Source organism: Rhinatrema bivittatum, chromosome 3, assembly GCF_901001135.1.
Source record: "Rhinatrema bivittatum chromosome 3, aRhiBiv1.1, whole genome shotgun sequence".
Lineage (NCBI taxonomy): Eukaryota > Metazoa > Chordata > Amphibia > Gymnophiona > Rhinatrematidae > Rhinatrema > Rhinatrema bivittatum.
In genome coordinates this window covers 250,493,741-250,565,829 of record NC_042617.1, presented here as the reverse complement: position 1 = coordinate 250,565,829, position 72,089 = coordinate 250,493,741, and the positions used below count along the sequence as shown (strand labels likewise).

General features: G+C 46.1%; 1 protein-coding gene across 3 annotated transcripts; it reads right to left on the bottom strand.

Annotated features, from left to right (window-relative positions):
* Positions 1 to 29,772: 29,772 nt before the first annotated feature.
* On the bottom strand, positions 29,773 to 61,949 carry LOC115087345 (gastrula zinc finger protein XlCGF26.1-like). Of its 3 annotated transcripts, XM_029594448.1 has the most exons (7): positions 61,634 to 61,949; positions 47,724 to 47,850; positions 46,821 to 46,919; positions 46,557 to 46,670; positions 33,373 to 33,501; positions 30,602 to 31,963; positions 29,773 to 30,433 (listed from the first exon to the last, which is right to left on the bottom strand). In XM_029594448.1, the coding sequence occupies exons 1-7, from the start codon at positions 61,655 to 61,657 to the stop codon at positions 30,366 to 30,368; spliced, it is 1,923 nt and encodes a 640-aa protein (XP_029450308.1). In that variant the 5' UTR covers positions 61,658 to 61,949; the 3' UTR covers positions 29,773 to 30,365. The 3 variants fall into 3 exon arrangements, with proteins under 3 accessions (XP_029450308.1, XP_029450307.1, XP_029450310.1); XM_029594447.1 differs by having other exon boundaries at positions 29,773 to 31,963; XM_029594450.1 differs by lacking the exon at positions 47,724 to 47,850 and having other exon boundaries at positions 29,773 to 31,963.
* Positions 61,950 to 72,089: the final 10,140 nt, after the last annotated feature.

The following is a 72,089-nucleotide window of genomic DNA, read 5'->3' as shown; positions in this document are numbered from 1 at the left end:
TGCCAAGGCTTATATTGAAGAGCAAGGCTGCTCTGTGCTGGGCCTTCCTGTTGTAACTGGAAGGAACATATCACAAATCTACTTCACCACCTCTGAGGTAAAAGTGAATGACAGCAGACTATCAGTTTATAGTACTTCAGGACTATGGTTCTTTGCACCGTGGGGAGCAGTAAAGGCTATTTCCTTCAATACTACTGCTCAGTTTTCCTTTGGATACATTATACCAGTGTCTTCTTTCAACAGAACTGATTTGCCCCTAAGAAAAGGCGCAGGTCACCTACTCGATTTTCAGATGGACTGTGATACTTTCATCGTATTTTGAGGACTATTTTTCCTGGTTTAGGTGTTTTTGAACTTGAAAGTGCATTAAAGAATCTTTCTGCCACTGTGGAAGTCACTATGAATGAGACAATGAAAATTATGGGACTAATGCAATAAGAAATTAAATCTCTTAAAGAAGTAGTTTTAGATAATCGAATGGCTTTAGATATGTTACTAGCTGATAAGGGAGGTGTTTGCCAATTTATCAATTCTTCTTGTTGTTCTTATATTAATAATGATGGTAGTATTAGGAATCACATGCAAGCTATAGATAATCTGTTGACCCACCTTTCTCACTATACTGATACAGATAACCCCTCCTGGGATGTTTTTGGCTTGGGCAGCATGTTAGGACTTTGGGGTAAAAGAATATTGATGCTTTTTATAACTATTATAGCGTTCCTTCTTATATTATGTGTATCTGTTCAATGCATTGTTATGTTATGTAAGAAAAGCATTCCTAAAATACTTATCTCTACAACACTTGCAGTACCACAGAAAGCATCTCCGGATGAAGAGTTTAGCAGATTGTGCACTATGAGTGAAAGTATAACTAATTTTTAAGGCAAGCAGCGTGCCCCTGGACAAAAAAGGAGCGACTGCGATAGTAAAAAGACATATTGGGGCCATCTGTATTATACAGATGCATCATCTGAGGTCCAGGGGGCACTGCTTGCTTGTAAATTAAGGGCACTGCTGTTGTTGAAACTGTCTCTGAAGCTGTCTCACACTTAGATACAAGAAAAGACACATGTATCGCTTTGTAGTCTTAGGGAAAACAATGAAGAGTTATAAAATCAAGGTTGGTTAAGCTTCCCAGGGCTCTGTGAAATTTTAGAAGTAAGCAAATGTTTAAACAAATGTTTCTCGTAACCTTGTGACCCTAAATCAAAGGAGTGTTGTTTTAATTATTGCAGAAAACGCTATTTAAGAATGACCAATTCAAGCACAAGTCAAGTCAGTCTTTTACTGACTTCCTTGTGCGCACAAGAAATAAAAGCTATTATTCATAAGATATACACTGTCTATGTTGTCCTCTGTGTCCTTGGTAAACTTTTTTATTGCAAGGGACTGCTCCGTCAGTTCTTCGTTGCCTTGCATCGTCGTTGGTCTTCACCCTGGAGGCTCCTGCCTGCCAGGGCCGTTGTAAGGTCTTCTTCTTGGAGCTCCTCACCTTGATGTCTCGTTCCACGTTCCATGTCTTCGCCTGAGGTCCATGTCCAGGTTTCTTCGTCTTCGTCCTGGTGTTCCTGCCTTCCTGATGTTCTTGCCTTCATGCCATGCCTTGTCTCTGCTCTTGAGCCTTCTGGTACCGGTAGGCCGGGAGTCCCTCAGATGTAGTTCCTGGGTGGGCTGCCTGCCGGTGGACGGTTGTCTTGTGCTCCTGAGCCGTCTGGTCCTGATGTGTCTTCCTGTGCTGTCCCGCTCCCGTCGTGGTCCGTGACCAGCCTTGGGGCTGTGTAGGGTGCGTAACGGACAGGGTGGTCCGCGACTCAGTCCCGCGGGTGGCCTGAGTAGGGCGCCCTGAGAGACAGTGCCAACGTCCTTGCCTTGTGTCTTGCCTTGATGCCATGTGTCTTCGTCTGCCTTATTCAGCCATGTGTCTTGCCTCGGATGCCGTCCGCATCATTCCAGCCATGTATCCTCGCCTTGGATGCCGTCTGCATCAACTTCGTCAAGTGTTTCGTCTGCGATGCCGTCCGCATCAATCCTGGTGTCTTGTATCCACAGCCCTGATGTCACGTCTTCTGCCAAGTGTCTTCGTGTCATGTGATGCCGTTGCATCAACTCCAGTGTTTCCATGTCAAGGCCTGTCTGCCCTCAACCTCAGGCCAGGCCTGCTGCTCCATGCTGCTCGCAGCAGGTCCAAAAGGGCCCGGAATGGTCGGAGGACCATTCACCTTCCAACATCCTCGGATGTTTGGCCATGGGAGCTTGCCGGCCTGGCAGAGGATAGAGTATCCAGCCACACGGAGCCACCGTCAACCCTTGGTTCGGCCCTGGATGGCTGGGATCGGGCTGAGGCCCATGGCCACACTAAACCACCGCTACGTAACAGTCAGTCAGCTTTCTGGGATGAGATAGGTATGCATTTTTGGTTATGTTGCGCCTGTCAGTCGCAGAAGGCTGCACCCTCTATTGCTCATCATTTTTCTACCTGATTCAGCTCAGTTTGGGAAGATGGCTGCCTCTACTTCTCCACGCCGACCCCTTCGGCGTTCCCAGTCCGGAATGGGCAATTGCGTTCACCATCTTTCTCCTGGAGTCACCTAGGGCACGCTCTTGCAGCCCCGTCCTTTATGTGCGTCATGGTGGGAACCTCGGGGGCATCCCCACTGCATGATGTCACAAGCTCTGGTATTTAATCTCGGTTCACGAATACAGATGCGAGTTAGCAAGGAATCCTCCATGCTGATCTTTCCTCGCTACCAGACACCTCTGCTCTGTGTACTCTCGCTCCAGGACAACTTAGGTACCCACGCCTCGGGACCCTTGCCTCGCTCCTCTACTCCCTCCAGGGTTATCTGCTACCAGCTAGGACGCTTAAGGTACCCGCTCCTCAGGGGCCTTGCCTCGCTCCTGTCTACAGTCCGGGGTTGCCTACCACCTTCAAGAACGCCTAAAGTACCCACTCCTTGGGGCCTTATTTCATCCCGGACCTCCACTCCTCAAAGGATCTCTGCTTCTACAACCGCCAGTATCAGAGAGAGTACTACCACTCCAGTTCTGTCTCTGCATTGTCTCATCTCTCTTCTCAGATCCTCGGCCTACCCCGCAATGCGGACCACTACCGGACTCATCTCCTTCATGGGACCTGGTAAGACTGTGGAACTGCCTTTTCCACCTCGCAGCCATCAGAACGGAACATTGCCATCAGACATCTCCTCTTTTGGCTGGGAATATTACCCGTTCCTTGGGTCACTATCTACCTTGCTGTATAATAAAAACTATACTTCTCTGTGTCCATCTCTGCTCGGAGTTAACTTATCGCTGCAAGTCCCCGCAGGGCTCTGCCCTGTGGGAAATGCCATCTCTTGCAGTGACTAAGGGCCCATGCCTCAATATCCAAAGTATTTGGATATTGAGGTGGACTTACTTCTTGAGCTCCTGAGTCTGCTCTGGTCAGTAGGAGGTGGGAATCAGCTGAAGTAGCTCTCAGGTCAGTCAGGAATGAGACCATGATAAAGACGGCCTCCTTTTTTAAGAGGATAATATTGTCATCATTATTTTCCATCTTCCTGGCTCCTTGGTATTGGAGCACCTAACAAAATGGGATCTGCTGACCTCTGGTAATTTATTCTCATTATGGAATCTTTCTGCTCTACAGAGCAGGAGCCATATGTCCCCTTTCGCCCTTGGGCCACTCTTCCATATGGGAGAGAGTGCCTGACCTGAGTCCATATTACTTCATTTAGGTAATCAAGAATGGGAAAAAGCCTCATTAAGAGTTCATTCCCAATTAGGAATTCCTCTCCTGAGGTTTTAGTGATGAGAATTGGATATTTCACTTTCATATTCCCTAACTCAATGGTGAGACAGACCTTACCTCTGATCTCCACAGGTATTTCCTCTATAGGCCCCTAGGGGCACATCACATGGGATTACCCTTGGAGCAGATCTACTCTCTAAAGAAGCTGAGAACTTGTCAAACAAGCTCTGAGTGATTAGGCTAGACAAATCAGAAAAAGCAGATTTGTAAGTGAAATGAAGGACAGAGAAAGAGAGATTGGCACAGAGACTCAGGGAGAGGGCAAAAAGACAAAGTAGCACAGATAGGACAAGCTAGGGAACTGTCTAAAGGCTGGAGGAAGAGGAGCACAAGCAGAGCAGAAGGTGGTAATAGAAGCTACAGAGGGAAAGGAAAATCAGTGTAAAGATGGGAGGGAAGCACGAGATAGTGATGAGGAGGAAGAACAATCTATTAGAGAGAGGAAGTGGGGTAGTTGTGTTTTCTGGTAAAAACCATAATGCAGAAATTGCAGTTTAGGTGCTGATGCATCTCTTTTGTCAGAAGATGTATTTCATATACAGCAGTTTCTATCCTTGCCATGCCTACCACAAAATAAAAGAATGAACTTTCTCTTCTCCCCCCCCCCCCCCCCTCACTCAGTGCTGTTTGGACAGGGCAGATTATAGAAGGGTGCAACCAGTCCAGTCGCTGTGGGACTTTAAAGGGGACTCAGTTCCCCCTTGTCTGGCACAACAGCTGGTCTTGGGTTTGGAATTTTCACAGTTGAAAGCTGGCAAACCCTATTTCAGGAACTGCAAAACGTAGTTCGTCCCAGCGGTGATGCATTTGCAGCCAGTGTTGTACCACGGAGCCATGAATTTAGAATTTTGAAAACGGCTCAAATGTTCTGAAATCTTAAGTACTTCCAATGTATAAAAAACTGGAGGGACAAAGAATCATTTAGAGCAAGGGTTCTCAACCCAGTCCTCAGGGAAACACCTGGCCAGTCAGGATATTCATGATGAATACACAAGATGAATCTGCATATAATGGAGGTAGCACAGGCAGCTCCATCTAATGCATACGCATTGTGGATATCCTAAAAATCTTGACAGCCTAGGTGTGTCCCAAGGACTGGTTTGAGAATCCCATGATATATAATTTGATTGGTATTACCATCAGTGAAATTCCTTATCAAATGAGACAGTGTTAGATGAGGGTATTGCAAACACTGGATCTGCAAAGCATATTTGCAGAGGGCCTGAGTTTCAAAAGCATTTACAAGCTTCAAACTAGGTTTTACATGTGTAAAAGTACTTTACCTGTGTAAGTGGGCTTTTGAAAATTGTTACAATATATGTCATTGAATTGTCTATAGGTTGTACCTACATTAAGTGCATTTAATGCAGGTAAATGGCTTTTGAAAATCACTACAATAGCATGTTACATTTATATGCGTCACTCCTCTGAAAATTCACCTGATACTGAACAGTTGCCACATTTAAAATGGGCCACTGAGTACCCACCAGTGTTTCCAGCTTGTCCAGTGAAGGATATTCTTTATTTCCATGTTTGAAACGTTATTAAAAATGATTTAAACATAAAATGGGCCAGTGTACAGTGAGAGTCCTTATGAGGAGAAGCGTACACAGCAAGTGGATGTAAGACAATATCTTAAATTCATGCTTCAGTGGAATGCAAAATGTGGAGAGGCGACAAAAAACAAATGTTGTGACAGCAAATACCAGTGTTTCAAAATAGTGTGGTGAATCTCAACATTTGTACTAGTCCTCACTGTATTTGTCTTTTTGCCAAATGTTTCCCCTTGGTTGGTCTTATTCTTTAAACAAATAAAAATTCTCTCCTTTTACAAAAATCCTGTTACTTCTTTCCTTCATGTGCTGGTGGATTCACACTCAACTTGCTAGAATACTTGGACAAATTTAAGAGTGGAGACCCATGACAGCCATTCATTATAAGAACATAAGAACATAAGAACATAAGAAAATGCCATACTGGGTCAGACCAAGGGTCCACCAAGCCCAGCATCCTGTTTCCAACAGTGGCCAATCCAGGCCATAAGAACCTGGCAAGTACCCAAAAACTAAGTCTATTCCATGTAACCATTGCTAATGGCAGTGGCTATTCTCTAAGTGAACTTAATAGCAGGTAATGGACTTCTCCTCCAAGAACTTATCCAATCCTTTTTTAAACACAGCTATACTAACTGCACGAACCACATTCTCTGGCAACAAATTCCAGAGTTTAATTGTGCGTTGAGTAAAAAAGAACTTTCTCCGATTAGTTTTAAATGTGCCCCATGCTAACTTCATGGAGTGTCCCCTAGTCCTTCTACTATCCGAAAGAGTAAATAACCGATTCACATCTACCTGTTCTAGACCTCTCATGATTTTAAACACCTCTATCATATCCCCCCTCAGTCGTCTCTTCTCCAAGCTGAAAAGTCCTAACCTCTTTAGTCTTTCCTCATAGGGGAGTTGTTCCATTCCCCTTATCATTTTGGTAGCCCTTCTCTGTACCTTCTCCATCGCAATTATATCTTTTTTGAGATGCGGCGACCAGAATTGTACACAGTATTCAAGGTGCGGTCTCACCATGGAGCGATACAGAGGCATTATGACATTTTCCGTTTTATTCATCATTCCTTTTCTAATAATTCCCAACATTCTGTTTGCTTTTTTGACTGCCGCAGCACACTGAACCGACGATTTCAATGTGTTATCCACTATGACACCTAGATCTCTTTCTTGGGTTGTAGCACCTAATATGGAACCCAACATCGTGTAATTATAGCATGGGTTATTTTTCCCTATATGCATCACCTTGCACTTATCCACATTAAATTTCATCTGCCATTTGGATGCCCAATTTTCCAGTCTCACAAGGTCTTCCTGCAATTTATCACAATCTGCTTGTGATTTAACTACTCTGCACAATTTTGTGTCATCTGCAAATTTGATTATCTCACTCGTCGTATTTCTTTCCAGATCATTTATAAATATATTGAACAGTAAGGGTCCCAACACAGAACCCTGAGGTACTCCACTGTCCACTCCCTTCCACTGAGAAAATTGCCCATTTAATCCTACTCTCTGTTTCCTGTCTTTTAGCCAGTTTGCAATCCACGAAAGGACATCGCCACCTATCCCATGACTTTTTACTTTTCCTAGAAGCCTCTCATGAGGAACTTTGTCAAACGCCTTCTGAAAATCCAAGTATAATATATCTACCGGTTCACCTTTATCCACATGTTTATTAACTCCTTCAAAAAAGTGAAGCAGATTTGTGAGGCAAGACTTGCCCTGGGTAAAGCCATGCTGACTTTGTTCCATTAAACCATGTCTTTCTATATGTTCTGTGATTTTGATGTTTATAACACTTTCCACTATTTTTCCTGGCACTGAAGTCAGGCTAACCGGTCTGTAGTTTCCCGGATCGCCCCTGGAGCCCTTTTTAAATATTGGGGTTACATTTGCTATCCTCCAGTCTTCAGGTACAATGGATGATTTTAATGATAAGTTACAAATTTTACTAATAGGTCTGAAATTTCATTTTTTAGTTCCTTCAGAACTCTGGGGTGTATACCATCCGGTCCAGGTGATTTACTACTCTTCAGTTTGTCAATCAGGCCTACCACATCTTCTAGGTTCACCGTGATTTGATTCAGTCCATCTGAATCATTACCCATGAAAACCTTCTCCATTACGGGTACCTCCCCAACATCCTCTTCAGTAAACACCGAAGCAAAGAAATCATTTAATCTTTCCGCGATGGCCTTATCTTCTCTAAGTGCCCCTTTAACCCCTCGATCATCTAACGGTCCAACTGACTCCCTCACAGGCTTTCTGCTTCGGATATATTTAAAAAGTTTTTACTGTGAGTTTTTGCCTCTACAGCCAACTTCTTTTCAAATTCTCTCTTAGCCTGTCTTATCAATGTCTTACATTTAACTTGCCAATGTTTATGCTTTATCCTATTTTCTTCTGTTGGATCCTTCTTCCAATTTTTGAATGAAGATCTTTTGGCTAAAATAGCTTCTTTCACCTCCCCTTTTAACCATGCCGGTAATCGTTTTGCCTTCTTTCCACCTTTCTTAATGTGTGGAATACATCTGGACTGTGCTTCTAGAATGGTATTTTTTAACAATGACCACGCCTCTTGGACATTTTTTACTTTTGTAGCTGCTCCTTTCAGTTTTTTTCTAACAATTTTTCTCATTTTATCAAAGTTTCCCTTTTGAAAGTTTAGCACGAGAGCCTTGGATTTGCACACTGTTCCTTTTCCAGTCATTAAATCAAATTTGATCATATTATGATCACTATTGCCAAGTGGCCCCACCACCGTTACCCTCTCTCACCAAGTCCTGTGCTCCACTGAGAATTAGATCTAAAATTGCTCCCTCTCTCGTCGGTTCCTGAACCAATTGCTCCATAAAGCTATCATTTATTCCATCCAGGAACGTTATCTCTCTAGCGTGACCCGATGATACATTTACCCAGTCTATATTGGGGTAATTGAAGTCTCCCATTATTACTGCACTACCAATTTGGTTAGCTTCCCTAATTTCTCTTAGCATTTCACTGTCCATCTCACCATCTTGACCAGGTGGACGGTAGTATACCCCTATCACTGTAGTCTTCCCTGATACACAAGGGATTTCTACCCATAAAGATTCAATTTTGTATTTAGTCTCATGCAGGATGTTTATCCTGTTGGACTCTATGCCATCCCGGACATAAAGCGCCACACCTCCTCCCGACTGCTCCTCTCTGTCATTGCGATATAATTTGTACCCCGGTATAGCACTGTCCCATTGGTTATCCTCTTTCCACCATGTCTCTGAGATGCCAATTAAGTCTATGTCATCATTTACTGCTATACATTCTAGTTTTCCCATCTTACTTCTTAGACTTCTGGCATTAGCATACAAACATTTCAAAGTTTGTTTTTTGATTGTATTTTTATTCTGCTTTTTAATTGATAGGGATAAGTTAGAATTTTTTAGCTCAGGTGAGTTTTTAGTTACAGGCACTTGGACTACTTTTCTAATTATTGGAACCTCACTGTCGGGATGCCCTAATTCTAATGCATCATTAGTATCCTTTGCCCTCATATGTCACATAGTGAGGGCAAAGGTAGTGCCGGCGCCATTTTGAATACTGGCAATACGGCCCGAGTGCAGGAGGTCGCTCCCGGACCCCCGCTGGACTTTTGGCAAGTCTTGTGGGGGTCAGGAGGCCTCCCCCAAGCTGGCCAATAGTCCCTGGGGGTCCAGCTGGGGTCCGGGAGTGATCTCCTGCACTCGTGCCGTCGGGTGACAGGAACCAAAATGGCACCGATAGCCTTCCCCTTACTATGTCACAGGGGCTACCGGTGCCATTGATCAGCCCCTGTCACATGGTAGGAGCACAAGATGGCGCCGGCCATCCAGTACTCCTACCATGTGACAGGATCCGGCCAATGGCACGGATACCCTGTCACAAGGTAAGGGCAAAGGACGGCCCGGTAGCCGGAGGACAGCCCGGAGCAGGAGATCGCTCCCGGGACCCCCATTGGACCACCAGGTACCTGTAAAAAGGTTTTTTTTTGGGGGGGGGAAGCTAAGGGGTTACTTTTAAAGAGTCTGGGTGGGTTTTTTGTTTATCGGCTGGGCAGCCGATAAACAAAACGCGAAAGGGCCTGATGGGAAAAAACCCACATGTGAATCTGAACCAGAATCCAAACCGATTCCGGTTCCAATTCACATCTCTAATATATTGTAGTCTTCAGTCATACAGTGTACATCATTTCATGCATTCTTAAGTTAAATCTGACTCAAGAATATTTGTCAAATTCAGAATATTTAAATGGTTTCTCTCCAGTGTGAATTTTTTATTCTGTTCTTAGGACAGATATATGCTTGAATCTTTTACCACATTCAGAAGACATCGATTGTTTTTTTCGGGGGCAGTGTCTCCAAATGGGTTTGCTTTGCATGTGCTTTGACAGGAATGAACCTCATTCAAGCCAAAATATGTTGGGAATGATCTCAATCTCTCAACTGTACTGCTAATGCCTTTCTTAGTACTTGCATTATGCCAAAGAGAGCCACCTCTTGGAGTTCATAGGGTATAATCTGTATAAGCAGGGTGTGCTTGGAAATTCATCTTAATCAGGCTAGTGGCATCCAAAATAATTGGGACAATTTCTAGGTCTCTAATTGCATCTCTTGATACATAAGGTTCTTTACTTTCTCCATATGATCCACAGAATAATCACTGGGTACTGACACCTATACCAGCACTAATGTTCATTAGAGATGTGGTTCGTTTTTCGCCCTATTTAGGAAATTTAACGAAATTTCCCAATTCGTTTCTGTTTCGGAGTATCCGAAACACGACATAAACGCCGTTATTTCGGAGCCCCCGAAACCGGAAACGAAATTTTCCCCGCAATTCGGGGGAAAATTCGTTTTCGGGTTTGCCTGGGGAGAGGGGCAAAAATTATTTTTTTTTATTAAAAACCACCCCAAATTTAAATTAATTATAATACACCACCCCCCGATCCCTCCCCAAGACTTACGAAGATCCCTGGTGGTCCAGCGGAGTCCCGGCTTCCATTTGCCATGCCCTCCGTGCCCTAGTTCGTGCCAGTGCAAGCCGCGCGCCAAAATGGTGCCGAATAGCCCGAACGACCATGTCACAGGGGCTTTCGGCGCTATTGGTCAGCTCCTGTCACATGATAGGAGCACAAGATGGCGCCGATGGCCATGTGACAGGGGCTGACCAATAGCGCCGAAAGCCCCTGTGACATGGTCGTTCGGGCTATTCGGCACCATTTTGGCGCGCGGCTTGCACTGGCACGAACTAGGGCACGGAGGGCATGGCAAATGGAAGCCGGGACTCCGCTGGACCACCAGGGATCTTGGTAAGTCTTGGGGAGGGATCGGGATGGGGGGTTGTTATATATGTACGAAAATGCTTAAAATTGTTTTTAAATGCTTGGGGTGGTTTTGTTTTTTTCGCTTCGTTACCGATTCGTTTTTCGGTCCGGTTTCGGGTTTCTCGTTTCGTTTTCGGGCAAACGACCCGAAAACGAAACGAGAAGACCCGAATTATACCACGAAGTATTCGAACTGAAAAACGACCCGGTAGAAAAAAACGAAGCACATCTCTAATGTTCATATGTTTTTCTCCTTCACCACAATATCTGGTTGTCACACATCGATCTTCTTATCGGTGGGAATAGGAATGTCCCAAGTAATCACAAATTTCTTCGTTCTCTTCTACCCTATTAGGGGTGTATTCCCAGTGAGTGTTTGGTACATCAATGTTATAATGTTTACACAGATTCTAAAGAATAAGCCGAGCCACGTTATTGTGCCTTTCTGTAGACAGGTCTTCTGATAGCAGCACATCACATCCTGTGACAAGACGTGTAACCGTTTTCAGTAAGGTTGCACAAAATCTGTATTTGTTTGCATTACCGGTCATTTCTGTGCTGGCTGTGAATTGTCTTGTCCATAGTCCACTGCAGTTATCAGTCTCTCATCTATAGGTTTGAGTTCACTTCTCCTTGATCACATGGAGGTTCTGGAGTAACTCTCTATACTTCTCACTGCATTTGTGTTTTGTCAATTGTCCTTCCTTGTTTGCTAATCTGATTCATTTAAGTGTTTTTTTCTTGTTCTGCTAATTCTGTAGCTTCGTTCCCTTCATGTGCTGGTGTATTTCTACTCATTCCCTCAATTTGTGGGAATGATTGTCCAAGCTTAAGGACTGAGACTGATAATGCCAGCGCATGCGAACCTTTGAATCTGTGTGAAGTGTTCATGACAAAGTTATGTATTGTGACCACTGGTAAAGATATTGCTTCACAATGTGCCCAGCATCAGGACATCCTTTCTGAATTATCAACCTGTACGGCTTCTACCATGAAGTCTTTCCACCTCTTTTACAGATAAGCTTTTATTTGCATACAAAATTCAAAAGAATTATTTTTAGCACTATCGTCGGTGAATCACAATGATTGACTTCAGACTTGTAATAGGTTTACTGTGCCAGTTGGATCATGCATACACCAAAGACTCATTGCTGAGTCTATCCACATTACTTGAGTATTGACTCATTTCTTTATGGTTGGCAAGCCACATCCAGTCTGAGTGAGATTTTGCACATTCATTGATTGTTTGCTCTTTTCAGAGATACATAAGAACATAAGATATGTCATACTGGGTTAGACCAAAATTCCATCAAGCTTAGCATCCTGTGTTCAACAATGGCCAATCCAAGACACAAGTACTTAGCAAGTACCCAAACATTAAATAGATCCCAAGCTAATCCTTATTGATCAATAGCAGTTTCTGGACTTCTCCTCTAGGAACTTTTCCAAACCTTTTTTAAATGCATTTACACTAACTGCCCTAAACACATCCTCTGGCAAAGAATTCCAGAGCTTAACTATGGGTTGAGTGAAAAAGAATTTTCTCTGATTTGTTTTAAATGAGCTACTTGCTAACTTCATAGAGTGCCCCCTAGGTAAACAGTGTAATGCCTACACTCTGAAAAAGGTAAACAGTGGAGAGCCTTAGGGATCTGTACTTGAACTGGTGCTTTTTAATATATTTATAAATGATCAGAAAAGGGGTACAATGAGTGAGGTGATCAAATTTGTGGATGTCATAAAATTATGCAGGTTAGTTAAATCTGAAGCGGATTGTGAAAATTGCAGGAGGACCTTGTGAGACTGGAAGATTGGGCTTCCAAATGGCAGATGAAATTTAATGTGGACAAGTGCAAGGTGATGCATATACAGAAAAATAACCCTTGCGGCAGTTACAAGATTTTAGGTTCTACTCTTTGTTTCCTGTCTTTTTATCGGTTTGCAGTCCACAAAAGGAAATAGCCTTCTATCCCATGACTTTTTATTTTTTTTAGAAGGCTCTCAAGATTGACTTTGTAGAACGTCTTGTGAAAATCCAAAAACACCACATCTACCAGTTCACCTTGCCCACCTTTATTTACCCCTTCAAAAAATGTTTGAGATTTGTGAGGCAAGACTTCCCTTGGGTAAATCCATACTTGCTATGCCACATTAAGCCATGTCTATATAAATGTTTTGTGATTTTATTTTTTATAACAGTTTCCATGATTTTTCCCGGCATTGAAGTCTGGCTCAGCAGTCCATAGTTTCCAGGATCATCACTGGATCCCTTTTAAAATATCGGGATTACATTAGCCATCTTCCAGTCTTCAGGTACAACGGATGATTTTAATGATAGGTTATAAATTAATTGTAATAGGTCTGAAATTTCATTGTTGAGATCTTTCAAAACCCTGGGATGTATATCATCCAGTCCAGGTGATTTACTACTCTTCAGTTTGACAATCTGATCTACTACATCATCCAGGTTCTGTTATGCGCCCTGTCTGCAGCCATCCCGTGCATGGGCCTGCTCATCTTCACGGTCCCATGTCAGGTCCCGGGTCGGCTTCCCTAGCAGTGGCTGCCAGCTCTAGGCCCCAGCGTCCCGCGGTGGCAGTCGCCGGGCCTTCCAGTGTGCGCCAGGCCTCACGCCGAGGTTCGGTGTCCTCACCGATGCTAGCCATGCCCCTATGCGCGCGTGGACCGCTTGGCCTATTGTAGGGCCAAGGGAGGGCCTCAGCTCAGCGGCCCGCCCTGATTGAGCCCCCGATATAAGGAAGTCCCCGATAGTGCTTCCTTGCCTTGGTAATCGGGTCGGCTTGTATGTGAGATTGCCTCTGCGTTTGCTCCTGCGCTTGTCTTGTTCCTAGTCTCGTTCCAGGATCCTTCTGTTCCAGTTCTGTTCCTGCTCATCTTGTTCCTGTGTTCGTCTGTACATCTCCCCAGGTAGTACCTCTGATCTGTGTATCCAGTACTGACCTCAGCTTGTTCCCTGACCTGCCTGTCTGCCTGTCGCCTGCCTCAAGACCTCAGCTGTTTCCTTGTCCTGCCTGCCACCTGCCTCAAGACCTCAGCTTGTTCCTTGACCTGTCTGCCTGCCGCCACTCATCCCTTGCTCTTTCTACTCTCATATGTTTTCCCCCACAGAACTGTGGGGAATTATGAGCTTTGCCGGCAGGCCATGTCAGGGTTTAACACTAACTTCCCTTCTCCCTGACCTTTGCACTGAATGAAGCAACACTAGTGCTTAAACCTCTCTGCCTAAGGAGAGGATACCTGACTGTCACGTATTTCTCTAGCTTATAATTAACCCTGATTGCCTGACAGAATAGCTAGTTGCCACGTAGTCAGATGCAGGATAAAGACAGGAGGTATAGGATTCAGCAGCCAATGAAATGATCCGTACACACCCCCTGAGCCAAGCCAATAGTGTAGTGACACATCTGTATGCTATGGGGAGAGGAGCCAATGATGTGATGACACATTGTATGCTATTGAATGTATGTACAATAAAAAGGGGACCCACGGGAGTGGTCCTTCCCTTTTCCTGCCTGCCATGAATCCTGCCTGATGTGTCTTCATTGCCTCAATATCTGGTGATCCCGCGACGTGATAAGAAGCTCCCTGCTCACTCGGCTGGAACAGCCTAGGTAGCTACCGCAGCAGCAGACTTTTGCTCCCGTAAATCGTAAGTAATTTTTCAGCAAGTCTGCTCACAACAATCGTGAGCATGGGGGGGAAACTGTCAGCTAAGCAGACGTGTCATGCTAGAAAGCTGCAGAAAATAATTAAGAATCATTATTTCATCACCAGGGGAAAAATAGCACAAGTCAAGCTAGGGAATTTAGAAGAATTGATAGGTGAAATAGCTTGCCGTTGCCCATGGTATTTGGAGGCGGGAACTCTGAATGTCCAGGATTGGATCAAGATAGGCAACAGTCTTCATACGCTCCCAAGAGCCCCCATAAGGCAATTATTACTCTGGCAAAAATGCACAGAGGCCCTAGAACACATAGGGACAAAAAGTCTAAAAGCACCATCTCCAGTTCATGTGCCCTTAGAAGCAGACAGTAAAGAAGCAGGCAGACCGCCCATCAGTACACTCAATCCACATACCCTTCCCCCTCCTTATCCACAAACTCCCTCAGAGACAGCAAATTCTGTGTATCCGCAGCTCCCCATACCCACACCCATGACACAGCCCATTCACACCTCCCCGCCTTCTTTAGAAAAACAGCCCTTAAGCACAATTAAGCCACAACCTGGCCTGTGCATAGGGTTTCACCAGGAACAGCAAAAAGGAAACCTTACAGGAAAAGAACTATTAGAAGGACTTCAAGCCTTTCCCATCACAGAAAGGACCCATGAACTAGGGGGGACAGAATATGAAATAGAACATCTGGGGACACACACTCACAAGGCACCATCCCCTACCATGGCTCCTGTGGCTTCCTCTGCGTCCACCTCAGAGAAAAAACCCCAGGAAACTAAAGACACTGAAATCAGAGAAGCTAGCCTCCCTCTACCTTACCCGCAAGCCCTTCCCCCACCAACCACCAACTCCCTGTACCCCCAGCTGCCATTGCCTGAGACAGTCATTGATTCTGCATCACCGATTTGTCTAGGTAAATTACCATCTCAAACTGCCGCTCCCTGTAAACAAGTGAATGAAAATCTCATAAGGGAGGAATTATTGGAAGGGATTCAAGCCTCTCCCATTACAGAAAGGACCAAAGAACTAGGTGAGACAGAATATAGTTGGTCCGCCCTTCCCTACAGTGTTCTTAGAGAACGCTGCACAACTATCAAGGAGACAGAATTCCACTCCTCTTACACCCGAGGGTTGCTGGAGAGATCCCTGGCAGCAATAGAGTTGAGTGCTGCCCGGAGTGCCATGGGCAGTTGCTATGCCCCCAGATCTTCAAAGAAATTAGCATATAAGACCTTGGGCCAGGCAGCAACATTCCTGATATCACAGTGCCATTACAAACAAAGACAGTATCGATATGAAAGAAATGATTTAATAAGACAGTACAATGACTTATTGCAGATCAGATTAAACCGAGTAATTGAGCAGACAGGGCAGACCTGGAAGGAGTGGTTTATCTTGCCCTATTTAATCAGACTGTCCATGCATTAAAACTACTCACAACAGAAGTCTCTCAGATTAGAGAAGTAGCATTACAGAACAGCTATACCTTAGAAACCATTTTAGCCTTAAAGGGTGGTGTTTGTGCATTAATTGGATCTCATTGCTGTGTGTACATATCAGACTATAAAGCAAACCTCACACATACCATAGAGCAGATAGAAACCATGGTTGCTGATGCACCACTTTCAGACAGAATACCAACTTCTCCATGGGATTGGCTATGGTCCTGGCTCCCTGATATTTCTGATCTCAAAAGGGTGATTTCTATTATAATGACCATAATTGTCTTAATTATCTGCCTGTGATGCTGTATTCAGTGCATACCCAACCCTCATATCCATATTGAAACCTTGCTCTCAGCCCGGATACAAAGATGTCTTGTAAGATGCCTAATAGGGAATCTTGAGCCCTGCAGCGTTGGCACACCACGCTGCACCAGCTCTGGGTGATATGGAGATTCAAGAGCTCATCGGTGGCTGGCACACCACGCCGAATCAGCTTTCTTCCCTCCATAATCCCCCTTTTTCCTATTTCCACCCATACCAAGACATAACAGATTTCAGTAAGGGTCTAAAGCTTTATTGAGCTGCCTAAACAAAAACAGAAAGGGTGAGATGTGGGAATTATAAGCTTTGCCAGCAAGCCATTTCAGGGTTTTACACTATCTTCCCTTCTCCCTGGCCTTGCCTGAAGCATCACTTGTGCTTAAGTCTCTGCCTGGGAAAGGATACCTGACTATCATGTATTTCTCTGGCTTGTGCTTAGCCCTGAATTCCTGGGGGAGGGGCTGGGTGTTCCCTAGTCAGAGGCAGGACAAAGTCAGGAGGTATAGATTTCAGCAGCCAATGAGATGATCCATGCACACCCCCTGAGCCAAAGCCAATAGTGTAGGGACTCGTCTGTTGCTATGGGGAAAGTAGCCAATCATGTAATGACACATCATCTGCCTTTGTATGAATGTACAATAAAAGAGAGTGCTGGATTGTGCTCAAGTCCTTTTTACCTGCATGCCATGAAAGCTGCCTGAAGTGTCTTCTTTGCCTCCATATTCAACAGGAGAGCTTTGAGGCAGGCTCTCCCCAAGCTATGCAAAATGAGGACTTTGGTATGATGAGGGGGAGGAGGGGGCTGCCGTGGGAAAAAACGGCAAGGTCACCTGTGCCTGGCTGCAGGAGAGAGGGTAAAAATAGCTCTGCTGCCCGCTCCTCCCCCCCAAAGCTGCTTGTAGTTATCCAAGAAACTGAAAAACAAACAGTCTCCCATGCAAGTGTAATCTGGTAAACCAATCCCTGTGGGAAGACTTCTTGTGGCCGAGTGGTGTCAGTAAAGTCGTGGCAACAAGTTTGATGTTCAATACACAGGAATATAGTTTACCATTAAATTATAAAGGAACAACTTCACTATTATAAAGGAAAATTAGTTTCTTACCTGATAATTTTCGTTCCTGTAGTACCAAGGATCAGTCCAGACACCTGGGTTGTGACTCCGCACCAGCAGATGGAGACAGAGCAAAACTTGTCGGGCACCCCCTACATATAGTAAGGCGCCACCCACAGTCCCTCAGTCTTACGTAATGTCAAAGCAAAATTGAAAACTCCAACTAATTAGCTATACCGCCCGAAAACCTGGGCCGATTCATAGAACCCCCAGCTGGATTAGAACTCCCAGAACCAGAGGCCCCAACAACATACAAACAACAAAAACATAGAGTGCCAACCGAGCGGACTCTCCTCTTCGTAACTCCAAAAAACAGACTACGCGGGCGGGCTCCTGGACTGATCCTTGGTACTACAGGAACGAAAATTATCAGATAAGAAACTAATTTTCCTTTCCCTGTACGAACCAGGATCAGTCCAGACGCCTGGGATGTACCAGAGCTGAACTCTCTCTCCGAATCCCCCTGAATCCAGGCCCTGAACATCCAACCGGTAGTGTCTAGCAAACGTATGCAATGACTTCCAAGTCGCTGCTCTGCAAATCTCTTGTGGTGACACGTGCGAAGACTCCGCCCAAGAGGCGGCTTGTGCTCGCGTCAAGTGAGCCCGAAGACCCGCAGGAACAGGCTTCCCTTTCAGTATATACACTGAAGCAATGGCTTCCTTGAGCCAGCGCGCAATCGTGGTACGGGAAGCTGCCCCACCACGTTTGGGCCCCGAGCACAAAACAAAGAGATGGTCCGAAACCCGAAAAGGATTCGTAACTTCCAGATAACGGAGCAGGACTCTGCGGACATCAAGTTTCTTCAACATTAAGAACATAAGAAAATGCCATACTGGGTCAGACCAAGGGTCCATCAAGCCCAGCATCCTGTTTCCAACAGAGGCCAATCCAGGCCATAAGAACCTGGCAAGTACCCAAAAACTAAGTCTATTCCATGTAACCATTGCTAATGGCAGTGGCTATTCTCTAAGTGAACTTAATAGCAGGTAATGGACTTCTCCTCCAAGAACTTATCCAATCCTTTTTTAAACACAGCTATACTAACTGCACGAACCACATTCTCTGGCAACAAATTCCAGAGTTTAATTGTGCGTTGAGTAAAAAAGAACTTTCTCCGATTAGTTTTAAATGTGCCCCATGCTAACTTCATGGAGTGTCCCCTAGTCTTTCTACTATCCGAAAGAGTAAATAACCGATTCACATCTACCCGTTCTAGACCTCTCATGATTTTAAACACCTCTATCATATCCCCCCTCAGTCGTCTCTTCTCCAAGCTGAAAAGTCCTAACCTCTTTAGTCTTTCCTCATAGGGGAGTTGTTCCATTCCCCTTATCATTTTGGTAGCCCTTCTCTGTACCTTCTCCATCGCAATTATATCTTTTTTGAGATGCGGCGACCAGAATTGTACACAGTATTCAAGGTGCGGTCTCACCATGGAGCGATACAGAGGCATTATGACATTTTCCGTTTTATTCATCATTCCTTTTCTAATAATTCCCAACATTCTGTTTGCTTTTTTGACTGCCGCAGCACACTGAACCGACAATTTCAATGTGTTATCCACTATGACACCTAGATCTCTTTCTTGGGTTGTAGCACCTAATATGGAACCCAACATCGTGTAATTGTAGCATGGGTTATTTTTCCCTATATGCATCACCTTGCACTTATCCACATTAAATTTCATCTGCCATTTGGATGCCCAATTTTCCAGTCTCACAAGGTCTTCCTGCAATTTATCACAATCTGCTTGTGATTTAACTACTCTGAACAATTTTGTGTCATCTGCAAATTTGATTATCTCACTCGTCGTATTTCTTTCCAGATCATTTATAAATATATTGAACAGTAAGGGTCCCAATACAGATCCCTGAGGCACTCCACTGTCCACTGTCCACTCCCTTCCACTGAGAAAATTGCCCATTTAATCCTACTTTCTGTTTCCTGTCTTTTAGCCAGTTTCCTGTCTTTTAGCCAGTTTGCCCTCCGGCAGCTCCCATTCCCCCGGGTCCAAGCGATGTCGGCTGAGAAAATCCGCTTGGACATTGTCTACTCCGGCGATATGGGACGCCACGATGTTGCTGAGATTCCTTTCCGCCCAGGTCATCAGTTGCCGCGTCTGCTCCGCGACGGCTCGGCTCCGTGTTCCTCCTTGGCGATTGATGTACGCCACTGTGGTCGCGTTGTCCGACAAGACTCTGACCGCCTTCCCGCGAATCAATGGGAGAAAAGCCTGCAGTGCCAGCAAGACCGCTCAGGTCTCCAAGCAATTGATGGACCACTGTGACTGAGCTTTGGACCACTGTCCTTGCACCGAGTGTCCCAGGCACACTGCCCCCCAGCCGGACAGACTGGCATCCGTCATGACCACCGTCCAGTGTGGCATGAGCAGGGACACTCCACGTTTCAGATTGTCGGAACTGAGCCACCACTGAAGGCTGGATCTCGCCTGATCCGAGAGTGGAAGCGGAAGGTGAAATTCCTCCGACACTGGCCGCCAGCGGGAGAGCAATGCGGATTGCAATGGCCGTAGATGAGCAAAAGCCCAGGGAACCAAAGCCAGCGTTGACGCCATCGACCCCAACACCATGAGATGGTCGCAGACCAGAGGGCACCGCAAGGACAGCAACATTCTTGTATCAGGATCAGAACGCTCCCCTTCCGGAAAAGCGGGCAGCTCAACCAACTGGTTCAAATGAAAAGCTGACACCACCTTAGGAAGGAAGGAGGGAACTGTCCTTAATGAGACCCCCCGCCTCAGAGAAGCGTAAGAAAGGCTCCCTGCAAGATAACGCCTGTAATTCTGAAACACGTCTCGCCGACGCGATTGCTACAAGAAACACCGTCTTGAGAGTAAGGTCGTTTAGCGTTGCGCGCTTAAGAGGCTCAAAAGGGGACGTACACAGAACGGAAAGAACACAATTGAGATTCCAAGAAGGACAAGGCTGACGTAATGGTGGCCGCAAATGCTTGGCTCCCCGAAGAAAACGCGCCACATCCGGATGCTGCGCTAACAACCTACCGTGCACCTTACCTCTGAGGCAACCAAGCGCTGCCACCTGGACTTTCAGAGTACTGCAAGACAGACCCTTCGCAAGGCCAGCCTGAAGAAAAGCAAGAACATTCGGTACGGAGGGCAGCACAGGATTCACCGCACGAGCTCTACACCAATCCTCAAACACCGTCCAAACCCGAACGTAGGCGAAGGACGTAGAACGCTTTCTAGAACTCAGCAATGTGGCTACCACCGCATCCGAATATCCCTTATTCTTCAAGCGTTTCCTCTCAAAAGCCAGGCCGCGAGACAGAAGTGATCCGCGTCCTCCAAACAGACGGGTCCTTGACGTAGAAGCGCCGCCTCCCCTCGGAATCGGAGAGGGGGCTCCCGTACCAACTGCAGGAGGTCCGCGAACCAAGGACGCCATGGCCACTCGGGCGCCACCATGATCACCTCTGCGGGATGCATCTCTACGCGCCGAAGAACTTTGCCTATCAGAGGCCAAGGAGGAAACACATACAGCAGAACGTTTGTGGGCCAGGGGAGGACCAGGGCATCCACCCCTTCGGCCCCCCTTTCTCCCCTTCGACTGAAGAACCTCAGGGCTTTGGCGTTCTGAGCGGTGGCCATCAGATCCATGTGTGGCGTTCCCCACCTCTCGCAGAGGAGGTGGTAAGCGCCCTCCGGCAGCTCCCATTCCCCCAGGTCCAAGCGATGTCGGCTGAGAAAATCCGCTTGGACATTGTCTACTCCGGCGATATGGGACGCCGCGATGTTGCTGAGATTCCTTTCCGCCCAGGTCATCAGTTGCCGCGTCTGCTCTGCGACGGCTCGGCTCCGTGTTCCTCCTTGGCGATTGATGTACGCCACTGTGGTAGCGTTGTCCGACAAGACTCTGACCGCCTTCCCGCGAATCAATGGGAGAAAAGCCTGCAGTGCCAGCAAGACCGCTCTGGTCTCCAAGCAATTGATGGACCACTGTGACTGAGCTTTGGACCACTGTCCTTGCACCGAGTGTCCCAGGCACACTGCCCCCCAGCCAGACAGACTGGCATCCGTAGTGACCACCGTCCAGTGTGGCATGAGCAGGGACACTCCACGTTTCAGATTGTCAGAACTGAGCCACCACTGAAGGCTGGATCTCGCCTGATCCGAGAGTGGAAGCGGAAGGTGAAATTCCTCCGACACTGGCCGCCAGCGAGAGAGCAATGCGGATTGCAATGGCCGTAGATGAGCAAAAGCCCAGGGAACCAAAGGCAGCGTTGACGCCATCGACCCCAACACCATGAGATGGTCGCAGACCAGAGGGCACCGCAAGGACAGCAACCTGCGCACTTGACCCTGAAGCTTGTCCACCCGCTCCTGGGACAGGAACACTCTGCCCTGCTTCGTGTCGAACAGCGCTCCCAGGTAATGTAGTGTCTGGGTGGGGACGAGGCGGCTTTTGGCGAGATTGACCACCCATCCGAGCGAGCGCAAGAGTTGCAGGACCCTGTCGACGGCCCGTCGGCACTGGCTCTCCGTTTTTGCCCGGATGAGCCAGTCGTCCAAGTAGGGATGAACCAGGAATCCCTCCTTGCGAAGCTCGGCTGCCACCACCACCATGACCTTTGTGAACGTCCGCGGAGCGGTGGCGAGGCCGAAGGGGAGAGCCTTGAACTGATAATGCCTGCCGAGGATACAGAAGCGCAGAAACCGCCGATGTTCCGGCTGGATGCCGATATGAAGGTAAGCCTCTGTGAGGTCCAAGGACGCCAGGAATTCGCCCGGTCGCACCGAGGCTATCACCGACCGAATCGTTTCCCTCTTGAAGCGTGGCACCCGAAGGCATCGGTTGACCCCTTTTAGGTCTAGGATGGGCCTGAAGGAACCTTCCTTCTTTGGCACGATGAAGTAGATGGAGTATCTTCCCCAACGGTGTTGCCCCGGTGGTACGGGCATTATCGCGCCCAGGTCCTGCAGCCGGCGCAGCGTATCCCCGACGGCCGCTTGCTTGCCGCGACCCTTGCAAGGGGAGACTAAAAACTTCTCTGCCGGAATCCGTGCAAAATCTAAAGCGTAGCCTTGTCTTATCACGCTGAGGACCCACTGATCCGTCGTTATCCTGGTCCATTCCCCGTAGAAACGCACCAATCTGGCACCTACGTTTGGCACGGCCGGAGGAGCCGGCTGCGGGGAATGGACCGGCCGCCTTTCATTGCGAGGCCTTTGGACCCGACCCTGACGCGGGGCCGTCTCGCCTCCCAAACTTTCGGCCGCGAAAGGACTGAGGCCACGATGGTGTCCTGGAGGATCCCGAGCCAGCCCGGTAGGAGGGCCCCGACGATCTCTGTGGCCGCGATTTTCGTGGTCCTCGAAACCGGGCCCTACCGGAGAAAGACGTCCTGCTCCTGTGCCTGTCCTCAGGCAACTTGAAAGCCCTGTTCTCTCCCAGCGACTGCATCAGGTCGTCCAACTCCTTACCGAACAGCAGCTTCCCTTTGAACGGAAGAGATCCGAGATGGGCCTTAGAGGACCCATCCGCCGCCCAATTTCTGAGCCACAGCAACCGGCGTGCCGAAACTGCCGAAACCATGGCCCTGGCCGACGTCTGCAGGACGTCATGCATGGCATCCGCGCTATACGCTATTACTGCCTCCAGCCGGTCTGCCTGCGCCGCCTCTTCTCCCGAAAGACCTGCATTGGCCTGAAGAACCTGAGCCCAGCGCAAACCTGCTCACAGCGCAAAGTTACTGCAAATAGCCGCGCGGACTCCCAGGGCCGAAGCCTCGAACACCTTCTTCAGCTGACCCTCAAGCTTCCGATCCTGAATATCCTTAAGGGCCGTGGCTCCGGTAACCGGAATGGTGGACCGCTTCGTAACTGCCGACACCGCGGCATCCACCCTGGGAAAACGAAGGATGTCCAGCGCGTCATCCGGCAACGGGTACAGCTTGTCCATAGCTTTACTCACCTTCAGGCCTAACTCCGGAGTATCCCATTCCCGGAATAGGATATCGGTCGCCGAGAAGTGGAACGGAAAAGCTACAGCCGGCCCCGTAAGGCCCAGCAACACCGGATCCATCTTGGCATCTGTTCGAGACCCTACCGGAGGGGCATCTACACCTACCTCCCGAAGGATAGCTGGGATCAGCGGTGCCAGCTCCTCCTTCCGAAACAGACGTACGACTTTGGGATCGTCACCTTCCACAGCTGGCGCACCTTTGGCGGTTCCTGGATGTGCCACGTCCGCCTCGTCGGGAGCTCCGGCGCCCCCCGGGGTCTCACCGTCCGGTTCCTCTGCTGCGGACGATGCTGACTCGGACTCGGTATCCTGTGGAACTCCCCGCAAGGGCCGTCGTTCCCTGGGCGGGTCCGCGGGTCTCCGAGGACCCTCCCCCGCCCTCTTCTTCCGGGGCTCTGACCGTTTGTCCGAGCCCCCTCTGTCCGGCCTTCTTCTTTTTCTCCGGGACCTCTTATACTTTAAAAGTTTGTGCAGTAAGCCTGCAAAATCCGATGAAAAAGAGACCTCAGAATCTGAAGAGGCCTCCTCCAGGCTCCGAACCTCCGGAGAATCGGGCCCCCCCGGGGGGTCCCCCCAGGCGGCCCGCTGCTGTGGGGAAAGCGCGGGAGGCAAAATGGCCACCCCCGCCGCTTTCCTCGTGGTCTCTCACACGGTTTCCAAAATGGCTGCCGTTCCCGCGCTCAGCGGGAACGGATCGGCACAGCCTCCTGCATCCAGCCCGTCGCGCGGCAGCCTGGGCCGGACCCCCCGACCACCCTCGGACGGCCCCTCGCCGCCCGCAGCACAGGCAGCATACATTCCCGCTCGAGACACCCGTGAGCGCGCCGAGCCGCAAGCGCGGCACGGAGCACCTGTCGGCATGCGGCGCGCTGTCTCAGCCCGCAGCCGGGAGCGGAATCAAGAAGTCAAATAAATTAAATAAAGTAATTCGGACAACGAGCGCAGCCAACGGCGACCCCCCCCCCCCCCCCCCCTTCTGCCGAGAAAAAACCCCGAGAGGGGACGGCCCGCCGAACAAAAAATAAAATACAACTTTTTTTTTTTTTTTCTAACCTCGTCGCTGGCCCTGGTCCTGACCTTTCTCCTCCAGCAGGGGTGAGTGAACCGGGCTCCCCGGTGTCACCCCCGACGCTGCTGCCAGAATAGGCCGGGTCCTCAACCCCAGCAGCGGCCTCAACCAGGGGGGGGTGGTCCCCTCAGAACCTCGCAACCCCCCTGGGAGGCTACCAGGACCCGGGCGACAGCTGCGAACGACTACCCTTTTTCTTCTCTTTTATTATTATTATTTTTTTTTAATTCCCCTGACTAGCTAACCACTAACCAGGATCAACAGAGACTGTGGGTGGACCTGCCCCATCTGCTGGAGACAGAGTAAGACTGAGGGACTGTGGGTGGCGCCTTACTATATGTAGGGGGTGCCAGACAAGTTTTGCTCTGTCTCCATCTGCTGGTGCGGAGTCACAACCCAGGTGTCTGGACTGATCCTGGTACGTACAGGGAATACTAATATTTTATTTTTATTTCTACAGAATTTACTTTTTTAACAGATCAAATGTTATAAATGAAACCCTATATAAACAGAATCATTTAAAACAATACAATATAGCAATTTATATCGAATAAGTAACTACATATGTTTTTACTTTAGGTTTTTCCAAAAGATAATTATTAATAGTCTCTTGATATAATTATTCTGTACTTTGTTTTGACTTTTCTCTCCTAGTAAAGATAATAATACAGTCCATATAAAGAAGATTGATGATAGTCTTTGTTTTCTTTTCCTTCTTGCTATAAGAATTATTTCAATTGTGAGCTCAGGCCTGGCTATCACTATAGTGCTTAAGCAAAGTTACTTATCTGTTCTTGTTCTTGTACATTCTCTTTTGTTGCTGGCCAGTTATATCTTCTTTCTTCTTTCTTTCTTCTTCTTCCTACTATCCTCTCTTTAAACAACTAAAAAAAAATAAGACTAACTCCCTAAACCGCTCCTCGATCTTCCAAAAGCTTAGTCTGAAATGTACCCTAATGTGAATGTCTTTGTTGACTTATTGAAACTTTGTTTGTACTAACTATATTAAAATAAAGAATAATTATTATCCCTAACTCTAAAGTTACAGAACAGCTAATATGGAACATTCACTCAATTGTTTGTTTGTTTTTTTTACTATCCCTTACTAAAGTGACAATAATACGCAGAGTCACTTATAAATTATCTTAATTAAACCAATATAAACTTACTTAAATTGTAATGAAAATCATTACATTCACACTTCCCAAATGTCTCTCAATCATTCTTAGCTGTTCTGATATTTATTTCTACTTTCCTATATTTAGTAGGCCTTAAGTGAAGAGAACTCAGTCAGCAGTTCCTCTCCATTCAAGGGCTAGCTCCTAACTGACTTACTCTATGAACTGTCACTTGCTATCATTGCAAGGCTATCCCTGCTTTTGATGATGTCATTCCATCAAATAGTTCTGGGAGCTAATTATTTCTCCCTTTTAATATTGTCTGATAGTTCCTTTTTTAATTTTTATTACATACTGATGTCCTTGTTTATTTTTAGGTAGCTTTGTTGACTTTTAATAGATCACTAATTTTAAATTCAGTCTTTGTGCTTTAACTAGTTTTAATACTCTTACACTGGCCTCTTTTCTCGTATCCAAGGAAGCCAATGACACGTGTCCCTAGATACGACATCTCCTACTAGCTTGATTATAGGGATTAACACTAAGCTGATGATGATGCGCCTGACCATACTATGTTTTCTGGGGGTGGCAGACTATACCAATTGCTCTTTTTAGAAAGGTTTTTCTTTTCTTTTTATTTCCATAAAACATTTCCTTACTTTTAAAAAATTGTCTCTTTACTATTTAATTTTCCTTTATTTATCAGTACCTTTTAATATGTACTTAGGTGTTGAATAAAATGTATATTTTTTTAATTTAAATTTTGTTGGTCTTGGAATTCTTATTTTTATGTTCCTGTACTCCTTATATTTTTCTTTAAAGGTTTCTGCTTGTAAGTTCCTTCCCTGTTTAACCCCTGTGTCTAAAAATAACTATTACAAATAGAATAATTAAAAGCCTTTTCAGAGGATGTTTGCTACATTTGTACAGGTCATTAACCTTCCCTAACCTGCATGCTACTCTTATTTCAGTTTAACATTGGCTAATTTTCCTTATTTTTCACTAAATTGGTGCCCCCCCCCCCCCCCCCTTCAGAAATTGTGGGAGGTTCATGACATCACTAGTAACTGTCACTGCAACGTGCCTGAACTTTTTACTTCTCTCAGGCTTCCCTGATCCCGAGTCTCAGCACAGCTTAAAAAAAACAAAAACTTTACAGCACTCACCAGAGACTGTTTCATCAGTGGCAGTGACTACAGCAGGGAAAGGTTTCTTTTATCTTCCTTTCTGTGTCTGAGTAGGTGGGAGAAAGATACTCCGGCAACAGCAGCTCTTCTCCTCAAAATCACTACTGATAATCACCAGTCAGCCAAATCTTTCCATTCCTGCTTTTACTCTCCATTTCTGTCAGTACTTCAGCCTCTGCTCTCAGTGATGGCAGCGATGCTTCCTGTTTAATGTTGTCTCCTGTGACCAGAAGGTTAACTCATTCACTGCACTATCCTCTCTGTGTATACAGTGTCAGTCACCGGCATCCCTCTTAATCTCCTGTGGCTCCTGTAATCAAGGCAATCTTCCTCCCCCTTGTGCTGGGGATGTCAGGTCAGGATAGCACTTCCTGCTTTTCCTCACAACGTGGTTTTTTTTTATTTTTTTTCTTCTTGAGCTCAGTCTGCTTCAGCAGTGAGTAAATTAGTGACAACTCTTTTCAGTGTTCTGGGTAGAGTTGTAATTCAGGCTGTCCTTTCATCTTCCCAGTTGCTTATACTCTCTCTGTTGTTTGTTTGTTTTAATCACAGTAATCAGGCTCTCATTACCTCTCCACCTTTCCAGTTTCAGCTCCCAGCCTCTGGCAGTTCTTTGCAGCACAGCAGAGCGCTGCCTTCAGCCCCTGCCCTGTTGCTGTCACTGCCCCTGGCTCTCTCATTACCAGCTGCAATCACCTCGCAATGACTTTCAGGATCAGGTAAGTCATTATTTAAAAAAAAAAATTTATTTAGGGTACTCCCTTTACACAAGCTTCTTTTTTTTTTTTTTTTTTAAAGCTTAAAGAAACAGCAGCTGAAAAAAAAACAGAGGAATAAACTTCTCTGTCAGCCAAAGACCCGAAGCATGAATCTTCTCAGGGGTCTCAATGGGGGAGGGACTGGACCACCAGTATCAGCCCAGGGCCAGGCAATGGGCTACTGGGAAAAGGTCCTAGGCTGAAGTACTCAAGGGGACAGGGTCCCCCCTTGGCCCTAGTAAGAGCGAGGAGACAGGACTTGCTGCTCCTGCTGAATAAACTTTTTTTTTTTAAACAGGTTGAGATTAAGAAATACTTGCTTGATCCTTTAAAAGTAAAGAATGGAAGGAAGAGAAACTTTCCCAGTCCAAGAAACTGCTACAAGAAGAGGAACCACAGGTTCTACCATCTGCATCTACTGGAGACAGAGAAATACTAAAGGGACACAGGGGGAGCACTGTCCTGATATAGGATACCCTTTGAGTTTTTCTGTCTCCATCTGCTGGACAGGAGGCTCAACCCACTGTCTATAGACTGATCTGGGTACATACAGGGAATGTGCATTTAGTATCATGCAGGATCTTTATCCTGTTAGACTCTATGCCATCCTGAATAGAAAGTGCCACCCCACCACCAACTTGCTCCTATCATTGGGATATAATTTGTACCCTGGTACAGCACTTTACCATTGGTTACACTCTTTCCACCATGTCTCTGAGATGCCAATTAAGTCTATGTCATCATTCACTACTATATATTCTAACTCTCCCATCTTACTTCTTAGACTTCTGGCATCAGCATACAAACATTTCAGAGTGTTTTTTGTTTGTATTAACACTCTACTTTTCAGTTGACAGGGATAAATTGGAATCTTTTAGCTCAGGTGATTCTTTACTTATAGGCACATGGACTACTTTTCTTATTATTGGAACCTCTCTGTTGGGATGCTGTAATGCTTCATTAGTATCCTTTGAAGATACCTCCCTCCGAACCATGCACTGCTGAGCAACTGTAGGCTTTCCCCTTTGAATTAGAGCAGCTTTTAAACTATCTCCTTTTTAAAGGTTAGCATCAGCAGCCTCCTTCGACCCTGGTTAAGGTGGCACCCATCCCTTCAGAAAAGTCTCCCCCTTCCTCAAAAGGTTCCCTCTGTTCCTTACAAAACTGAATCCCTCTTCCTTACACCATCGTCTTAGCCATGCATTGAAATTCCAGAGCTCTGCCTGCCTCTAGGGACCTGCATGTGGAACAGGAAGCATTTTGGAGAATGCTACCTTGGAGGTTTTAGATTTCAGCTTTCTACCTAGAAGCCTAAATTTGGTTTCCAGAACCTCCCCTCACGCATTTTCCTGTCATTGATGCTCACATGTACCATGACAGCTGGCGCCTCCCTAGCCCTGTCTAAAATCCTATCTAAGTGACGCGTGAGGTCCGTCACCTTTGCACCAGGAAGGCATGTTACAAGGCGATCCTCACGCCCACCAGCCACCCAGCTATCTACATTCCTAATAATTGAATCACCACCTATGATGGCCAACCTAACCCTTTCCTCCTGGACAGTAGCCCTGGGAGACGTAGCTCAGTGTGAGAGGACAATGCATTACCTGGAGAGCAGATCCTTACTACAGGATCATTTCCTGCTGCCCCAGGTTAATGCTGTCCAACCAAGAGACCTTCCTCCTCCAAGGCAGCATCAGGGCTGCTAGACTGGAGTTGGAACTTGGCTATTATGTCTCTGAAGGTCTCATCTGTATATCAGCTACTCCAGGTCTGCCACTCTAGCCTCCAGAGATTGGACCCTTTCTCTGACAGATAGGAGCTCTTTGCACCAGGTGCACACATACAATCTCTCATCGGCGGGTAAAAAATCTTACATGTGACATTCAGTGCAAAAGACTGGAAGGCCCCTCTCTTGCTGCTGGACTGCTGCCTTCATCTTAATTTTGTTCTGTTGTTAGTTAAGTTTAGGTTGTTATGGGAGTAGGAATTCATACAATTAGGGTCCTTTAAATTTAGTGTATTCACTATTTATCTGATAGTGACCTACAAGGAGATGATTAAACTCTTGATAAACTCAGGATTGTCCCAGGCCTTAAGTTAAAAGGCTATATTTTTTTAAATGTGAAATTGTCAACTGCCTATAAATCAAAGGGGTGGGTGGGAAAGGGATGAGAGGAAGAGAAAAACAAATACACAAACTCCTGCATTTTTTTGCCTTCCTTCTGACTAACTATTTAATACAAACACACCAAAGATTATACCCCCAATATATATATTACAGACTTTTTATTTACTTTTTTTTAACACACACACACACCTAGATAAGAATGAACCTTGTTTATAAAGCAGGATATGTTGGAATTTTATTGTAGCTCATTAGAAAAGATTTATGACTGACGTTTCTCACTCCTGTAGGTCATTTCATGCAGCCACATATACCTCTTCTGTCCAAAACATTTATCACATTCAGAAAATTTAAATGGATTCTCTTTGCTTCGGGTTATTTCATACAGTCGCAGGTGACGTTTGTGATACCATTTATCACATTCAGAACATTTCAATGGTTTCTCACCCACAAGAATCATCTTACGTTTTTATAACTTGCTTTTCTGACAGAAACATTTATCACATTCAGAATACTGAAATATTGTTTGACTGATGTGGATTCTGTTGTGCTTTATAATATTAAAATTCTGATTGAAACGTTGATCATATTCAGAACATTTAATTGGTTAATCACTGGTTTGGATTATTTCATGATTTCTACCATCAGATTTCCGATTGAAACATTTATCACATTCAGAACTTTTAAATGCTTTCACATGGGGTAGTTTCTCCAAATGGGTTTATTAGGTGCATTCCTTCATAGGAGTGAACCTCCTTTGTATACCGTGACATATTGGGGACAATCTTAATCTTTGAGATTTGCTACTGATGCCCTTCTTAGCACTTGCAGTGTATTAAAGAAAATCTCCCTTTATAAATTTTCTCACTCATGTGGATTCTTTCATGTTTTCTAACATCAGATTTCTGATTGAAACATTTATCACATTTAGAACATTTAAATGGTTTTGCACCAGTGTGGATTCTTTCATGCTTTCTAACATCACATTTCTGATTGAAACATTTATCACATTGAGAACATTTGAATGGTTTCTCACCAGTGTGGATTCTTTCATGTTTTCTAACATCAGATTTCTGATTGAAACATTTATCACATTTAGAACATTTAAATGGTTTTGCACCAGTGTGGATTCTTTCATGCTTTCTAACATCACATTTCTGATTGAAACATTTATCACATTGAGAACATTTGAATGGTTTCTCACCAGTGTGGATTCTTTCATGCTTTCTAACATCAGATTTCTGAATGAAACATTTCTCACATTGAGAACATTTAAATGGTTTCTCACCAGTGTGAATTCTTTCATGCTTTCTAACATCACATTTCTGATTGAAACATTTATCACAGTGAGAACATTTAAAAGGTTTCTCATTTCTATGGATCATTTCATGTCGTTGCACATGGTGTTGGCGACCAAAACATTTATTGCATACAGAACATTTAAATGGTTTCTCATTCCTGTGGATCATTTCATGCCGTTGCAGGTGATGTTTGTGACCAAAACATTTATCGCATACAGAACATTTAAATGGTTTCTCATTTTTGTGCGTTATTTCATGCTGTCGCAGGTTGCCTTTCTGACCAAAACATTTATCACATTCAGAACATTTAAAAGGTTTCTCATCAGTGTGGATTTCATCTTTTCTAACGTCAGATTTATGATTGAAACATTTATCACATGCAGAGCATTTAAATGGCATCTGTCCTTTGTGACTTCTCTGATGGATTATAAGCCATGATCTATATCTAAAACATTTTTCACATTCAGTACACTTGAAAGGTTTGTCTCGTCTGTTAATTTTTTTCTGTTTTAGCTGGTTTGACTTCTTAGTAAACCTTTCTTCATCTTCAGTACACTGAAATGTTCTTCCTCTTGAGTGAATTCTTATATGGTTTTCCAGCTCAGCTCTGCAGACAAAGCATTTTTCACACCACAAACATTTCAAATGTTTCTTTTGTGTTGTGTTAGCTAGTTTCCCATCTTCAGTACTTATACATTCTTTCTCTCTTTTATGATATTGTTGGATATATGTGTGACTTGATCCCACAGTGATTGTGTTCCCACATTCAATCTTTTCTTGGTGCTTAACTGAATGTGAATTTGTGATTAGGTTCTCCCACTTATCAGCACTTTGAACTGGTTGCTGTCCTTCATCGAGTCTCACAGTTTGTACAAGATTTGGGCAGTGGTTGGAATTTCTCCCTCGTTCAGTACATGCATTTGGTCTTTCTCCTTCTGGGACTTTTTCTTTAAACCAGGATGGTGTAAATTTACTGATACCTCCTTCGCAGTACTCTGAAGGATCTGAGCAGTTTCTGAAAGGGTCTTTAGGTTTCCATTCATCCCTTTGCTGCCCATTTCTTTGTTTCCATTGACCCCTTTGCTGCTTCTTGCTTTTCTTCCTCAATCCATGATCTATTAGATAAAAAATAAGTTTAATCATTAATTTTACAGCAATACAGGAGGGCATAAAAAGGGAAATATCCTCCATATCATTATTTAAATACCTTTGTTTTGCTAAGACTTCATGTGACACATAATAGGAAGTGGTGCTGCTAGAACATAGGTGAACAATTGTACATGATCAGAAGGAAACAGACTGTCTGATCTCATCCTGCTGATTCTGTGAATCTCATCTTCGAACACACTCACTAACCAAAAACTCTGCAATGCCCTGCTTGAGATCTGGGATTCATTCTGGATCTCGTCGCTAAGCCTTTGTTCTTCAGCTTAAAGCTACTGCGTTCTAAGGACTTAGTAAAGTTTGAAATGCACCACAGCATACAGAGAGTGATTTGTTATGGAGGAATATTTTTGCTCATTACTCTTGGTATCAGTATGCTCCTCTCTTCACTCTACCCAGTTGCTAACCCAAGTTCTTTCATTTTCCCTACTGCGGAGTCGTAACCTCGGCCGCTTGTTGGAAAATGGGAAACTACCTTCAGCTTTTAAACAGTCTTGGATATTGATTTAAAAAGGGCAACACTTGGATGAAAGCGAGATGATAAGAATGCTGTGAGCTCTGAAAATATAAGTATTCTAAGTGGAAGGAGATAAAATCCCTCTGCAGTTATGAAAAGGAGCCACGACAGGAAATGCACCCAGCTTTCCACAACACCATAATAATGAAAACTGCTGCCGAATCCCACTTCTCTCCATCCTGCCTCTGATACTGGTGGTCACCCTTCTCTTCTATCTTGCTATATCCACCATGAAGCATCCTGCCTCCTTGATGGTGCCAGTGCGGTCCTTCCTGCTGCTCCCAATGGATCCCATACTATCGCCTTTCCTCTACATTGTTCCAGTAGGGCCATCTTGCCTGCCCCCTCTCTGGCTGCCAGCGCTGCCCAGCTGGGGTGGAGGAAGGGTTGGTATTTTGGAACAGAACAGAGAGGTCAAAAATAGTGATGGATGGAAGGAAGGATGAAAAATCTGAGATGGGAAAAGAGACAGCAGGTAATGAAAGAAGATGATGGTCAGGAAAAGAAAAACATAGGAAGGGGAGAAAACAATTCAGAAAGAGAGGGAAAGAATAAAGGCTGGAGGGGGAAAAGAGTTGCCACCTACGGGAAGAGAGATGGGCTGAAGGGGGAGAAAGTGAAAAGAAAGTAATAAAAAGCAAAAGCAGACAGAGATCTGAAACATGAAAGAGAAAAGCAAAAATAATGGAAATAGAACAAACAAATTATCCACCCAAGAGAGTTTAGAAGTCAGAGGCCTCAATTTAATGCCTCATTCTCACTGTGCCTGGTACAGAGCAGGCATCTTTCTTATGAGAAATGTTTGGATCAGCCCATCACTAGGTTTAATCCAAGCCACATCACCTGCTTCATGCAGCTTCTCACACATGCCTGTGATCGTCAGGTTTCCTCCTTCCTCCCATCTCTCAGGTTCAGTCTTGAATTCCTCTTGCTTAAATCGAATTAAAATGTCTGGTTTAACATTGGAGAAACCTGTTATAGGAAAGAAAATTGGTTACAATATGTTTAGAAAAATAACCCCAAGGCCTATACCATCTGTGCAATTGAGTTCAGAATTGCGCTGTGTTCACAGGCAGAGCTAAGAAATGAGGAGTGTTGCCATGCTGATTATATTCAGAAATCCATAACAACGAGGATCCTGATCATTTTACCACAGAAGTGAGCAACTCAAGATCCATAAAATATCTGGTGTGGATACTGTTACTCTATAAAACATGCTGAGAATTTGTCACAAGAATTCTTTTCCCCAAACTGAAGTTTTTTCATGCAGCTGTCACAGATCATAAACCATATTCTGCCTTTCCATCACCAATTGGAAAACTATTTATTCGCTAAGGAGCAAATTTTTAAAAGCACAAACTTGTAAAACCTGGTTTTACGTATATAAATGCACTTTTACCCATGTTAGTATGTTTCTGATAATTCATACAATAGATAGGGGCGGATTTTAAAACAATACGCGCGCAGGGGTTTTAAAATCCGCCCCATAGGTTTTACCCGCGTTAAGCGCACTTAAGAGGGATAAATGGCTTTTGAAAATTGCAACAACAGTATGTTGAATTTTCAAAGGAGTTACCCATGTAAATGTAACCATTTTCATTTTTGAAAGAATGAACATAAATATACGTAACCAGTACTGATTTTTTTTTGGCTGGGCCTAAAGTTAACAGAGGGTAATTATACTCTTAGATAAATACTTCAGCATGCTAGCCCTGTCATACTTTTAATATTTTAAACTCAATGACTTCAAGCAGTTACAAATGCTAAACCATGTAGTTATGGGAACACTTCAATTATGTTTAAAATGTCTTCAGAAACAATAATCCCATAACTTATGCATAACCAGATACTAGTCTACTATAAAGGCAAATATCTCAACACACGTCACAATATCCTGTAAGGTGTTTTTAAAACCTCTGGGATGTTATGACAAAATTTTTATCATAATTTAGCACATACCCCTCAGGTTTCAACTTTCTTTTATGAGAAAGCGAAATTGGGGAGATAGAAGGCACCAACACTTGCTTTATTAGTGAACAGACCCCAGTGAAAATAATGGGGCAGGCACTAAATAGTGCATGTTAACAGTTAATGCACCTTTCGGAATAGCATTTGTTGTGAATTTTAAATTTATATGACTCAATGAGTACATAAGAAATCTAAAACTCTTGAGAAGACAGTAAGCATAAAAGGTTCTGAATCCTTTTGGGAGGTGCCGACTGGAAAACAGGTCTGCTACCGATCTCCACACAAAAACAACATGTTAGCAGCTTACCTCACCTTGGTTACAATGCTAAATACCCTATCAAATACAGACTATGTGAACTCAAATTACAAACAGAAATAAAGCTTTACTGGAAATCCCAAAAAGCCAGAATCTGCCAGCAATGCAACACCGGTGAAATAGAAATGCATTTCCTTCTATACTGTGCAAAATACAAGGAAATCAGAGATGCACATTTTCCAAAACTGACAGACAATAATGAAACACTTCGTACAGAAGAATGCACAGGAAAATCTCCTGGGAGAATGTAACATTTACTTTTATGTGCCAACTTCCTCACCCAAGAGACACCCAAGGCAGTTTACAATAAGAACATAGGCATAATAACATTAAAATATCTAAAAATACATCAGTAAAAATAAATCAAAACAAAATACCATCTTGCTTCCTAAAGTACATCCTTCCTTTACTCTTCTACTATAAAAACAAGGGGGAGCAGGGGATGTCACATTCAGTCAGTCGTTTAGTGCACAAGTTATCTGGCTAAAGTTATCCTGTTGAATATACTCAGCTAATGTTATCTAGATATATCTCAGAATAACAAAAAACTCATAAAAAAAAAGAAACAATAAAAAACCTAACTGATTATGTTTGATTACAGCCAGTTAGGATTTTTAGTTATCAGCCTTGAGTGGCCGGATAACTCTTTTCAAAAGATATCCAATTAAATAGTGCTTTAAAAAAATATAGTAATAAAGGGCCTACAGGCCGCTTCTTGGCCTACCCCACAAACTGGCTACCTTCTCTATTGTGCTGTGTCCCCAACACCCCATAATCCCCTTTTCAATAAATACAAGATTGCTCCTGGGTTTATCTGTTGCCTCCCTCCCCACCCCCATCCCTTGTTCAATTTAAAATCTGTTGCTGCCCCCAGTCCCTTCTACCCCCATGTGCTTACATTGTTGTGCCACCCTCCCACCCCAGACCCTCCCCCCATGTCTCCTAACCTTTAAAAACCTCCACCGGGAGTGGGGTCTGCACTTATCCATTCTTGGCATGGTTCAGTTTAGCTTCTGGCAAACCTGTGCTTGATGCTTACATGTATACGCAGTGCAGGAGCAGATAAGTGCATATCCCACTCCCAATGGAGATTTTTTAAGGGTTTTGGGGGGGGGGGGGAACAGATTCTATATTGACTGAACCAGGGATGGAGTGGGGAGGGAGGCAACAGTTAACCTCAGGAGCATTATTCGTTTTATTTAAAAGGGGGTTATGGGGTGTTGGGAACACAGCCCAATAGGGAAGACATCCAAAGTTTGTGGGGAAGCAACAGCCGACCCACGGTGTTGTGGGTGTACAGAGCCCCATGACTTGTGAGGGAAAGCGTTGAAGAGGCAATGAAACACTTGGCATGTCATACAGGAAATCATTATTCTTGTTCTCCTAAGTTTTATGATTTTTGATCATAAGAGGCTTTATAATTACTAACAAATAAAATAACACTTGTGCTTTGTTTTTCCTAGACAGGCAGACACCACAGAAGGAAAGAAACTATTTATTTAGCATTTTTTATATACCGAGGTATAGCAGAGTTGCCTTCACTCCGGTTTACATACAGAAACAACATGTTACATAGAACGATGTATGAAGATTACAATTTAAAATTAACGATAGTAAATACAACAGGAGAATGTGCTCCTTCTAATATAATTATATTTATGTTTATGTTAATAATTTAATTTTTATTAATGTTATTTAGCTTTTTGCTTTGTTGAAAATTATTTCATTATTGACGTTTAAATGTATTAGACTAAGGAATTTTACTTCCTGCTTATTCTGTTTCATTGTAAACCGGTTTGATATGCATTTTATGCAGGAAAATCGGTATAAAAAAACCTAAAAATAAATAAATAAATAAATAAATAAATAACAAGATAACACAGGATAGAACCCTGAATAGATGTACATATATCTCATGAAGCATTGAAGGGCATCTGTATCATTGTAACAGGGAGATTGAAAAATGGCAGAATATATAAAAGAATTTTAGAGTCATTGAGTGCTATCTTTAAAAGATTGGCTGAGAAGCCAGGGTTTTAAGTCTTTTTTGAAGGATTTTAAGTTATCTTGATTGGTGAGGCAATGAGGAAGCGAGTTCCAGAGCTTAGGGCCGATGATGGAAAAGGCTCTGTTTCTGGTGGACGATAATTTAGCCTGTGGAAGAGAGGGAATCACTAGATTAATTTTGCTGGCGGTTCGTGTAGTACGTTGGGAGCAATGGATGTGAATGATGTCATCAAAGGCGGAATAGTCGGCATTGTATATTGCTTTGTGGAGTATGGTGAGGACTTTGAATTCTGCTCTTTTTTCAATAGGGAGCCACTGTAATTGGTTGAGAACAGGTGTAATGTGATCAGCTTTTCTTGTACCTGTTAGAACTCTGGCTGCAGCATTCTGAAGGAGCTGCAAGGGTCTCAAGGAAGATTTTGGAAGGCCGATCAATAGGGAGTTGCAGTAATCCAAACCTGAAAAAATGAGGGCTTGAAGGACAGTTTTGAAATCATGGGGGTGGAGTAGGGGTTTTAGATGTTTTATTATTTGAAGTTTGTGAAAGCCTTCCTAAAACTAGATAGAAATGCTGTAATAACAGAAAAGAACTGGGCCACAGGGTTATAGAAGCATATTTAAAACAGACACAAAGCCAAGCTGATACTGCATGCTAGTAGCAAGCCTGAGATAATTAATCCTCACTTCATATGCATGTTAACATAGAGAGTGAGAACAAATTAACATACGGACATTCAGATTAATTGCTTACACTAGAAAGTCAATCACAGAAATTTTGACAATTATGTAACCTAATAAAGGGGTGGAAAGAAACAAGTGTAAAATTCTATGTAATGTCGTATTATCAGTGAAATCATTTGAGAGAGAGAGTTTTATACTGGTGCTTTGCGTAGCACTCTGCCAGTCTCTCTATATAAGGCCTTATTATATTATTTTATAGTATTTAAATGAAAAGCTTTTCTCCACAGCTGTTGGCTCTAAGTGTCTATTTAAGAGAACCACAACAGAGCATGTGTGTTGTTATTTAAAAGAAAATTAGGTCTTACCTTGGTTAATTTTTGATCATGTAGTACCACGGATCAGTCCAGACTCCTGGGTTTTGCCCCCCCTCTAGCAGATGGAGACAGAAGTTTACAAACCAAACTCCGCCTTATCTAGGCTGGTGCCACCTACAGTCTGACAGACTTACTTAATGTCAAAGCAGATGAAGCCCCCAATATCACCACAAACGAACTATATACAGGAACCTACCAACCAAAACCACTGGCTCAACTATCCCCCCAAATGGGACCAGAACCCGAGCCATCGATAAAAAACAAACAGACAACAGAGAGAGAAAAGGACAGAGAGAAAGAAAACCGCCACGACAATGGACTCTCCCTCTTCACAGCAGAGACGGGCGGGAATCTGGACTGATCCATGGTACTACAGGAACGAAAATTAACCAAGGCAAGACCTAATTTTCTTTTCCCTGTACGTACCCGGATCAGTCCAGACTCCTGGGATGTACCAGAGCTACCCTACTTCGGGTGGGAACCGGAGAGTCCCGCTCTGAGCACCCCGGCACCGAAACTGTCAGTACTGGAATCATGCACATCCAGGCGATAATGCCGAGCAAACGTATGCAAGGATTTCCACGTTGCCGCTCTACAAATCTCTTCCGTAGAAATATGGTTGCACTCCGCCCAGGACGTAGCCTGGGAATGAGTCGAATGGGCTCTTAAGCCCACCGGAGCAGATTTGCCCTGAAGAAGGTACGCCGAACTAATCGCCTCCTTTAACCAGTGGGCAATAGTCGTCTTGGACGCCGCCTGACCACGACGATGACTGCCCCATAGAACAAAGAGATGGTCTGACACCCGAAATGCATTTGTGACCTCCAAATAAAACAACAATTCCCTTCGCACATCCAACCGACGTAAGTCACGCTGACCAGGAACCGAAGTATCCGCCTCCGAAAACGAAGGGAGTTCCCCCGTCTGATTGAGATGAAAAGCAGACACCACCTTAGGCAAAAAGGACGGCACAGTACGAATTGAAATACCGGAGTCCGAAACCCGCAGAAAAGGCTCCCGGCAAGACAAAGCTTGGAGCTCCGACACACGTCTCGCCGAGACAATCACTACCAAAAACACCACCTTTAGAGTCAAATCCTTCACGGTAGCCTTGCGCATGGGCTCGAAGGGAGCGGCGCACAACGCCTTCAAGACCAAATTCAGGTTCCACGACAGACATGGAGAGCGGAGCGGCGGACGCAAATGCTTGGCTCCCCGAAGAAAACGTACGACATCCGGATGGGAGGACAACGGCACACCGTGAACTGGGCCCCGCAACAAAGCCAACGCCGCAACCTGAACCCGAAGGGAACTACAAGACAACCCCTTCGACAAACCATCCTGGAAAAAATGTAAAATCTCCGGCACCGAGGTCCGCTTAGTCCGCAAGCCTTGCTCAAGACACCACGACTCAAATACCTTCCAGACGCGTACGTACGCCAGCGACGTGGATGCCTTGCGGGACCATAAAAGCGTTGAAACGACCGCATCCGAATATCCCCGTGCCTTCAGCCTACGCCTCTCAAAAGCCATGCCGCTAGACAAAAGCATTCGACCCGATCGAAACAAACGGGCCCCTGATGGAGTAGGTCCGGCACATATGGAAACCGGATGGGATCCTCCAGCGCCAGATTCTGGAGATCCGCGAACCATGGCCTCCGAGGCCACTCGGGTGCGACGAGCGCAACGGGCGTCGGATGAAGTTCTATGCGTCGAATTGTCCTTCCGATGAGCGGCCATGGCGGGAACACATAAAGAAGCACTTCTGTCGGCCAGGGTAATGCCAGGGCGTCTATGCCCTCCGCTCCCGTTTCCCTGCAGCGAGCAAAGAACCGTGGAGCTTTGGCATTCTGAAATGTCGCCATCAGATCCAAGGCCGGTGTTCCCCACCGAGCACAAATGAGCCGAAACGCCACGTCCGCGAGCTCCCACTCGCCGGGGTCTAGACGATGACGACTGAGAAAATCCGCCTGAACGTTCTCCACGCCGGCAATATGTGACGCCGCTAGACACTGTAGGTGCCTCTCGGCCCAGTGCATCAGCTGACGAGCTTCGGCGGCCACCGGTTGACTCCGAGTACCGCCCTGACGGTTGATATACGCCACAGTTGTCGCATTGTCCGACTGGATCCTGACCGCCTTGCCCCACACCAGCAGAAGAAACGCCCGGAGAGCCAAACGCACTGCCCTGGTTTCCAACCGATTGATGGACCAAGACGCTTCCGTTGGTGACCACGTGCCCTGGACCGACTGTCTGAGACACACCGTGCCCCAGCCATACAGGCTGGCATCTGTGGTGACCACCGTCCACGAGGGAACTGCCAACGAAACTCCTCGGGTCAAGTTGCCTGGACAAAGCCACCAAGCCATGCTGGAGCGAGCCGACTGCGGTAGCGGCAAGGGGAGATAAAACTCTTCCGACACCGGATTCCAACGGGACAGCAACGCCCACTGTAAGGGACGCATATAAGTGAACGCCCAGGGAACCAATTCTCGGGTGGACGTCATGGATCCCACCATTTGCAAGTAATCCCAGATGACTGGCATGGCCTTGCTCAACAACCGCCTGGCTTGTTCCTGCAACTTGATCATTCGCTCCTGCGTTAGATACACCATGCCTCTCCGAGTGTCGAACAGGGCTCCCAAAAACTCCAGCGATTGCAAAGGCTCCAGGTGACTCTTGGCCAGGTTGATAACCCAGCCAAGCCTCTGCAATAAGCCGACCACCCGTTGGACCGCTAACCGACACAGTCGCTCGGACTTCGCCCGGATCAACCAATCGTCCAGATACGGGTGGACCAGACACCCCTCCTTGCGAAGGTGGGCAGCCACCACGACCATGATCTTGGTGAACGTCCGCGGAGCCGTCGCCAATCCGAACGGCAGAGCTTGAAATTGAAAGTGCTGCCCCAAAACCGCGAACCGGAGGTACTGTTGATGTTCCTTGCAGATTCCGATATGCAGATATGCCTCCGTGAGATCTAGAGACGCCAGAAACTCCCCCTGTCTTACCGAGGCAATCACCGATCGCAGAGTTTCCATCCGAAAACAGGGAATCCGCAAGAACCTGTTGACCCCTTTTAGATCTAGAATAGGCCGAAAAGTGCCTTCCTTCTTTGGTACCAGAAAGTAGATTGAGTATCGACTGCTGCGAAGCTCGTGCGACGGTACCAGAATGATAGCGCCTAGTTCTCGCAAGTGGCACATCGTTTCTCGCAGCGCTCGCCTCTTTTCCGAAAACCCGCATGGCGAGACCATGAAACACGGAAGGGGCCGCCATGCAAAATCTAACGCGTAACCTTGACTTATCACCTCTAGGACCCACTGGTCCGAGGTGATTCTGGCCCACTCCCCGTAAAATCGTACCAACCTGCCGCCGATTTCCAGAACCGAGGAGTGGACCTGCATCACATCATTGCGAAGGCTTACTGACCGGCGCCCCCGTACCGGCGCCCGGTCTGCCAAAACGGCGCCCCCGAAAGGACTGCGCATACGACTGCTGTCTGGAAGCATTGTGCCGAAACGACGATGTGGATCCCCGGGAAGTCCGAGGTCTACGACCACCCCGGAAGCGGAATCTCGCCGCTGGGGCCCCCCTAGGCCGCGGTCTATCCTCCGGTAAACGATGGACCTTGTTCTCGCCCAACGACTCAATCAAATCCTCCAACTCTTTCCCAAAGAGCAACTTTCCTTTAAACGGTAGGGACCCCAACCACGCTTTAGAAGACACGTCCGCCGCCCAATGACGTAGCCATAACAAGCGCCGCACCGACACCGCCGACACCATGGCACGTGCCGAGGTGCGAAGCAAATCATAAAAGGCATCGGCACTATAAGCAATCACCGCCTCTAAACGACCGGCCTGCAGCGCCTCCTCCTGCGACAGAGCCTCATTAGCGGAGAACTGCTGAGCCCACCGAAGTCCTGCCCGCAAAGAGAAATTGCTGCAGATAGCCGCTCGAACCCCGAGAGCGGAGACCTCGAAAATCTTCTTGAGCTGTATCTCCAGCTTGCGATCCTGTAAATCCTTAAGGGCCGTCCCACCCGTTACCGGAATGGTGGTCCTCTTCGTCACGGCCGCCACTGCCGAGTCTATTCTCGGGATTTTGAACAACTCGAGCACATCCTCCGTAAGCGGATACAATTTATCCATGGCCTTAGCGACCTTCAACCCCAAATCTGGGGTGTCCCATTCCTTAAACAGCAGATCCGATGCTGAAAAATGCAATGGAAATGCCGGAGGCCCCCTAAGACCCAGCACCACCGGATCCGTGCGCCCGAGGTGAGACTCCTGCTGCGGCAACTCGATAGCTAACTCCCCCAGGATAGCCGGGATCAACGGCGCTAGCTCGTCCCGCCGGAACAAGCGCACTACCTTAGGGTCATCCCCGTCCCCGTGGACAACGCTTGGACCAACGCTTCCCGGATCCCCGTCCCCCTCAATACCTCGTGGCTGGGACGGCGGATCCTGCTCGTCCGGTTCATCGGACTCAGAGTCGGTATCCGGGTCCCCCCGAGGCGCTCCCAACCTGAGTGGTCGGACCCCCCCCCCCCGGGGGATCCAATACCGGAGTGGTCCTGACTCTCTTTCGGGATTCTGACCCCCGGTCCGCTTCCTGCGAACCCCGCGCTCTTTTCCTGGCCATGTGCCTCGCTTTAAACGCCCTGTGCATCACCAGCACGAACTCCGAGTTAAAGGAGTCTGAAGAACTAAGATCCGGGTCCTCCCCCGGATCGCTATCATCCGCCGGCCACGGTGCCGCGTCCCCCTCAGGGACTGACCGCTGATTGGACAACGCGGGAGGCAAATCCTCCCTCCCCCTCACTGCCGCGGACGCCGCACTTTCTGGCCTTGCAGGGGACAAAATGGCGGACTTTCCCGCCGCCGACGCCGTCAGGCTCAAAATGGCGCCCGTTCCCGCGCTTCGCAGGGACGGGCCAGCCTTCACCCCCGACGAGCTTCCCGGAGCATCAGCTCGTGTCTGCCGTGATCCCCGCAGCGGCGGGGCAGCCGAGCCTCCTTCCCCCCCCGAGAGACAGCCCGAACAGAGGCTGTCACGGGAGAGGCGCCGGGCCGCGCCGCAGGCCCTGCACACTGGACGCCGCGGCATGCTCTCTGCTCACCCGGCGACTCAAAACAGCTCCTCCCCGCTCCCTTCGCCCCTGCGATTGCAAACGGCTCGACAGAAGGGACAGGAAAGAGAAAACAACAACGAAGACGGCCACAACTTTAAACAACCAAAAAATGTATTTTTTTTTTTTTATTTACCTCTGGCTCCGGGACCACCTGGGGGGAGTGAGCCGGGCTCCCCGGTGTCACTGCCAGGCAGAAAACACGCTGGCAAGGGCCCCCAGCCCACCTTCAGCGGTCTCAAACCCCCAGGGACCTGGGAGGAGGGACGGGCGGACCAGCAGGCACCCCACTGCGGTCTCAGCCCCTACTCACCTACCTTAAACCAAATAACCTCTCAAAGAACAAAATCTGATTTCCCTTCTTTTTTTATCTTCCTTTTTTTTTTTTTTTCCCCAGAAACTAGGCCTCAGCTCAGACTGTAGGATTTGCACCCCCTCCACCTGCTAGGAGACAGAAGAAGACTGCCAGACTGTAGGTGGCACCAGCCTAGATAAGGCGGAGTTTGGTTTGTAGACTTCTGTCTCCATCTGCTAGAGGGGGGGCAAAACCCAGAAGTCTGGACTGATCCGGGTACGTACAGGGAATGGCTTTTGATATTGATCACTTGAGAAACAGTAGCTATAGCAACAAAATATGCTGTATGTTGCCACTAGGTCATAAACGTGAGCTGATTAGATGCAATATGAACCAATGTCAGAACTTGGGAATTGTTCTCCTTATTGTCCTTTCTTTATCTTGTAACTTCATTAAACTGTTATCACATATATCATTTTTTCACAAATATTCCCTTTATTTTAAACAATCTGAGGTCAATATTCAAAGCCCAGTTATCCAGCTAAATGGCAACCTTTTAAATATTGGGGAACTTAGCTGGCTTATCTTTAGCTGATTAAGTCAATAAATATCCAGCTAAAGGTTGTCAGATAAGTAATGGGAAGTCTGGAGACATTCGGGGGCCAGGGACAAATTAGCCAGATAACTTATCCAGCTAAGTGCAATATTAGGAGTTAGCCAAATATGTTTCTTGGCTAACTGTAGTCATGCCCACGAACAGGTCTAACGTTATTTGGCCTCATGTGGCCGGATAAACTTAATTGGCTCTATTCAAAAAAGAATATAGCTGATTAAGAGGCTCTATGGACCTGTGGCATGATTCCCGGAGCCCCCTGGCAGTCACAGCAAAGCTGCACGTGGCTGGCTGACTGGGAGGGCTGGGAAAGACTTTGAGGAGAGGGAGAGGTGAGGAGAGCCCGGGGAGGGTGGCAGGGAAGTCCCACTCCTCTTGGTTGAGGAAGGTGGTACATACAAGTTTGGAAAGGTTGTGGGGGGAGGTTTGGCTGGCAGGGCAGCTTTTTTAACTACTGAGTGTAACTAGGGGATACAGGTCACAGGCTCATTTTCGATTTCATTATATTTTATCTGGTCAATGGTCTGGCTTCTTGTGGGAGTTATAGTTTACACCTCATACGCCTGGCAATATACTAAAATCATTAACACTCAGCACAAGCTCTAATGTGCATTAAACACAATAATGTCAGTCATCATTAATGCACTTTAGCACGTTACTCCATGTAAGACCTCGTTAAGATTAAAGTGCAATTGATGAAGAAGAAAGCAAAAAATGAAATAAAGAGTTAATGAGCTAACCAGCTCATTAACATTAACAAAGGCTTACCTCAAATCACTTTACATAGTGCTTTTTGCATTAACCCTCCAGCAACACCAAAATCCTTAACTACACCTCACATTATATCTCTGCAGCTAAATCAAGAAGCTACTGCTCTCACTGGCAGGCTGGGATATATGCAGAGGCCTGTGCATAGAGTGGTAAAATTGGGGGGGGGGGGGGGAGGTGTGTGTGTAGAAAATTTCCTTCTCCCCTGCCAACCCCAATCCTGTCCCTTGCCACTGCCTTTTCCCTCCAGCCCTGGGCTCCAGCAACACAACAGTGAGGGTGGGGACTAAGCCTGCACTCACAAGCCCTGGCCCTCTTTGGTCTTCCATCTGAAAGGACTGAACTGTGAACAAAGTCACTGGGAGAACAGTGTCACTGGAGTTGTGATCTGGGGGTAGGAGGGAGAAGGGAAGGAAACATGGCTTCTGCACTGAATTAGTGCCTGGGGCTGGCATCTGTCCAAATCCAGCATTGCTCTCTATACATGTTCCCCCTGACATCCCCTGCAACAGCCTCAGCTCCAGAACTCAGTAAGAGATCCCCCAAGTCAGCCTCACTCCCATCCATCGCAGGGAAAGAAGGGGGAAAAGAGATAGCACAAGAAGCTCTTGTCCCTCCAGGGCTGAATTCCTAAATAGCAACTTTTGACCTTAAAGACAAATACAGAGGTAGATGAACCACACAAATAACTATCAGGCCGTTTCAGTAAAGTCCGCGGGAGAGCGGACAAACGCCCGCTCTCCTGGTGCGCGCACAGGCCACTCGCCTGTGTGCACGATTCTCTATTTAAATGAGGCCCGGCAGTAGAAACGGGCAAAAGGAGGCGCTAGGGACACTAGCGCGTCCCTAGCGCCTCCTTTTAGCCAGGAGCGTCGGCTGTCAGCGTGTTTGACAGCCGACGCTCAATTTTCCCGGCGTTGGTTCTCGAGCCCGCTGACAGCCACGGGCTCGGAAACCGGACGCCGGCAAAATTGAGCGTTCGGTTTTCGACCTGACAGCCGCCGGCTCATTTAAAAAAAATTTTTTCTTTTTTACTTTTTTTACCCTTCGGGACCTCTGACTTAATATCGCCATGATATTAAGTCGGAGGTCCCGTTCCCGGTACCAGCAGAAACTAGCGCCTACCTTTGGGTAGGCGCTAATTTCTTAAAGTAAAATGTGAGGCTTGGCTGCACATTTTACTTTCTGTATCGCGCAGGAATACCTATTAGGTTCCGCGGGTTGGACGCGCGTTTTCAGCCCCTTACTGAATGAAAACAAGAATGGTACATAAAAAAATAAATAGATAATAAAATATATGAATACTTAAAAAATGTGATAAAATATTACAAATTTAATATCAATAACAGCATAATTACAATAAAATCAAACATAAAATTAGCACAATAATGGATCCAATACACCCGACATGACCATGTTTCGACAAGACGTCTGCTTCAGGGGTGATGATATAATTGATCGTTCTTATTCCCTCCTAGCTAAGAGAAGAGGCTGCCCACAGGACCATAAATGAGCTTAAAAGTCACAAATCTAGAAAAAAGCTATAAAAATTCCAAGGCACCCTAAGAGGACCAGAAATGCTAAAATGAATCTTCTTCCTTGCTTATTTGCAAGGAAGACTATTCATCCATGAAGAAGAAACACACCTGAAGCAGACATCTTGTTGAAACATGGCCATGTTGGGTATATTGGATCCATTATTGTGCTAATTTTATGTTTAATTTTATTTTGATATTCAATTTGTAATATTTTATCACATACTTTTAAATATTTATTTATTCATATATTTTATTATCTATTTATTTTTTTGTATACCACTCTGTTGTTATCATTTGACCTTAGTCAAGGTGTCCAGGAGGAATCTGATACTTGCTTGTTACAGGAGAGTGAATCTCTTCAGTCGCCTCTGATTCAGGAGGATCCAGGAAGGGCAGATCTTCCTCTTGTTTAATGCTCAGTGAGAACACAGACGTTACAATCGGAAGGCCTGTGAAGAGAAAAAACAAACATGTCTAAAGGATTCACCAAGGGCCTGCTAACAACATAGTAGGAAATGGATTTCAATATCCAAATGTTAATGAGCCATCTCCTGGGATCTGAAAATGCAGAGCCCTTTAAATCCAAAACATTTACTTACTCATATTTTCTTTTCCCTCCCACTCACAGCGTTGAGTGAAATATTTCTCATCTTCCTTTTTAATTTTGAATATTACATCAGGATTAAGAATCGAATAACCTGTCAATAAAAATAGGAAAATTACATTTCAAATTTGTACTTGTGGAACCACGGGGGGGGGGGGGGGGGGGTTTCATCCATTTCCTATTCTGATGGGGGGCTGTGTATTTGCCTGATAAAGCTTTTCAAAAAGAGAAAGTTGCAGCCTGACACTTTAGTAAAATTAAACCTTGGAGGATTGCTGGTATAGTCATTTCTAGTCATGACCATCCTAGTTGGAGACATTGCAGATACTTTGCAGCATGTGCCCTCCCGGAAAGAAGGAATCCCAGCTTCTTATTAGGAGCATTTGGGAACGAAAACCCAAGTCCTGGGATATAAAAATAATTGTCTAGAGGCAGTGAGAGGAAGACAGGGGATATTTGGCCCATTACATCTGGTTACCAGCTAGAGAGGTTACATGTTCTACAGTAAAATTATCCAGTGCAGAGCGAACATATCAGGTACTTACACAAAGACGTAGTTCTCATGTCGGAAACAAAGAGATAAATCATCCCTCCTATTCCCCTCTGCTAGCTTTGGTTGTACAGAAAACAGAGTTAGACTTAAACTGAAGGCTGATCATATAAGCTACATCATTAGGCATCTTTAGTTGGCCTGCAGCAGCAGTGGAGAGCAAAGCAGCTCCTGTTGGACTTGTGATAAGATCAGGAGCTATGTCCTAAATTTTATGCCAGTTCCCATGGGACAAATATCAGCTCCTATCGGACACTGGGAACTGGCATTGGCCCAGCCCTGATAAAATTGCAGGACCCATCCTGCAATGTGTCTATGGGTGGTAGATGACGGAAAAGGCAGATTTACCCTGTGACACGAGGATGCTGTGAATCTCCTTGATGATCTTCTTGTACAGCTCCTTCTGCCATTCTCCCAGAATGTCCCACTCCCCTTCCAAGAAATAAGCAGCGACGTCGCTGAATGTGACCGATGCCTGGAAGAGCAAACAGGACACCCTCAGCCCCTGTCTCTCCAGCTGCATTATAATGTGTGTTCAATAAATTGTGTTACATGGCCTCTGTCAGTGAGATCAGCTCTCCAGTAGATTCTAGCAGCTCTGCTCAACCTTTCCTGACTCCTGTATCCCTTTACAGCATTTGAGAGCTTACCGATATTGTCTTCATCTCTATTTCAGAACTGAACTATACACAATCAGAAAACTGTATTGCAATAATATAAGTGTTTATAAGAATAAAGACAGTTTGTAATAAAGTCTGAAGAAAATATTAGTACACTTCTTTATTTCTAGTTTTCCTTCTTTCTCCTTTTTCTTTTCAGAAGGACGGCCCCCCCTCACCCCACCCCTCTCCCTGATCCAGCACTAAACACAAATAAAACTGAAATTGTGTGGCTAAGAAGAAGCCCCTCTATTGTTAAACCACCTAGTCTAGACTTGGGAAACTTCCACATTACACCTTCGTAACAAGTAAGAGACCTAGGAATACAGATCGATGAGAACATCACAATGAAAAAACACATAAATAAACTAAATTAAAGCAGGATCCAAGCTGCGAATATTACATCGACTGAAACCTCTACTAACATTTCAAGACTTCCGAACAGTCTTACAAACACTAATATTCTCAATCATAGACTACTGCAACTCCCTGTTACTCGGCCTACCTTCAGGTCAATTAAAACCATTACAACAACTACAAAATGCTTCAGCAAGGCTCTTATTAGGAGTAAGGAAATTCGACCACATCACCCCCACGCTGATAGAGCTACACTGGCTACCAATACAATCGAGAATGCACTATAAAGTCCTAACAATTTTTAACATCACCAATGACAGAACCCCAGCTTATTGGGAATAACTATACACACCACAACGAACTCTAAGATCGCAAACCATCGGACATTCGTCAGGCCGGCTTTGAAAAGGAAACAGATGGGTCAGTTTTGGTCCAGAGGCCATACTTTGCCCCCCATCTGGTCTGTATTAATTATTAATTAAAGAAAGAAAGAAAACTTTATTACACACTTCTCATCAGTCACACAGCAAAGCATAGTACAAAACATGCTAAAACCCCATCTGCCCCACTCAAGATCCCAGCCACAAATCCCCAATTTATATCTGATGCAAATAAATTAAAAACCCATTCCTCAATAATCTCTAAGAATTCCAGCAGAAAATATTCCAGTTTTGTTCGACGGTTTTCCTTTCCATGTTCTCTTTCCTTCTATACTTGTCTCCTTTCTTCATGCGCTTCTCTCACCTGCCTCTCAGCTCTTTCTTTAATGTCATGTGTCTACATCTTTCTTCTCCCACTATATCTCCCTGCTAACCTCTCTTCCTCCCATGTCCAACCCTTCCACTTCCCTGTCTCATCCCCTTTTGACCACTTTGTGCCCTCAAGCTCTTTGCTCGCTATCAGCATTTCCTCTTCCTAATTTGTGCCCTTATCTCGCTCTCTCTGCTCCATTCCCTAAAGTTCCTAGCCCTCCATCTCCCTGTTTCTGGCTCCCCCCACATGCACACACATAGACACACACTTTCTGGTCCTCAATATTCAACAAATAGGGTCGCTGACCCTGCAAACTCTTATAGGAGAAGGCCAACATGCTCCTCTCCTTGATTACTACTGAAATTGATGCATTTGAAACCACTGGGCTTTAATACTACACATTAATTGACCAAACATCTATCCAAGAAGAAACTGGTCACCTGCAAACATCTCAAAGATGACCTACAACAGACTTCAAGAGGCTGTCCCTGTCCTGGCCTACATTGCAATTACTTTCTCATTATCATAAGTGAGAAAAGCCTGATTCCAACAGAAGTGAAACACTACCCTCTAAAGAGGGAGAATATTGGGCCCAGAGATACAACTTTCAGTTAAAATTAACAAAAGCATCAAGGAGACTGACTTAACAAAAAGAATTAAAAGAGATGCTACCCTACAAAGCTCAAGAGGAAGGGATGCCAGATCACTTCAAAACTAAGTTCAATTTCAAATTGAGAAATTACTACTTTCCTGATAATTTCCTTTTCCTTAATCTAGGCAGATGTGTTCAGGACCAGTGGGTTATGCACCTCTACCAGCAGATGGAGACAGAGCAAACTGAAGTCACGTTATATATACTCCTGCAGTGACATCAGCCTGCCAAAATTCTCTTCAAAAACCAACTGTGGACACACTAGCAAAAACGTGATTAATAACAGATAACCATTTCAGTTCTCAGACAACATAAAACACTGAGCTCAGACAATAAATATATTAACAAGTCTAGGGACTGGAGTAACAATTACCAGTAACCCCTGGAACATGTAGCCACATAGAAGGACTATAACACAATTATACAGCAGCCAAGGGCAGGAAGCTGAACCCATCTGTCTAGAACAGTGGTTCTCAACCGGTGTGTTGCGCACTCGCTGCTCTTCCCCCCCTTTCATCTCAGCGAGACAAGCACTGCTGCCGTTCCTGCTCGGGCTATCAGCACATTCAAGCCTGAGGGGGAATAGCAGCAGTGTTGGTGAAAGCCGGCAACAGGAACGTGACCTTTTCTTTTTCCCACTCCTGTGGCCCGGAAGAGGAAGTGATGTTTACCGGGCACGCGGGAAGAAGAAAAGGCCATGCAGTAGCAATCGCATCCCAAGACTCTCCCCGGCCCTGCTACACTCAGCAGTTTATCTGTGCTGCGATCATCGCGGCATAGAGCAGTCAGCTGAGAAGGTGGCCACCGGGATTTCCTGCCACACGGCAGTTGGGGAAAATCGTCCATCAGCTGCCTGGACCCAGAGCTGAAGATCGGAGCTGGCTGGCCACTTTGCAAGGGCTGCAGGAGTACGGTGCAGGTGCCGGTACCACTGCCCCCCCCCCCCCCCCCAGGCCTGACCTCCCCTTCTCTCGCCAGCTCAACACCAGCAAGAAAACATAAAAATCATAATAATCAAACTGCAAAAAAAATAAAAGGCTGGGGTGGGGAGAAGAAAAAACATAAAATTACATTCTAGGCTGACTGCTCAGTGCCGAGATAGCAGCACAAGCAATCAGCTGAGTGCTGCCTTCTTACCACTGCGGGGTGGGAGAGGTCACTCCTGCTCAGTTTCTAGCCTGTCAGGACTCTTCTTTTAATAGCAGCATACTGGCTACCTTGTGCTGTAGCTGCCATGTGTGCTGGGGGTGGGGGTGAGTGAGTGAGACAGAGAAAACGTGTGAGAGCAAAATACTGCTCAAGAAAGTCACTGGTGGGTGAGAAAGAGATTGGTCAGGGAGGGACTGGTGTGTGTGAGAGAGAGAGAGAGAGAGAGAGAAAGAGACATTGGTCAGGGAGGTGACTGTGTGTGTGTGTGAAAGAAAGATATTGGTCAGGGAGATGACTGGTGTGTGTGAGAAAGAGAGATTGGTCAAGGAGGTGACTGTGTGTGAAAGAGAGAGAGAGAGAGAGAGAGAGAGATTGGTCAGGGAGATGACTGATGTGTGAGAGAGAGAATGTGTGTGTGTTTGTGTGTGTGAGTGAAATAGACTAGTCATGGGCCCTAAGGAAGAAGAGCATGAGGATAGAGCTTCAGCAACCATTGCTGCTTCTGGTATGTGCTATTGGCCTACAAAGGAAAGGAGTAGGAGAGTTACTGGAGAGGGTAAGTAAAGGTGGATTTTTAAGTTTATCTTTTTTGATTAACTGCCATTTTAATTATTGGGTATTATGTGATGTGTCTGCTTTTAGAAATAATTTATTGGTGTTTGGAGAATTTTTAATTTTGAAAATTTTTAATTATTCGATGTTATTCCTTTTATCAGTTGTCTTGAAACATTTATTATATTCTAGTTTTAGAATTATTTTATATTTCTCGAGGAATCTATAAATAGAAATGTGGAGACAAAAACTGAACTGGAAACAGCAAGAAGCCAAACTCTGTATGCAGTGCAAAAACGCAAAAATAAAAACATTAGCTTTATGGTCACTTTATTCTGTATTTGGTGAGGGTCTGTCCATATTCTATGTGTGTGACCCAGCTAAGGGTGTTCTGCAAGCTTGTAGTGTCTTGGTAGGGATCTATAGCAGCTTGGCTTGTTCTGTTTTCCTAATAGGAGATGTATTGGTGTTTAGGGCCTGGTATAATTTTTGCAGTGCTGCCTTTTCATAGGTAGGATTATTACTGTTTGAGTTCCATAATGCAGGTATAACTTTGTGCGCATTAGTTTGTGTACATTATTGCAGATCCTGGAAGTCTGTTAGGTGCTATATTTCTGTTTTGCACAGAATGCAGAGTGGCCTTTTTGGGTTTCCATTCCAATTTCTGTTTTCATATTTGTAATTTGTGGTCTTTCTGTACTTGGTGAAGGTCGGTTCTATGTGTGTGACCGAGGTGAAATATTTTCTAGCATGTAGGCATTTGTATCAATATTATTTGTTGTGTTTTCTCTAAAGAACATGCATTGGTGTAAATTACTATTTTTTCATAAGGAGAGCTATTGCACTTGGTAGGAAAGAGCGTTTATATTGCTATTACTGAGATGACACAAGAAATATCTTTTTTGTATGGTAAATTGAACGGGGAATGTCCTAGTTCTGTTCTGTACCCATTGTTGGGGTGTCAGGGTGGATCCTGTAGATACAAAGTATAAGTTTACATTTAGCCCCGTGACAGTCATGTGTTCAACCATCTGTCAGGTGTGTCCCGACAGAAAAAAGGTTGAGAACTACTGGTCTAGAATAAGGAAAAGGAAATTATCAGGTAAGTAGTAATTTCTCATTTCCTGGCACCTAGACAGATGGGTTCAGGACCAGTGGGATGTACCAAAGCTACTCCTGAATAGGGTGGGAGGCTGCCTGCGATCCAGTCAAAATTGCACGTGCAAAGGCTGCATCCTCCCGGACCTGCACATCCAGACTATAATATCTGGAAAAGGTGTGTAAGGAGGACCTGTTGCAGCTTGGCATATGTCGACAGGAGACAACAATCTAACCTCCGCTCATGACACTGCCTGAGCCCTAGTAGAATGAGCTCTAACCTGAGTAGGCAACGGCTTTTCAGCAGCCACATATGCGGCTGTGACTATCTCCTTAATCCAGTGAACTATTATAGCCTGCGAAGCCGGCTCACCCTGTTTACCTCCACCATGAAGGACAAACTGGTGATCCTTCTTTTGGAAAGGTTTAGAAACCTCCAGATAGCTCAGGACATGGCTCTTGACATCCAAGATACGCAACAGGCAATATTTCTCTGCATATCTTTCCTTGCCCAGAGATGGCAAGGAAATGCACCGATTCAAGTGAAAATCTGAGACTAATTTAGGCAAGTAGGAAGGAACAGTAAGAAGCTGTAATGCCCCTGGAGTCACCCGAAGGAACAGCTCCCAGCAAGACAAGGCCTGCAGCTCGGAAATTCGACACACAGAACATATCACCACCAGAAACACCATTTCAAGGTCAGTAATCATAATGAAAGGCTAAGCAACAGTCAAAACGTAGGGCCAAGAAATCCAACAGCAGATTAAGACTCCACAAGGGTACCGGTTACTGCAAGAGAGGATGAAGATGTTTCACTCCCCATCAAGACAGGCCACATCAGGATGAAACAATAAGGATTCACCATTCACCTGGCCCCGAAACAGGCAAGAGCCGCTACCTGTACCTTTAAGGAATTAAGGGCCAACCCTTTATTCAACCCATCCTGCAAAAATTCCAAAATGAGTGGGATCCTAACTGAACGAGGAAGCACTCCTCGATCTTCAAATCAAACCTCAAACACTCACCAAACCTGCACGTAGGCTAAGGAGGCGGAGAACTTTTGTGGTCAAAGCAAGATAGCAAACAACACAGTAGAATATCCACACTTCAACAAGCGAGCCCTCTCAAGGGCCATACCGCAAGACAAAATCAAGTCAGATCTTCATGAAGGACAGGTCCCTGCTGCAAAAGATTCCTGTGCACCGGAAGACGGAAGGGGGAGTCTTCTAGGACTCTTCACAGATCTGCAAACCAAGGTCTCCTGGGCCAATCCGGTGCCACCAAGAGCACCATGCCCCTGTGACCTTCACTCCTCTGAACTATTCTGCCCAACATGGGCCACGGGGGAAAGGCATACAACAGCTTGTCCTCTGGCCACACCTGGACAAGAGCATTGATACCCAAGGATTTCAGATCTCTCCTGCAACTGAAGAATCCAGGAACATTCGCATTGCAAGAAATCGCCAGCAGATCTAGAAATGGAAGCCCCAGAGATCCACCATCAGCTGAAACACCTCATCCGATAATACTCTTTCTCCTGGGTCCAGACTCTCCCTGCTGCGAAAGTTTGCTTTTACATTGTTTTTTCCTGCAATGTGCGAGGCTGAGATCTCCTGAAGATGCACTTCCGCCCATACCATAAGTTGGTCTATCTCCTGTGACACTTGTTTGCTCTTGGTTCCTCCTTGTCGACTGATGTAAGGCAATGTCATTGCATTGTCCGACATTACTCAGACCACTTGACCCTGCAGCCTGCCACTGAACAGCAAGCATGCTAACCAGACTGCCCGGGTTTCCAGCCAATTGATGTTCCAGAGAGACTCTTCTGTATTCCAGGGCCCTTGGGCTATTAGTTCCTGACTGTGAGCTCCCCAAGCCTGGAGGCTCACATCTGTCGTGAGTACAAACTGGTCCGGTGATGTCAGGAAAACTCCCTTTCTTAAATGATCCGCTTGCAACCATCACTGGAGGTGAGAGCAGATTTCCATTGGCAGGTGGAGCTAAATTGAATCATCCTGAGACTGTGGGTTCCAACAAGAGAGCAGGGAGTGCTGAAAAGGACGCATTTGCACCCTCGCCCTTGGCACCTCTTCCAGGGTTGCCGCCATCAAACCAAGTACCTGTTGATAAGACCACACTGTCAGGTGTATAAAGCTCATCAAAAGATGCACCTGTTTCATCAACTTCTGAATACGAGCTTCCGGCAGGAAAACTTTGCCCTGCCTGGTGTCGAACCGAACCCCCAGGTACTCCAATGACTGAGATGGCTGAAGACTGCTCTTAGCTAGGTTCACCACCCAACTGAGCTCCTGCAACAGGGAGATCATCTTGTGGGTCACCAGGCAGCTCTCTTCTAGAGGCTTGGTGTTCTGGTTCTGCTGCTCGAGTTAGCAATCTGTTAGGGATCTGCTAGGAAGTTAGCAACCTGCTGCTGGATGCTCCTGTAAAGGGAGGAGTCAGCAATCTGTTGTGGGATCGGCTGCTAGAGAGAGCTATCAGATAGGATCCTGCTGCTGGACACTCCCACAAGGGGAGGAGCCAGCAATCTGTTAGAATAGTGCTAGCAGTAAGCAATCTGTTGCAGGTTCTGCGATGCGGATGGGAAGAGCGAGCAGATACTAATAGCAGTCTGATGGAAGTCCCTCCCCTAAGGGAGGAATAGCAATCTGTAGTGAACTGCCTCCTAAGGGTCTACTAAGGAATGGCAATGTTAATGTAGACTGCAGAGTTGGCAATCTGTACCAGCGGAGTACTGGAGATGGTGCGCAGCTGGACAAAAGGTAAATAGGTGAATCCTTGGACCAATGGCAGATGACAGCGCCCTCAGGAGGGAGTCCCGAGAGGGACCACCGGCTAGGCTGGAGTATGGAGACAGACACAGATAGTTCTTTATTAGATAAGCAGTATAACCACCAGAGGTGGCAGTAGTGAGCTGGTATGCCCGGCAGGGCTGAAGTCCCTCAGAGACTGGAACTGCGATTCCCAGATTGCTGAGCTGCAAAGAGACTGCAGATAGTGAATAGACAGGATATGCAGATATATATAGCAAGTACTAGATGATATCTCACATAAGGTCTTAATATGGCTCAGTAGTTGGAAAGGGTTAGGCCATCGAGGAGCGAGCACCTGGTTCCAGGGAAGCTCTGAGAGAGCGGTGGTCACTCACACTAATCTGTATGTAGAATAGCTTCTAGTTAATAGAGAATCTTCAGGGTGTTCAGGAACATAGGCCCTCAAGGAGCGAGTACCAGTTCCTATATACCATCTGAAATAGTAACTTACAATCAGGCCGATACAGTACCGGAGCGCACTGTTAACCTGTCATTGGACGTGCGTTTTCCCTTACCCCTTATTCAGTAAGGGGTGGAAAACGCGCGTCCAACCCGCCGAACCTAATAGTGTCCTCAAAATGCAAATGCATGTTGATGGCCCTATTAGGTATGCCCGCGCGATTCAGTAAGTAAAATGTGCAGCCAAGCCGCACATTTTACTTTCAGAAATTAGCGCCTACCCAAAGGTAGGCGCTAATTTCTTCAGGCACCGGGAAAGTGCACAGAAAAGCAGTAAAAATTGCTTTTCTGTGCACCCTCCGACTTAATATCATGACGATATTAAGTCGGAGGTCCCGAAGGGTAAAAAAAAGTAAAAAAAAAGAAAAACAAATTTGAAGTCGGCCGGCGGCTGTCCGGTCAAAAACCGGACGCTCAATTTTGCTGGCGTCCGGTTTCTGAGCCCGTAGCTGTCAGTGGCCTCGAGAACCAATGCCGGCAAAATTGAGCGTCGGCTGTCAAACCCGCTGACAGCCGCCGCTCCGGGCCAAAAGGAGGCGCTAGGGACGTGCTAGTGTCCCTAGCGCCTCCTTTTGCCTGTTTCTACTGCTGGACCTAATTTAAATACTGCATCGTGCCCACAGGCTAGTGGCCTGTTCGCCCGCTCTCCCGCGGCCTTTACTGAATCGGCCTGCATGTCTGTACCTGCGATGGCCTCTGGGCAAGGAGAATCTTCAGAGTGCTCAGGAACATAGGTCCGCGAGGAGCAAGTACTGGTTCCTGTCTGTAGTCTGAAAGAATAACTCACAATGTCCGTATCTTGCGATCGCTTCCAGGCAATGGAGAGTCTATGCCGGAAGTCAGAGGGGAGAGACCGCTAGGAACCTTTGCAGATTTGCATATCATGATCTCCTGGGTCAAACTGGTGCTACCAGAAGCACCATCCCCGTGTGACTCTCGATCTTTCGAAACACCCTGCCCAGCATGAGCCACAGGGGAAGTCATACAGTAGGGCGCCCTCTGGCCACCCCTGCAGAAGGACTTCAATGCCCAAGAGTTTTGGATCTCTCCTGCAACCTAATAAACGAGGAACTTTGCAGTGCAAAAAGTCGCTAGCAGATCCAGAAATGTAAGGCCCCAGCAATCTACTACCAGCTGAAATGCCTCATTTCACAATGCCTATTCAATTGGATCCAGACTCTGTCTGCTGAGAAAATCCGCACTTATAGTGTCTTTCCCTACAATGCACGAGGCTATCTCCTGAAGATGCACTTCCGCCCATTCCATAAATTGGGCTATTTCCTGCAACACTTGCTGGTTCTTGGTTCCATATTGCCAATTGATGCAAGGCACTGTTGTCGTATTATCCAGCATTATTGGAACCGCTTGACCCTGAAAACGATCGTCCCGCCGTAATCAAGCCAACCAGACTGCACAGGCTTCTAGCCAATTGATACTCCAGAGAGACTCTTCTGCATTCTAGCGCCCTTGCGCTGTCAGCTGCAGACAGTGAGCTCCCCAACCCTGGAGGCTCGCATCTTTCGTGAGCACTAGCTAGTCCAGTGATTCTAGGGAAAAACTCTCTTTTTCCTCAGATGGTCTACTTTATACCACCACTGCAGGTGTATGCAGACCTCCACTGGCAGATGAAACTGAATCAAATAGTCCTGTGATTGTGGACTCCAACTAGACAGCAGAGTGCGCTAAAGAGGATGCAAATGTGCCCTCACTAACGGTACCATTTCCAGGGTCACTGCCAATCAATTCACACACCTGTAGAAAGGACTACACCGTTGGGCGTATTGTGTTCATCATTAAACGCACCTGCATCATCAACATCTGAATACAACCCTCCAGCAGGAACACCCTGCCCTGTTTCGTGTTGAAGCAGATACCGAGAGACTTTAATGACTGGGAAGGCTGAAGATTGCTCTTGGCCAGGTTCACCATACTCAACCGAGTTCAGGCTCTCTTTCAGAATCTTGGAGAAAAAAAAGGTACTAGGTGCAGAGACCAAGCCAAAGGGCAGTGCCGAAAACTAAAAATAATGCCCTAAAACCATGAAGTGTAGAATCACTGATGCTCTAGCTGGATGGGGATATGCAGGTACACCCCGGACAATACCAAGGCCGTGTGAAACTCCCCTGACCACAGGGCCATCATCACTGAATACAAGGTGTCTAAGCGAAAACGAGCCACCCACAAATGTAGGTTGACTCCCTAGAGATCCAGGATGAGCAAAAAAGAGCCCTCCTTCTTGGGCACAAATAAGGAAATGGGATATCAGCACGTATCTTCCTGAGATGTAGGCAATGGAACCACAGCCCTCAGACCAAGGAGCCTTGACAATGTACGCTCCACTGCCTCCCTCTTCTGCAGGGACTGGCAAGGAGACACCATGTGCCTATCCATCTCGTATCATCTCCAGGACCCACTGGGCTGACATATCGACCCATCTCTGATAAGAGAGAGAGAGAAGACCCCCTATCTCCTGTTCCTGGGGGTGGGCCAGCACACCTTCATTGAGAAGCTCGGGAGTTTCCACTACCCAAACTTATGCCACACATCTGGGTTGTCTTGGATGAAGGACCTACCCAAAGGTTGAGTCCTCTGAATGCTGCTCCTCTGTAGGTCGAAAACATATGGATCCCCCAGAACCGCCTCTGATGCTACAGGACGCAACATCTACTTCTTATCCTCTGGCAATCGAGGAATCTGTGACGTGCTTCATTTATTGACCATTTTCTCCAACTCACTCCCAAACAAAAACAAACTTGTAAGGGCAACTTCTTAAGATTAGACTTGAAAGTTGAATGGACCAACCAATTTCTCAGTCACTACTGATGCCTGGTCGCCACCACCAAATCCACCCCCCTGGCTGAGAGGCGGACCAATCACAGCCCGCTGCTGGTTCCATTACTGCCCTCAATTCACACCAGATACATCAACCTCCAGAGAGAGAGAATAAACAAGAGCAAGCCACCAGGGAACAATAAGAAGATATCTGCAAATCATTGCCATTGCTTGAAATGCTTGCCTAAGGATGATCTCAATTCTTCCATCATGTGCATTCTTCACAGCCGCTCACTTGGTGACAGCACACATAAGAGCATCCACTTTTGGAAGGTGTGACTGCTCTCTCTCAGCTGGCTCCAGGGAGTATAGTTCTTCCAAGTCTCAACACACTTTACAATGCACTTCAGGGGCACCCCACTCAAGAAAAATCAATTCTAGAATGGCTCAACCGGGTTCTCAGCACCCGATACTCTCAATACCTTCAGCCTCCGGAAACCCTGAGCCAGAAATTCATCCATAAGAAGAAACGCAATGCCATCCTGTACGGCTCCAACCCCAGAGGAATATCTCTAACCTCCAGGGAGCAGGGATCCACGTCATCATCCGTGTCATCATGACAATGCCTGGCAGCAGGGCAAGATGCACCCCGGCACCTGCCCACTCTGCCAGCCTTGCAGGATCTCACACCTGCAATTTCGGATGCCCACCTTGGTCAGCTCCGCCTTTCGTGCCTGTAGAAAGGATCCATGGTGAAGGAAGGGGAGCGGCAGACTATCATCCACTGAGTGTTCCTCCCCTGCTGACGCTCCAGTTATGGGGGCCTCAACACCAGGTGAACATCTGACACATCACACTCCAGTCCCATTCCCACTATTTTAGGGAAGGGCCAAGCTCAGCAAAAGCTACCGGAGAACTCCCCCTGAGCCTCCAGGCAGTGCTGACACAGATTAGAGAGTACACTAGCGTGCGATGCCCTAATATGGCCAGCAAAACACTCTGCAAGGCGCTCAGGCTTCCTTATTACCGGCGTCATGATATGTGTCCACTATCAACAAGCTCCACTGCATCTGAACTGTGTGTTCATCTAAAATAAAGACTCTCAAGAAAAAGGAACATATATCCCCGGATGCTCAACCTGGATGTCAAAAAAAAACAAACTGGATGCAGAAACCTGGATGCCCAAAAATCTTGGACATCCAAGCATGCAGCACAGGTGGATGCCCCACCTGAATGTGCAGGTGCGAACCAACTACAGGCCCAAATGAGCAGCAGACATGCGCAAAACAAAACTGCCATGGTCTACCATGCAGCGCCACAGAAAGTCTGAGAACGGGGGCCTAGCCTAAAACACCCGCTCAACCCACCAAACTGCCACGATCCAAAAGCCCTCCACGGAGTCGGGAAATAAGTCGGATTGGCATATTGTGGCTTCAGAGTCCAGAAGGGAGGGAGGAGGATCCTTAAACTCTCTACCCCTTTACTCTCTTGTTGTTTAAAAAAAAAAAAACAAACAAAAAAAAATTCCTTACCTGAGTTCATCCTGTCCTGGCGAGAACAGCTCTGTTCTCCGGCTGCTGGGGGGGGGGAAGAGGGTGACTGACACGCATGGCTTCCTGCAGCCGCTGGCCTTTCAGCTGGAACTCCACCAGCTGTGCATGAAGTCTCGTTCTTCCTTCTGCCAGCAGCAGGGAGGAGGAGGAATGCATACAGGAACCTTGTGTGCAGACCAACTCGAGTTATGTGCGGAGGCCTCAGAGGATGTGCTGAATCTGAGCACACGTGCAGCTTAGAAGGAACATTGTTCCTGTCACTGCTTCAACTACCTCAGATCACAATTCTCCTCTCAACCTACAATGCTCATGTGAAAAAAAAAATGATGGAGACTCAAGATCCATTCCTGCAGGAGGCAAGGTGAAAACCATCTGCTCAGGCTCTTTATGACCTCCCTAGCATAAGGGAAAAATAGCCTGCAACACTGGACTACGGAATATTCCTGAGAGGAGAGCAAACTGAGTAAGGTGCGTGTTGGTCTGTACCTAAGGTATTACATTCCAAGTTCATTGCCCTGAAGGCTAAGATTTACAGAATGAAATGGGAAAACTGGACACTGTGAGGTTTTGCACCCATGGCATCCAAAGCCATAAGGTCATTTTCTTCTTCAGAGATGCATAATCCTGGGCTTTCCTGCTCCACCTCATCCCTGAATAGTTAGACGTCTAACTAAAGGAGAAACAAGATTCCCTCCATGCACAGGGAGGCCTTTACTACTCCTAGACAGACAGTTATCTGGAGTCCTGGTTAGCACAGACTGATAGCTGCCCGTAAGATATCCAGGATAATGCATCAGAGAAGCATCTGGTAGTAGCGGGGGCAGTCTGGGGAAGAGGCTGTACTGCAAGCCTTTTTTTCTTTTTTTGATCAAGCTCTACCAGGGAAATCAGCCTAAAGACTATCGCCCTAAGAGCCCTGCCAGTAGTGCATGCTGCAGGACCCAAAAAGGAAATAAAGTCGCTGGGGACCAGCTGGTGCTTAACCCATTACTGAGGAATTCAGACCCCAAATGAGTCGGTTCCCAAGCAGGAAGGGAGAATGCGTCCAACACTCGGAGCACCCCCAGGACTCAGGAACCTGGGGCTAAAGCCCTTCCTGGGAGTTCACATGTCTGCACCTCTGCCTGAGATAGAGAGATACTGAAGGCAGCGCCAAGGGTCAGCTTTGAGATTTTTTTTGTTTCCAAATGCTGGCAGGAGGACGACATCATAACCCAGTTGACTGAATTCCTGCTGCATGTATAAGGAAGGGCTAGAAAGCCACTCAGTTTACATCTGAAGGCAGGAAAGTGGAAAGTGCTGGGGCTGCAGATGTGTGAGTCTGTGAGACAAGAGAGGAAGGAGGGTTGAAAGAGCTACACAGGGGAAAATTGTCCTTTATGTTGGTGCCCTGAATGCAAGAGGACAGCGAAGAATATCTTACCTGCTCAGAAACCAGGGCAGACATTTCCCTCTTTTTTCCTCTGAATTCAGTTGCTGCAGGGATAGATTCAGGCTGCAGATTTCCCTGTTCCTCCTCTGATGCTGAGAAAGATGGATAAAAAAAGGAGGAGGCTGGGCTGATTCCTGAGGGTCTCAGCTAAAGTCCCTCCACTCCCCTCTGCAGTTCTAGGGCTTTGGCATGTAGGGATTTTAAGTCCTGGAGAGGTAGAAAGTTTCTGCTTTAATCCGGAGCCTTTTCTTTTCTTTGCAGCCTTGCAGGTACTAACTAGAGGACTGAGATCTCCCCTGTTGATGTCATGCTCTTCCCCCTGTGCATGCTGGGAAAGCACCACCTCCTTAAGGTGGATTTGTAGAGAAAGCAGACAGATTCGGGGTGTCTTGTAGTGCTGGAGAGATTCAGCAGAAAACTAACATTGCTGAATATATCGGGACTAAAGACTATGAAATCACAATATGTGATTATAAATTGTATGTAATGTCAATGTGTACATGTGTAACCGTCTCTTTTTAGTCAGTAAGGAGGTCCAGACAACTGATCCGTAAAGATAGACTTTTATTGCCAGCAAGATGCAGCTAAGACAAAGGCTCAGTACAACTGCATGCCCCTCCCATTCAGGAGCAGACTCTTATGCACTTTACAGTTCTTATCTTTTACACATGCGTTCTAAGCATTGCTGAGCAAGCATATTCCGGCTGAAGGGGCTACTGACCCCCTCCCTAGACACCCTGGAACTTTCGTGAAACTTCTCCCATGTTCTGCAGGAGAGGCTGCTGGGACTTGCAGTTCTGGAAAGGAATTCGCGAGTCTGCAGTAATACAGCCCATCACATAATACATCCATTGTTCTAATCTAGGTTACAGCAGTGAAAGCTTATCAGAGAATAAGAACAGCGAAGCCAAAAAAATGAAAATGTGCAATGTGCTGACAGAGAGTTTCTCAATGTCCTAATTACAGCTGTATTGCAGACTGTAAGTAAACCCGTCATGAAACAGGGAATTCTGGTACATGAAGTCCTTTGTCAGGTTGAAGCGTTCAGACCCCTTCATTCCCCCCTTTGATACTTATCATTCTTTATGAAAAGTATCACACCATCACAACGCAACTGTGGAGCTGAAAGAAACAGAAACAAGGAAAATTAGCAATTTGAGTTCTCAGGGGGCCCTAATTTCCCAAACAGTCCGATGGTTTCTTCACGGGTTTGAGACGGATGGGCCCTATTGGCTCCACCCCCCTTTGTAGCCCGAACTTGTCATGTATGGGAAGATGGCCCAGGATAAAACATGAGGATGGTTAATGTACAGTGACAGAAGCTGCGTGGCTGTTTTGCGTTCAGCAATGTCCTTCATCACCCGACGAAGGCGGTTTGAGCAAGAAAGGAATAATTCAGGGTCCTAAAAAACAAAACAGAATTAAACTGGCTGGGATAACAAACAAGCTCTTAAATCCACCGATCATGGAAAACCAACCACGGAATCCATTGGTCCAGTCCCAAGCACTATTCCATTGCTGGACAGGGACGTGTGCCATCTTGACCATGCGATCAGTGATGTCTTGGATAACCTTGTTTTGGTCATCTACCTGTAAACAACAATTGGAGAGGTTAAATGTTCCACAAACCCTCCTTCCTGGGCCAGAGGGTAATCTAAAACCAATCTATTCTGGTACACTGCAGTCATAATTTTGGTATTTTGTTTTGCCCAGAGTTTAAGAGCGAAAGCAGTCATTGGTGATGAGCTCCAGGACTGCCTGAAGCCTGATGATTCGATGCAATTAATACTGCTTGGAAGGGTTCCCGAGTTGCCCCTTTTTGCTGCTTCATCTGCTCTCTGATTTCCTTGACAATAGGGTTTGATTTCCTGGTGTGTGCTTTGCAATGCATTACAGCCACCTTGCGAGGAAGCCAAACTGCGTCTAGTAATTCACGTACTTCTGATGCATTGTTCAATTGTTTTCCCTCTATAATGCTCCATGCACTTGAATTGTAAGGAAGGCATATTTAGAGTCTGTATAGATATTTACAGTTTTTCCTTCTGCCAACTGCAGAGCTCTTGTGAGCGCAATTAGTTCAGCTTTTTGCGCTGATGTCCCTGGGGGTAAGGGTTCGGCTTCAACAATGTCATCCTCGGAGACTACAGCATATCCAGCAGAACGTATCTCATGAATGATTTGGCTGCTCCCATCAGTGAATAAAGTCCAAGCTCCTTGCCAGGGTTGATCCCTCAGGTCTGGTCTACTGGAATGTATTGTCATGACTTCTTCACAGTCATGGGCAACTGGTTCAGGTGCCGGCATAAGAGTGGCCGGGTTCAAGTTTTTGCTGTCTTGTATTTGAATTTCAGGAGTTTCACATAACAGAGCTTGATACTTTACAAGACGTGAATTAGTCATCCATTTTGGCCCATGAGTTTCTAGTAGTCCTTGGATAGTATGAGGAGTTGTTACGTTCAAGGTTTGTCCAAAAGTTAATTTGACTGCTTCTGGAATTAGTAAGCATGCAGCCGCAATGCTTCGAAGACAACCTGGCCATCCTTTTGCAACATTGTCCATTCCTTTTGACAGATATGCAACAGGTCGTTCCTATGATTCTAGAGTTTGAGTCAATACCCCCAATGGCCATTCCTTTCTTTTCATCGACGAATAGATGGAATGGTTTCATTACATCTGGCAATCCTAAAGCAGGTGGTTCAATTAAGGCTTCTTTTAGTTGACGTAAGCTTGCCAGTTCGTTTCCTTCCCATTGGAAGGGTTGAGATTCTGCCTCTTTACCCCGCAACTTGTCGTACAGGGGTTGGGCCATAACAGCATAGTTAGCAATCCACAGCATACAGTATCCTGCAGCTCCAAGGAACGCCCGGAGCTCTTTCTTGCAAGTGGGTACAGGTTGATCTCTTATAGAACTGGTGCGAGAAATCCCCAGACATCGGGTTCCTCCACGTATTTGGAAGCCTAAATACTCTACTTCCAATTCACAGATTTGCGCTTTCTTTTTACTTGCACGATACCCTTTTGAGTACAACGTCTTTAGCAGCTGAAGAGTGGATACCGCACATTCGAGGTACGTCTCTCGAAACAACAGAAGGTCATCCACGTATTGTATGACTGGCCCATACTTTACTTGATACATCTTTAAATCTTTTGCCAGTTGCTCACCGAACAGCGTAGGTGAGTGCCTAAACCCTTGAGGCAACCGTGTCCATGTGTACTGCTGCTTTACTCCAGTATCTGCATCTTCCCATGTGAAAGCAAAAATCTTTTGACATTCCTCCGCCACCGGGACGGAGAAGAAGGCATCTTTGAGATCAATGACACTGTACCACTTTGATGCAGGAGAGACTTGAGCCAAGATTGAATACGGATTTGGGACGAGGGCTACTAGATCTGCTACTTGACTATTCACTTTTCTTAAGTCTTGTACTGGTCGATAGTCATTAGATCCAGGCTTCTTTACTGGCAACAAAGGGGTGTTCCAAGCAGATCGGATTCGCCGAAGAATGCCCAAATCATACAGTCTTTGCAGGTGTATCTGGATTCCTTGTCTGGCCATATATGGAATGGGGTATTGAGGTTGATTTATCACCTGTGCATTCTGTTTCATCTCTATCCATATGGGGGTAGTGTCGATAGCTATTCCTCCCGGGTTCTGTTCGGACCATACTTGGGGTACACTATCCATCAGTTGTCTTCGTTTTTGTTGAGGGGGGTGTTGTTTTCATATCGATGTTCGATGGTTCGTTCGACTATGGGAAGATGTAGTCTCCATTCTTCTTGGAGGGGACAGATAAGTATCACTGGATGGTCCCCGAAGGAGGCTTTAACTTCCCCTGTTGGTTGAAATCTCAATGTGGTCTGAGGCTTACACAGCAGGTTCCATCCGATAAGGGATACCATGGTCCCGCCTACTTGTATAGTTCATTCTTTCTGCAGAGGGGCAGTGAGTACCTAACCTGAGGCACCCACTACAGAAACAGTCTCTTTCGTAGATCGTTGGCCTCTGAGTCCAACAGGCCCCTGATTTTTGTTGTGTTACCTCGTGGATCTCCACCAGAGGGTCAGTGGGGATTCTTCCCTCCCGGTCTCTTCAGGCTGTATGCTCCTTGTCGCCTCCCCCGCCATCTGCCAGTGGGGGTTGTCCGATCTCCTTCCTCCTCGGCCCCTTTGTGTCGGTGCAGGTCCATTTTTGTCGTTAGTATTCACTGCAGGGCTCCCGTATTTCTTTTGCCATTCTTCACAGTCTCTCTTCCAATGGCCTTCATTTTTGCAGTACGCACACTGATTCTTTCCCAAAGGGGGGGTCTTGTTCCCCCTCCTCTTCGCGGTCTGCCATTGTCTTGGCTCCTTCCCGTCCGCGTGTCCTCGAGAGCGGCGGCTAACAGTCACTTTCTCCTTCATGTCTCTACTTGCTTCTCTCTTTTCTCTTCCACTTCTCTATTTCCACATACTTGGTCTGCTATAGCTTTTAACTGGCTGAGGCTCATGCCCTCAAAGCCTTCGGCCTTCTGCAGCTTCTTTCGGATGTCGGGTCTCTATTATTAAGTTCCTGGTTGCAGGGACGGGCCCTTTTCTTCTCTTCCTGATCCCTGTTCCAATACACCTCAAAATATGATGAAAAGATCACAGTCCATCTGGAAATTGAATAGGTGACCTGCGCCTGGAGGCAAATCAGTTCTGACGAGGCTGAGAAGCTGCAAAACATTGCTTCCTTCATACTTGTAAGTTTGGCATTGGGTTAATTCAATAAAGTCAACCTGGATCTGCAGGCAAGGATCCAGGGGAGGCGCTTTAGGTGTGCAGGAGTGATGATCAAACCCTTGGAAGCCTTGTATCAATTACATTGCAAACACTAAGAACATATGGTAATAGCCAGAGCCCAGCCCCCACCAGTGGTCAAAGAACATAATTGCAATATATATATATATATATATGGGTGTGTGTGTGTGTGGGCCACTACTTTATCATTTGGGCCGACTCATATTTGCTCTTGTTCCTAATCTTGCATAGTGGCCCCTTCTCTTGCCCACAACTTCCAATAATCCTTATCTTGCGCCTGCCACTGAATCAAAATTTTTAATATTAAGTCTTTGTTTTCTCTGTGTTTTTTTTTGTTTTTTTTTGTTTTTTTTTTTTTACAAACGGCATCCTGTAATTCCCACAGTCAGAACTGCAGCTGTCTTATCTTGCCGCTTGCTATGCTCTGTATATTTAACAAAGCTTTAACAAAGGTCCCATTCTTAATCATTTCTCCTCTAATTTTCCCAGAGACAGCTTCAAAATAAACTGCGTCAGCAAAAGAGAGTTCATACTTTATCATGCGTTCCAATGTAACTTTTAAATAACAGATAATATATAGGAGACAAGTAAGAACAATAATTAACATGGTATTAGAGAATAGAAAGATAAGCATAGGGAGGACACTGGGATAGAAGATATGAGAAAACTAAAACTTCTGATTAGCAATGCCAGCATGAAACGCACAGCCATATTGAATGCCTACGCACTACGTACTGACGCGCAGTGGGACGCACCACCATTCCACTTTGTACTGTAACAATTAATTTGCTGCTATAAAATGTCTTAAAAATAGCCTGCATCATAAGGCACTAAATGATTTGTAAGGGACCCTTGGTTCTGGTATTTCTTTGCAAGTAGCAATCCTTTGTCAGATTACAGACAGTTTTAGCAAGGACCTTGGAGAATAAATTTAATCAGCAGAAACTTGGAGCTACAATCTTCCTTTCTTTTAATTAACATACCACAATTCTATCTTTATTCACATACGCACACCATCAACTAACTTTCAATAATGTTCTGTTAAAACAAACGAAACAATTTTTCTTTCTCTTTGTCTTCATTCACCCAGGCTAGCCCAATGTCCCTTTTTTTTTTTTTTTTTTTTTCTCTCTCTTCTCTCTCTGGCTCGATCCCCTCCTCTCTCCTGTAATTATCTCTGCCGTTAACCCTTAACTGCCATCAAGTTCTAAACTTCAACACCAGTAAATGCATTCTCCAGTAATCAAATCAGTATTTTAACTTAACACTGTACATTAATTTGTTGTATAGTAGTCTTGTGCAGCATCTGTAAACCAAAATCTCTTCTTATTAGGGTTTAAAACAATTAAAAACAAAGAATCCCTGGTACATGTGCTTGCAATTCACAGATAGCAGTTACATACATTACAATCCTTAATTAATAATGGGGACTTCCAGTTCCCCATTTTGTGCGCCTGAGCTACCATTACGAGGGCGGCTCCCTCCACTAACTTCTTTGCCCACGACGGAGGATTTTCAATAACTGCAATCCAAGCAGTTATGTACGGTATATCCTCAGGGCAACCCGGATTCCCTTCTCGTATAACTATATTCTGGACCCTTGTGGCCGTTTGGAAATCGAAAGTCCCTACCGGAGGCCAGTTTACACACAAACTGGGCCACCTATGGGTGCATCGTTGAATCATTCCGGGCTTTGTACATTTATGTCTATCGAACACTTCCCTATAGTGTTCCGTCATGACTTTTAATGGAGTAGAACCGCCCCCTCCCATTAGGATAGAGTCACAGACAAAGGAGGGAAGGGAAGACGGATAGGTAAGGGGTCCGTATCCGTCAGACACAAAAGGGTCACTTTCACACAACAAGAAACCTATTCCCACTATCGTATGCGTTACTTCTTTTTCCTCTTTTTATGCGCGTGGCTTTCGGAATGCAATTCCTACCAAACCACCGCTTGGGGTGTGATCAAAGCCCCCTCGGTCCCCTCACGGATGGACCGGTTATTTGCTACTCTTTTAGCTATTCTTCACTTTTCCCATCATTCCCATAATACTCGCCTGCAGGGTTCTTCCGATCGTCACGAAAGCCTTCTTCCCGGATCACCAGCCCAAAGGTCTCAGAGGATCTCCGTGGAATGACCCCCTCAGATACCTGATCACTGAACTCAGCGGTGGCCACTCACCAGGCAAGTCTGGGGGATCGCTCCGCCACAAAATCCCCTGGACCAACTGGGGGGCTAAAATAGCGTCCCCGGTACCTCCTGGCTGAGGCTCGCCAAATGTAACCGTCTCTTTTTAGTCAGTAAGGAGGTCCAGACAACTGATCCGTAAAGATAGACTTTTATTGCCAGCAAGATGCAGCTAAGACAAAGGCTCAGTACAACTGCATGCCCCTCCCATTCAGGAGCAGACTCTTATGCACTTTACAGTTCTTATCTTTTACACATGCGTTCTAAGCATTGCTGAGCAAGCATATTCCGGCTGAAGGGGCTACTGACCCCCTCCCTAGACACCCTGGAACTTTCGTGAAACTTCTCCCATGTTCTGCAGGAGAGGCTGCTGGGACTTGCAGTTCTGGAAAGGAATTCGCGAGTCTGCAGTAATACAGCCCATCACATAATACATCCATTGTTCTAATCTAGGTTACAGCAGTGAAAGCTTATCAGAGAATAAGAACAGCGAAGCCAAAAAAATGAAAATGTGCAATGTGCTGACAGAGAGTTTCTCAATGTCCTAATTACAGCTGTATTGCAGACTGTAAGTAAACCCGTCATGAAACAGGGAATTCTGGTACATGAAGTCCTTTGTCAGGTTGAAGCGTTCAGACCCCTTCACATGCAGATTGTATTAATTGGTTAGTGTATTTTAATATTTTGTGATATTGCTTATTATTGTGTTTTATTGAAAACCACCCTGGTGACTTTGGCCGATTTGTGCAATATAAAAATTATTTCAATAAATGAATATATCCTTTAATAGAACAACAGAATATAGCAGAAAAGATGATAACAGAAAAAATGCCATTCTGGCCACACAAAAATCCATCAAACCCAATTTCCAGGCAGATCTCAAAAAGTAGATCTATTTCTTGTTACTTCCAGGGATAACTAGGGCTGGGACTGGGGGGAGCAAGGGGCAGCTGCCTAAGGTGTCAAGCCCAAGGGGGTGTCATCAGCAATACTGCTTTTACCTAGGGCATAAGCACAGAAGGCTCTGCCCCAATGACTCTTATTAGCCAGTGCCCTAAATCTCGGGCAGCCAGGACAGCCCCTCAGCTTCCTGCTCAGCTCCTCCCCTCTCAGGCAGAATGCAAGAAACAGTTTGGCAGGGGTAAGTGTGAAGCAGAAAGAGCACAGTGCAAACAGTGGTGCAGCCAAGGGTGGGCCTGGACCAGGGCCCACCCAATCAGGGATACCTGACACCAAACAAGAAGGCCGATACAGTACAGTGCACTCCAACGGAGCGCACTGTTAGCCTGCCATTGGACACACGTTTTCCCTTACCCCTTATTCAGTAACGGGAGGAAAACGTGCGTCCAACCCGCGGCGCCTAATAGCGCCCTCAACATGCAAATGCATGTTGATGGCCCTATTAGGTATGCACGTGCGATTCAGAAAGCAAAATGTGCAGCCAGGCCGCACATTTTTCTGCTTTTCTGTGCACCCTCCGACTTAATATCATGGCGATATTAAGTCGGAGGTCCCGAAGAGTAAAAAAAGTAAAAAAAAAAAAAATTTGAATTCGGCCCGCGGCTGTCGGGCCGAAAACCGGACGCTCAATTTTGCCGGTGTCCGGTTTCCGAGCCCGTGGCTGTTAGCGGGCTCGAGAACCGATGCCGGCAAAATTGAGCGTCGGCTGTCAAACCCGCTGACAGCCACCACTCCGGTCAAAAAGAAGGCGCTAGGGACGCGCTAGTGTCCCTAGCACCTCCTTTTCCCCGTTTCTACCGCGCCACCTAATTTGAATACTGCATTGCGCACCGGTGAGGGGCCGGTGCGCGCGCCGGGAGAGCGGGCATTCGTCCGCTCTCCCGCGGACTTTACTGAATCGGCCTGAAGGTATGGCCACCACCGACTCTATCATCATGATGACTGAAGAAGAAGAAGGCCCCACTGAAGCAAGGCTGCCATGGGAGCTCATCCCCGTGGCGGCGAAGAAGTCTGGTGCCGCCAAAACAAGGCTGCCATGGGGAAGCAAGGAAGACAGAAGAGCTAGCAATGGCCCTGACCTGAAGAGTATAAATAACTTTATGGCCTCACCTGTGCTGGACTTGCATACCAAGATGGAGTTACAAGTTGAAGAAGCATTTGTAGCTGAAGAGGAAGAGACTGAGTTGACCAGTGCCAGAGGTAGGCCTCTCCTAAGAGGATTGAAGTCTGCTGTCATGGCGGGCTAAAGAACACAGCTGAAGTCGGGGCCACTCATCTGACACGTGGTCTTCAAGTTCTCGCTTGTTTGGAGGGACCAACTTCCGGACTGTCATATGGTTCACCAAGTCCAGCAGATGGCAAATGGCCCTCAACTCCAGGGTGGCACACGAATGATTTGCTATTGTCACTCCTGAAATAAATCTATTTGCTCCAATGCCATCTATTTATCGTGGAAATTTTTCATAAGGAGTTACATGCAGTTTTATTTGAGCAAATGCTTTTTAAAATGAGGCCCATCTGATGCCTTTGGACCTGTAATTTCAAGAAGCTACTGAAGGAGTTCGATTCCATGAACCCCTGAAGACTGCACCCCTGAGACGCTTCTCGTCTCTTCATGCCTGCAGTGAAACGCACAGCCATCTTGATTTACTAACATTTGCAACGCAAACGGAACCTAATACGTAGTGACGTATTCACGCACTAACATTTAGTGAAACGTAACTCCATTTTGGAATCATAATTTGTATTGTATTAATACGAACGCCACCGCAAATGTCTAACCCGTCAATTAAATGACGAAACAATAGTCTGATCATAAGCTACACCTACTAGAGACCACGCTAGCTATTGCTTGTTCAGCAGTTTGTAAATTGTTTGTTCAGCAAAAACCAGAACGCATGTGTGAAAGATAAGAACTGTAAAGTGTATAAAGGTTTGCTCCTAAGGGGGCGTGGCATGCAGTTGTACTGAGCCTTTGTCTTAGCTGCATCTTGCTGGCAATAAAAGTCTATCTTTACGGATCAGTTGTCTGGGCCTCCTTACTGACTAAAAAGAGACGGTTACATTTGGCGAGCCAGCCAGGAGGTACCGGAGACGCTATTTTAGCTCTCCAGAAGGTCCGGTAGTTTGGTGGCGGAGCAGTCCCCCAGACACACCTGGTGAGTGGCCACCGCTGAGTTCAGCGATCAGGTTTCTGAGGGGATCGTTCCACAGAAATTCTGCTGAGATCTCTGGGTTGATGATCCGGGAAGAAGGCTTTCGTGACGATCGGAAGACCCCTGCAGGCGAGTATCATGGAAACAAGGGAATAAGTGAAGAATAGATAAGAAAAATAACCGGTCCATCCCCGGCGGACCGAGGGGGCCTTGATCACACCCCACGCAGTGTGTTAGTAGGAATTACGTTCCGAAGACCACGCGCATGATAAGGAAAAATTATAAGTGAAGTATACGATAGTGGGAATAGGTTTCTTGTTGTGTGAAAGAGAGTGAATGGCCTCGCAGTTCTAGACTGGGCGAC

Excerpts from the sequence above, each read along its gene's own strand:
- LOC115087345 (XM_029594447.1), bottom strand. The coding sequence starts at position 61,657 with ATGTCTGCCCTGGTTTCTGAGCAG. Across the intron at positions 47,851-61,633 it reads CTGCCCTGGTTTCTGAGCAG|GCATCGGTCACATTCAGCGA; the intron begins GTAAGATATTCT and ends TTGCTCTTCCAG. Across the intron at positions 46,920-47,723 it reads CAGCATCCTCGTGTCACAGG|GTTATTCGATTCTTAATCCT; the intron begins GTAAATCTGCCT and ends TTTTATTGACAG.